The following is a 65,250-nucleotide window of genomic DNA, read 5'->3' on the forward strand; positions in this document are numbered from 1 at the left end:
GCTGTCTTAATTAGCTGCAGATTGATAGCTCTGTAATAGTATATATTACTTCACCATTGATAATGCAAATCATCACTTCTCTGATATTCTATATAATATGTACTAGGGCCCTTCAAGCAAAACCCTAAAATTCTCTAAAACTTAAAGCAACCTCCCTGTTATTTTTGAGGGGCTTTCATCGGTTTTCACTGGTGGAAATCCCCGATTTCTTCTTTTTTTTATTATTGTTAGTTCATCTCTTAGTTCATATCTTGTTAATCTTGAATAAGTTTTCAATTTATTCGAGTTTTGTTTGTCTCTCATTGTGAGAGTTTGGTTTTATTTGATTTGTTTGCAGTTCATCATGTCCGAGATTACAGATCTATGAAATTTTCATGGAATTGATTCGGGTGATAAATGTTTGTATGCTGATATATTTGTGGTCGATTGCTAAAAATAACAATTGGAAAATTAGATCATGTATATATCAATTCAAAAAATCGTTTGGTTGCATATCCAAGGAGGAAGGATTCAACAGCGATATAATTATGCGTTTGTTCAATTTCGATCATATCTGTAGATACATGCCATATGGCTTTTTGTTATTGAATTATTATTTTTTTCAAAAAAAATAAAATAATAAAGACGTGTAATTTCGTGTCTATTTTAAATTATATTTACTTGTATATCAATAATTTGGCAAATTTAAGTATTAATTATTGAAATAGATTTTAACAAGAAAGATGCTAAAAATATAATTAAAAAATAAATAATATATTCCTATTATTGATGCATTATTGCCTTGACAATATTAGTAACAATTTTGATGTAACACATCATTAAAATTTAAAGATGCTCCTCCACGAGCCAGGAGAGGTGGGTCGATATGCTCCAACATTATCATCTTTTTGCTTGAACATTCAAAGTTAGATTCTCATATGCAAACAAAATAAAATGATGACAAAAGGAATTTAATTTTGTGGTTTTAATTATTGGGCAGTTTTTAAGATACGAAAAACCGAAGATAAAATGTAAACTCTTCTGAAACATTTGTTTAGCCGATATAATTTCGATTTTTCAGATTTTTATAAGTACCATTAATTTATTTAATTTATCAACTTAATAATTTAATTTAATTTTTTTTTATTTCACTCATCCCTAACATGTACCATTATTATCATAAAATTTACTTATACATTACAATGTGACACGTATATATCTGGAGAAAATTGAACTTTTGAAGTTGATACTATTTTTTCTTTTAACAACTGTATTCATTCATTATCAAATGTAAATTTAAAGAATTTGGTAGTTTATTATATTTATAAATCGATAGAATTCACAATTCAACAAAATGTCTTGTTTATTTAGTACTCCTTCTGTGTCTTTCATTCTATTGCATCATAATTTTAAAATAACATATTTTTTGTTGTTTCTATAAGCGGATCATATTGAGTTGCACCAACTTACTTTAATTAAATCTTCTTCATTTTTTTCCCATTTTTCTTAAATTTCATTCTTAATAATAATAACCTTCTTACAAGGAGAGAACAAGATTGTAGCTAAAGTATATTTACTGTTTCTAGGGCACGCTCACTAAAAACTAAATTCTATAAATTTGACTTTTTTTATTGTAAAGTAAAAATAGTATTTATTTACCGAAGCCCATACAATTATTATCTCGATTCTGAGCACTTTTTATCCATTAAAAAAGCGGGAAGTTGTGCATGCAATGTCATTTATGCATTAGATCTTGGGCCCTAGGGTAGGGCACCATGAGGCAACCTAGACGGGTCCAAACTCAATAATTTATACTTTATTTTTGTTTAAGGGAATATAATGATGAACTAAGCCCACCTCAATTTAACGATAACAAATTAAATTCCACATTTTTTTCATCTAAAAGTACCTTGATCTTGACTCTTGAGAGACGGATAAGTTCGTTGATAGAAAGTCTGAACATAATTTTATACTTTTAACACTCAGAGGAAGGTCCGAATATCTTATATTAGTCCGAACAAGATCTTATACTTTTCAATACTCATCCTCAACGTTAAGGAAGGTTCGAATAAGATCTTATACTCTTCAAGACTCTCCGTCAATATTGACAATAACAAATATAACAAATACCAATACTAATACCAATAACAAATATTTAAATTAAATAAATTGGGGCGGGAGGACTCGAACCCGAGTCCCTTCCTAAACCGCGCTCTGATAACATGTTAAATAATCAGTCGCACTAAAATCTTAAAATGATAGAGGAAGGTCCGAATAAGAGGTTATACTCTTGAACATATATTATCATCTTTTTTTTCTCCTAATATTGAGGGTTAGATTCTCGAATGCAAAAAAAAGTGATAAAAAAAATAATTAATGTGCACATTAGCCTCTCGAATATGAAAAAACATCGAAAATACGACTCAAAACTATGTTCAAGTACTTGAGAAATATTGAAGATACAGTGTGAATACATGCGTGCATGTTTCAGTTTGTTTGGGGACCGGAACCCTTGCTTACAGTCTGAAGACGAGGCGGTGGTGCGGCGGAGACTGCAGCTACTACTGGTGGTACCGGTGAATCATTGTCTTGCTGTGTCACCTGAAAACAAAAAAGTCACATTCAAAATTAATTCTAGTTGTATCGGAATTGATCGAACTTGTATCTTATTAGTATGATATGTTACACCAGCAATTAGCCTTTAATTGATTCTCTCATAAATGATTTTTTCACGAATTTTATATTTTGTCTTTCCTAATTGAGTTGACCAACTCCGTTGTCAGGTTGTGTGCTTATATAAAACAGCACGATGCACAAAAAGTCCATCGGACCCGGCTTTATCCGGAATTTAAAAAACGCGTTTTTTTAAAAAAATGAATCGTGTCAGGTTTTTTTAAAAATCGGGCCGGGTCGGGCTTCCTAAGAAATTTAATTAAAATGAGAGAGGATGAAAAATGGGGATGAGAGAAATTAGTGGAGATTAATAAGTAAAAAATGGGGAATGAGAATTAATGAAGAGAGAGAAGTAAAGAATATGAAAGCAAAGATTTTAAAGCAATATAAAAAATAATATTAAATAAGAAATTGACACATTGTCAAAATGACATCATCATAGCATAATAACTCGACGCATTAGCTATGATGATATGTGTATTCTGTTTTAATATATTATAAAATAGTTGCACATTTTTCATTACATACTTTCTATTCCTTCCGTCCCGAAAAATGTTTCCTATTTTTGTTGAACACGTTTGTCAATACACATTTTTGATGGTTAATATCATTAATTTTGTATTAGCATTAAATATAAAAACTTCATTTTATTAAAATACTTATAAATACGAATTCAACAAAATCACTAATGACTATATTTAATATTATAAATTAGACGTAAATTAATAGTCAATCGATTACGATGAATAGTGCCGGAAGTCCCGATATTTATTAAAATAATTATGCATTTTTATGTCATGTTCACCTGAGTTTAATTGTTCCTCAGAAAAGAAAAGTTACACGGAAATTGAGATATATAATTTTCAATAGAAAACATACTCCGAAACACCTTCCAATTTATTTTGAACCACAAAAAAAAATTTGCCTAACTACTTTGATTCAAGCTAGGATAGTCCAGGTATCGACTATATGCGAACAAGACCTATATTTGCAGCTGTTTGACAATTTAAGAGGCCGAAATTATGAAATTTTTTGTTGATAAATTTGTCAAATATGCAGCCAATATATATGTTAGGATCAGTATTACAGATTTCGGAAATCGAAATTATTCGGTTGAAATATCGATTTGTGATTTATCGGACAATTTTTTAAAAATCGAATAATTTATCGGCGATTTATCGGAAATCGGTCAAATCGTATAAATTTTTTTAACCGATTTTTAAGTAATTTATCAACTATTTTTGAAAAATTAGCCGATTTTTATAACAGATGTTAGGATTAGAGCATCCATAGTGGAAGTTCAGTTGGTGTCTCGATCTCTGGGAAAGGGCTTGGCCAACCAAATTTAAAAGACTTTTACATTGGAGGAGATTCTTGTAAAGTGGGCAATCCCCTACGGTGAACCGACTCATTTTTTACTTTTTAGTTTTCTGTTATTTTTTTGTTAACTTAATTTCATTTACTTTAAATTAATTCGACTCAACCGCGACTTATTAGAGGTGGGAAGTGGGCTTTGCGGTTGAGAGTTGATCCCTGTTTCTGTAAATCCATTTTTTAATGACGTAGCATCAGTTGGGCTCTAAGGGTCCGTTTGGCAATTCTGTTAAAGTGGGCTTATTGGATTATAAACCCGTAACAGCTTATTGACGAGTGTTTGTCGACCTAACTTATAGGGCCTGTTTGGCTACTAGCTTATAAGCTACTTATGGCTTATAAGCTCGTGACAACTTATTGATGACTGTTTGTCGACCCAACTTATAAGTTGAATTCACAACTTATAAGCTGATAAGTGGAAAGTTGGCACTGACGTACTTTTTTCCAACTTATTTTCATTTTTTCACTTTTTTCTAAAGTTTTGATTTTAAAATATAAATTTTTAAATATTTTCTATTAAGATTCATGAACTAAGATAATTGTATTTAATAATTATTTATTTTAATTCATTTAAATAAAAAAACTTATGACTTATAAGTAAATTTATCCAAATACTTATAGAACTTATAAATATTTATCAACTTATTACTTATTTCGCACTTAATCATTTTAAGTCATAAGTTACTTATTTTAAGATTTCTCAAACGGGCACATAAATTGAATTTACAATTTATAAGCTAACTTATAAGCTGATAAGTTGAATGTTGGTAACGACATACATTTTCACAACTTATTTTTTATTTCTCGTTTTTTTATCAATTTTAATTTTAGAATATATTTTTTTAAATGTTAATATAACTTAAAATATAAGAATTAAGATAATTATATATAAAAATTATTTATTTTAATTCATTTAAATAAAAACAATTATGACTTATAAGTTAAATTATCCAAACACTTATATAACTTATAAGTATTTATTAACTTATCACTTATTACTCCGTTATTTATTTTAAGTCATAAGTTACTTATTTTAAAATTTCCCGGCACTAAATACGGGGCAATATTGTGTATGTTCTTATTAAACACGCCAGTAAACTTCAGGGCCAAACCTGCTGAGATGCTACAAATCAATGTGATTCCTAATGAACATAGTTCTCAACTACAAATAATGCTAGAGGGACTAAGCTGCCAGAGACTTACAATAGATGGCGTTTCTTGATCTGCAATGACTGGCAAATAATAATCTGTTGCTGCATGCGAGATTTCTTCCGAAACACTTACAGACTGGCCTTCTTCTTCTTCATCATGTTCATGAATCAATGGCTTTGCATCATCAGATGTTCCAGCAGGGGCAACTGCCCCTGAATGCACATTTTCCAGGCCAAAACACCTACGTGCACCATTGATAACTAACTCAACAAAGCTCAAACACATGCTTCCTTTATTTTCCGCCATTATTAAATGTATCTTCTTCTCTTTTTTCTTGAAACATGTTGCCCATATATAGCTATAAATTCATCTACCAGTCAACACAATGCATGTAAACTTTAGGGAAATGTTAAATTCAGGGCTGTTTTCTACGTTCAAAATTGTGAAAAGAATAGATTGCCTCACCTTAATTTTTTCTTGGGGTCGTTGATGTACATCCAGAAAGGGCATTTTGATCTTTTCACAGATTATTTTGCTCCCGAAACAGCTATGAATTTAACATATCCCAAACTTTATATAATCATTTGGAGTAGGTACACCATCGGTATTCTGAATTTTTAAGCCTATAGCATTAGTTTATATTCTCTTTGTCCCATTGAGATCTTTAGTTTGATTTGCGCAGAATTAAAAAAAAAGTGGAATGCTGTAAAAAAGTAAGAAAAATGGATAAAATAGTGGGACCGATTAATATTTAAAATATAAAGTTAGTGTAATGAAAGAAAGTAGTGGATATAAATAGGTAAAGTTGCTTTTTATATTATTAAATTTTTAATATTTTTGGCAAGTTTTGAAATATTTAAAATTGAATGGGACTTTCTGAAAAATAAAGTATATATGTGCGTAAATTAAAAAAGTCTCGGTACTGATCTCACGTATCTTTCTCAATCAGATTCACCTGTTCGATACATGATGTGCTGTCCTGCTAGCTTGTGTTGTTTCTACCTTTCTAAATTTTAAGATTATTTTTAAAAATTTAAATAACAACAAAAGATCTGTTGACCTTTTTTAATATAACACTCGAGAGATCTATTACTTGCAACCAGTGTTACAGATTTCGGAAATCGGAACTATTCGGTTGAGGTACCGATTTACGATTTATCGGACGATTTTTAAAAAATCGGATGATTAATCAGCGATTTATCGGAAATCGGTTATATCGGACAAATATTTTTGATCAATTTTTGAGCGATTTATCGGTAATTTTTGAAAAATTGGTCGATTTCTATAATAGAGCTTGCAACACAAAGAACAGGAGGGGCAATACAAAGGAGTCTGCATGAATATATGGACCAAAAATATACCACTTTGAAGTGTGATTTTTTTATGATTAACCTAGTTCATTTCATTTCATTAAGGAGAGAATAGTCGATAACACGATGACAGCTCAACATTGAAAAAGCTTTCGGGACTTGGAGAATTTTTTGTTTTGATTACCATACGTTTCAATGTTGGTAAAATGTCAATTAATTTCAACTTAGTTCATTTTAATGATATACGCATTCCCTCAATCCCTCTCCACAATTATAATTTCCCAATAGCAATCTTATGGGGGAGGAAATAGAAGATGATAGGATTTTGCCACACCTAAAACCTGGAATCTTAAGGGCTTAGACAAGGTATCATTTGGGCCGACCTGAAAATAGGAAGCAAAACATAAGCAGCTGGTGCCTGAAGACATGAGAACACTGCATATACAAAAGCTTCTACAAGATTTTAATAACTCCAATCACAAGGCCTCCAGAAGATTTTATCAACTCCCATAAGTCCATAAATTTGCAAATGCTTGTAGTCTTGGAAAATTGAACTAAAACTAGAACTCGGACGAACTTTTACCGTACCCGGACAAAATCTTAACGAACCGAATACTGTTCAATAAGCTTATCCACAAAATTTCAACTAAGCAAGGAAATGGTAAGATATAGTATATAATATATACAGAAGAGATCCATGCAGCAAAAGAATGGCTCAATTATACACAAAGACCTGATATCGCATGTAGTGAGGCAAGATAGCCATAGTAACAGAATTAAAAACATGTCACCGATGTATGCCAATAGAACAAGCTATCCAACACTATCTCATTGGTAAAGGACCATCCTAACTGAACTATGTACATAAAAAACAAATTTAAAGAAAGAAAGAAAGATTTCATTAGTGCCTGGGGTTAGGACACATTTGAGACACAAATGAGTTACCACCATTTGGCAAAATAAAATAAAAAAAAAAGTTCTCAGTTGCCTCTGTTTGTCCCAAAAACTGAATAATTTTAGAAAGGGAAGAAGAGTAGTGAGAGGTGTATATTAATCCCTCCTTTCGTTGCTATTTGAAGAGCTCTCCGGGGAGAAATCCAAACCCAAGCACTTAAGGAAAGCTTGCTTAGCTATCCCCAAAAAGTGGCAAGGATGGTGAGCACGCCTAAAATGTGAGTCACTTGTTTCATCTTTTCCTGAAGAAGTCTCAGCTTCAGTAATGTCCTCGTTTCTTTCTATTTCCCTGCTTGCATGTGATCCCGGTTCTTTAAAGATCTGATTTTCCCTTGGCTCCTAGCAGAGACAAATAAACTATTCAATGAAATTCCACATATTTTATTATTTCTATGCTTCTTTATATTTTTTTAATATCGTGAGAATGAACTTTTAATACATGTTTACAGAGTCCTTTATGTTGGCAGAACAGATGCTGAAATGAAAAATTAGACAAGGTTGCAAAGATGTGTTTATTTATTATATTATCCTGTATCGTATAATTAATATAAATGTATAAAATCTTGAGTAGTTTTGCACTTCTGAACACCCCAGCAAAGCAGACCTCATGCCAACATTATTGATCATTTTCTGATTAAATGAAAACCTCTACTTTTCGACAATACATGATATACATCACATGAATGTAGGGTCCATAATGTCAAGACAAAAACTTGAAGAAAATATGTGCAAGTGTAAGAATATAGTTATGTTTGTGAATAGTGATATGGCAGTACATCACAACATGACACCTTATAAGCATTACTTTTGTTAGTAAGATAATCACCATTTTGGCTAATCTTAGTGGTGCTTCTGACTAGGGATGTGGATAAGAATAGTCTGGTCTGTCACAGTTTTCATACAATGTAAACAGAAATAATAGTCCCAATCTGTGTATAAACTAGCTGCATATACCCATTCTTGTCTAATCATGAAAAAGGGATGTCTCTCGATATTCTAGATATACGTGTTGCGGAAACTAAAGGTATACATTTTCAGTAAGATCAAATCTTTGCACAACTAAGTAAAGTATTTTCAACCTCCTACTAAGGAAGGGCTAAGTTGTTCAACAACAATGAGTCCGCCGATCAATTTTATCAATTTTCACGTTCAACTAAAGTCGGGGGATTGTATCAGTTGTAATTGATTGGTAGTTAATTAATTAGGCCAAAATGTGATATTAATAACTGAAATTGACTAGATGAACAAATAAAAAATACTATAAACTACTCTCCAAGGAACTACGAATGACGCCACAAATTTATTCCAGAGAGGCAGTCTGATTGCTGGTATGAACATAGTAGTACAGTCTTTCAACGAATGTAGTACAAAGAGTTTTAATCACGAAATCCGAAGTAAAATGATGAGACCTTTGTTTTTTGTTATACAATATAAGAGATCGAATCACAGGATCCGGAGTAGATAATAAAACCCTTCTATTGGCAGTCAATGTTACTAAATCAAAGCATGACTATAGTGTCATGCTACAGTAGCTAAAATAAGAGCTATTCTGCCTTCACTTGTTAAAAGATACGTCTCCACTTGAACAAGCCTAATCTACTATTCGTAGCAAAACAAGAACACTTCGAATATATGTTAGGACTTAGGTGCTATTAGGCCTGTCCTCAATCCCAAAAGCAATCTTGTTGAGTGAGGACTTTGTTAAAACTCATCAATCATCACCACGCAAGTCCATTCCACAACCGATGTGCAATAACCCAACAATCGCCCCCTTCACACATTAGACCTTGGCACCCGCCGAATTAACCGAGTTCAGCTCTACCATCCCTTGCCATGTGACCAAGTTCCCTCTAGACCCACTAAGAGCCAATCGGATTCGGATTGCAACATAGGCTCTAATACGACTGTTGGGTGTTTTTCAGCCACTTTAAACCTAAAAGCTAGCTCAATAGGTAAGTACTTCCTCACACATAATCAACTAAAACACCACCCTATTCACAATCAATGTGAAACAATAACTAGTTCCCGAAATAGAAAGAGACTAATCACCCCCAACAAATTAGTTATCAAGAACCTCAACCAAAGAGTCCCCCTTGTTCATCTCATAACTTCAAACCAAAGACTACAAAAAACTCCGAACATCGAAAAATCTATCTTCAAGATTCCTAAAAACCCCAACTTTCAAATTTTAATCATATCTACAAACCTCAAGAAACTGTCCCCAAACATACCCTTAAGCTAAATCAAATGTGTTAGGCCTTAAGCTTTTTCAATTGGCCTAAAACTAAACACAACTAAAACAAATAAAAAAGCAATAATTTACTCAAGTAGCAGCTTAAAACAAGATCTAATCACCATAATAACAATAAAACCAAACCCCACAAACCTAATCCAATAAAAAAACAGGCAACATGGGCACATATAGACACAAATATACACACACAAACACAAAAAGGGTATTGCTTGAACTGCAAAACTACTAATTCAAAATCTAGAAAATGCAACAAGAGCAGCTATAGACACAAATACAAAAAGGGGTATCTGGGTATTGCTTAGCAACAAAAAAGGTTACTAATTCAAAATCAAGAATTAACCAACATGGGCACCTATAGATACAACTATAGACACAAATATACACACAAATACAAACAGGGGTATCTGGGTATTGCTTGTAACAAAGAAGTACTAATTCAAAATCAAGAAAAGGCAGCTATAGACACAAAAATACACACAAACAAGAAAAGGGGTACCTGAGAAATGCTTGAAAAGGGGTTTGAAGAAGAAGGGTCATGAGCAGAAGGGGTTGAGTGATCATCAAAAGTGTAGAAGTAAAGGAGAAGAATGAGAAGGAACATGACTATAAGTTGGATCCATATAAGCCATGGTATTCTGTAGGTGTCTATTATAAGTTCATCTCCAAAATCAAACATGTGGGTGTATTGGACAGGGGGGGAGGAAGGATGGACTGAGATTGAGAATGAGAAGAAGGATAAAAAGGAAAAACAAAAAGGTGGAGAGGATGTGTGCGTTAGTTGCTTTGGCTGTGACACTCGCCTACCAGACAAAACAAGGGATTTTATTTTAATACTACCTTGCAATTTTTGGACAATAATAATAATTACACACACGTATATTTACAAAAACATATAAGGGATTTTTTGCCTATTCTCAACCTAGAGGCATAATTAGTCAAATTTTTCGTGAGCTGTTCGATCTCGTCTCGTAAAATATTTGAATTAATTTAGTAATTATCGAGCCCAGTCTAAACTCGAGCAATTCAATTTTTTTGGCGAGCCGAGCTCGAGGTTCAGATTACTCGGCTTATAAGATTCGCGAGTCTTTTCAGGTCTTCACATTTTTTTATTATAAATAAATTTGATGTTTATATTTAATATTTTATTTATATTATATATATATCGATTTGAACCAAAAAAATTTCCAGCTTTTGTCAATATTTGTAGAAATTGATCCGAGTTTTTGACCCAAACTCGAGCCTAACAAACTTTTTACAAGCCGAATTTCGAGTTTAAAATTTAAGATTCGGTTCAACTCTAGCCCGAGCTCGACTTGAGTCCGGACATTTCTAATCGATCTCGAGTCAAGTCTGACAATGTTCAGCTCGTTTTGATTATACCCTAAGCGAACCCGTATAACTTAGATCAAATGTTTTAATTATTAGAGTATTTGAATAGCGGGTTGAATTTAATTATTCAAATGAAAGTGCTTTGATATTCTTTAACAATAAGCAAAACTATGTTTTATTAGAATACAAAATATCAAAATACTAATTTGATACTCACTAGATAATTATATAACTATTTTTAAAAATTTATATTATTGAATCACAACTATTAACATGAATTGACTTCTGTTATATGTAGATTTGTTTTTTATGAGTTAGCGTCTATCCACGCGTAATTTAATTTAAATTTATTAACACTCTTTAACAATAATTAAGTAAAAATAATGGCTTTATCGATATTTAGTGTCCATCACAGCTTTCATTTACTTTTAAGTTGAAAAAGAGTTTTTTAACACCAACAAATTTTATAAGTTGTATTTAGAATTTATTAAGTAATATTAAATTAAATTAAATGATATATATTTTATTTTAAATTTAAAAATAATTTTTATCAATAATTAAATAATATCAAATGAACTGTATTGAAAAAGAAAATTATCAAATAATATTAAGTGATATTAAATTTTTTAAAATAAAAAAATGGTTGGCTCAAATATACAATTCACTTCACAAAAGAATCCTATTAGTAATAAAGTTAACCTCCTAAATTTCTATAACAACTAAATTAGCTATTGGGTGCAAAATTACAACTATATCGTGGAATTTCATAAATATAACCCGGGTTCGATTTCTTTCAACTAAATAATTTAATACTAGCATTTATTTATTATACATATTAATTTATCAACTTCAATATTTTACAAGTACCAATTTAATATTTTATATTAATATTTTAATTTCGATCCATGTTCGCACTCGTTAAGAGATTGAATTCTGTACAAATACCAATTTAAATTTTTAGTTTCGTGCATGTTAGTAATTTATAATTGTCTGTATTCAATTAGATATAATTAGATATATGTTAATTTTTTAGTTGAAAAATTCATGAGAGTAATTTTTTTCCTAATATGGACAATTTGGGTCTAAATTTGTTGTAAAAGACATGTTTGTACTTTAACAAGACTAAGACATTTTGTCAACCCTAAGTAAGTTGTATTGTTATGTTAATTTGTATTTTGTATTTGTAACACTTAAATTCTGTAAAAATGTCAAAAGAGCAGACTGGAGCCTTTTTCTATAAGCAGTGTCAAGCCTAAGAATTCTATCTGGAAGAAGATCGAGAAGATCATGCCTCAGAAGAATTATGAAGAAGTTTGGAGTTGAATAAATCTGTTTTAGGAAAAATACTCAAAGTCAAGATCTCTACAAGTCACATATTTAATGTTATAGAGAAGTCATTCGAGAACTCCAGAATGGCTTATAGAGAGAACTCAGAAAGCTTATAGAGAAATCAGAAATATCGACAAGCCAAATTGAAGACATGAAATTGGAGATATCGACAAGTCAGTTTTTCACTAGAGAACTCAGAGTTATCGACAAGTCAACATTCATTAGAGAACTCTGAGTTATCGATAAGTCAAGTTCCACTAGAGAACTCAGAGATATCGATAAGTCAAAATTCACTAGAGAACTCAGAGATATCGATAAGTTAAAATTGACTAGAGAACCCTGAGATATCGACAAGTTAAATTTGACTAGAGAACTCTGAGATATCGACAAGTGAAGAAGCCACTATAGAACTAAGAGTTACCGATAAGTTAAAGTGAAGATGTGAAGACTATAGATCTCGACAAGCCTAAATTTTCTTATAAAGAACTGAAGACCTCTACAAGCCAAACTAAATATAGAGTACTAGAGATCTCGATAAGCCAATATACTTATCGAGATGTCAAGTACTCTATAGACCTAAATTGGAGATCTCGAGGTAAAATCTCAAAGTACAAAGTTGCATATCAGTTCAATATTCAAGATAAACAATCAACAAACAATCCAACCAGCTGGATTGACAAACCTACAAAAAGCAGTTTGAAAAATGTGCAAGATTAGTGGTGAAGATTAACTGACAAAAGAAGATCAAAGTGAACACGGGGTGCCAAGATATGCTAAGTCAGAAATGGAAGATCTACTTTTCTATAAATAGAAATGACAAGTGACAGTTTAGAAAAGGTAATAGCAAGTCTTATTGTACACTGTGTAAACCATCAATTAACTAAGTTATAAAGTTAACACTGCTCCTTCAGTCAGTGGTAACAATTTAGATAAAAATCTTGTAACTCTCTCAAAAATAAGCTAAACTCTTTATCAACAAAGAGCCTAGAAATTTTGTTGCAAAACATTCTTAATTTTAATATAAAATTAAGTGAGTTTTGAATATTTGTGTTCTTTATTTTCTGCAAGCTTAATTTCTGCATAAACACATTTTACTACAAGATTTAATTTACTTTGTTTAACCAAAAACATTCAAGAAAAGCTCAAAACAGAAAAACACATTCACCCCCTCTGTGTGTTATTCATTTCCTAACAAAATTACAAAATGCTATTTAACCTAAAACTTGTATCAAAATAGTTATAAAATGACGTGACATGACATGTGTCAAAATTTTATTCATGATCGCATGTGTGATCCCGTATTATTATGAGAACAGTTATCATTTATAAAGTATTTAGGAAAAAAACTGTGTCAATATTTAGGGTTTGTAGTATTTTGTAATTAGTATTTCAATTTCTTAATTATCAAATAATAATATTAAAATGATATGTTTGGTAATTATTAAATGTATTTCTAATATGGTGTAATGTTCAAATCTCACTGCAACATATTAAAATTGTTGTTTATAATATATAATAATAAAAAGAGTTTTTTTAAAAATTATCCATGATCAAAAATATTTTTACAAAATTACTGTCATTTTTAAAAAATTGCAAAAATACCTCTTTATTTGCAAAAATACTATTTTTTTTTTGCAAAAATATGGTTTTCTGCAACTTCAACTAGATGCAATTTTTGAAGAGTTTCTGGAACTCTATGCAACCTTGTACAACCTCAAACGCAACGACAAAAACACGATTCAACTAGTTACATGATTGTTTGATTTTGCTTGTTTCCGTATTTTTACAAAAAAATTCAGGAAAATAGTAAAATTGTAAAAAAAACTTAAAAAATTAGTATTTGTGGTAATTTCTCTAACAAAAATAACTGTGTTTCGCACCGATTATATTCGATTATATATATACTATATTATTTTGTATTCTCTCCCAATATAAAAGTTTTGCTTTGTAATTCAGGAAATCATAGATTTATTGGATATTCTTAATATTTAATCGATGAGGAGTTATCTGTAATTGCAATTATGAGTAATTTTCATCATTTTTCCAACATAGTAAATAAAGAAAATTAATAATCAAAATTCCAAGTATTATAATTCTTTGTCACCATAAATTTAGAGGCTAAAGATTAAACCGAAATAATCAACCACCCCTACTTAATCATTCTCATGCATGGCATTTTAATCAACCATTGCTGATTCTAAATAGGTCCGGTAATGGGGGAGCCTAATGGAATCAGCAATGGCCCTTCACGACCGAGTCCCTCAGTGCCACCACCCCCACCATCTCCTCCCACAACTCTCATTCAACCATCCAAGAAACACCATAAACGAAAAGCCTTTCGGGTTTTTCGTCACGTTTTTCGAACACTTCCAATAATCCAACCTCATTGCAGTTTCCCAACGCTTCCTGGTGGGAGATTACCTGATCATCATGGTAACAATAACAAAGTTTGTGGCACGCTTTTCGGGTTCCGAAAAGGTAGAGTTAGTCTATCTATTCAAGAAAACCCTAGGACATTGCCAACTTTTGTGGTTGAGCTAGGCATGCAAACTAGTGTTTTGCAGAAGGAAATGAGTGCTGGATTGGTTAGACTTGCATTGGAATGCGAAAAACGGCCCGAAAAGGATAAGACAAAGCTGATGGAAGAGCCATTGTGGTCTTTTTTTTGTAATGGGAAGAAAAATGGTTATGGAATGAAGAGAGAAGCTACTGATGCAGATTTGCATGTAATGGAGCTTCTTAAGGCTGTGTCAATGGGAGTTGGAGTCTTGCCTTCGGTTGATCCGGAGGTCGAAGGACCGGATAATGAGATGGCCTATTTGAGGGCACATTTTGATCGTGTAGTAGGATCTAAAGATTCAGAAACTTTGTACATGTTAAGCCCTGATGGGAACAATGGTCCAGAGTTGAGTATTTTCTTTGTCAGATTATGATCAATGCACGGTTTTTTTGTGTTGATATTTACAATTAACAATTATTATGGGTCGGTGAAATGATAAATTTCAATTTTTGTTTAAACGTTCTTAATTTTGATAATATGCCACAAGGACCACAAGGACCAGTGAGCTATCATAGTTTTCGCCACTGGGGGAGGACCTGGTCGGGATAACAACTTTGTTTTCTTGAGTTGACGTGCAACATATATCTGAGCCTTGTTAATAATTACTGCACTGTTAATTAATTACTTAAATTTGGAGGTAAGAAATTAAGACTGAATTAGAAAATCCAACATTCCCAACTCCTAATTGCAGTAATTTATGTTAATCAAAGGCCTCTCTCAGAGCTTATCTTCCACAGATTCTTGAACGATTATTTGATTCCAACTTCCAACATTATGTTTTCTTAACTTGTTTAGTGGCAATGTTACAGTGAAGTGTCGTTACTCAGCATTTATAGAATAATGGTTAGTTGACTTAGTTCGATGATCATGTCAGTTAAGTAACCGGTTCTCCTAAAATGTCAATATAATTTGTCTTCTTCATATATTAGGAGCATCTATGCAATGTTGCATGTAAAGTCGTCAAAATGAGTTAAAATCTGAATTTGGAGATCCATGCCAATATGATTAGCTGGTAGGTGCATTGAGACAGAGGGTGAGACCCCAGCTTTGCTCATACCAGACAGATATGATCTTCTCAATTCACGCGTGTACAAAAGGTAATTATAATAAAATATACGTCGTATTTCTAGAAAATGTACAGAGTGGGTAGGTATGAACATTGACCTTCCAGAAAAACTGCTGAGTTTGTTAGAATACTAATATTCGAGTTTGTTAGGATACTAATATAACATTGTAGAAAGGACCTTCCTCTACCACCTTGGGATTTTAAAGTGACTGGTTTCTTGACATGGTATCTGAGGCTTCAAATAGCTATTTGATCCTTTTTTGTGTTGTGATCAACGAGTAATATATGAAGTGTGGTCCAAGCAATATCTTCTAGTGCTATTCAGTAGAAAAAAGAGAGAAAAGATGTCTAAGCGAGTGGCGATTATGCCGGCTGCCACCACCTCTGTCTCTGATCCACCAGTTCAACGTCTGATCGCGGACCTTCCAGATGAAATGTCTCGCCTAATTATCGGATATATTCCAAAAGAAGAACATGATGTAGTTGCCCTTGTGTCAAAAAAATGGAACTCTGCCTTAAGTCCATTGGAATGGTCCAGCACTCGTTCAGAGCTGTGCTTGGAGAAAGAATCTCTTTACATCAGATTCAAAGTAAATTCAACCTACTTATGGCGCATCTTTAATCAAAGTCAAAACCCCCAGTTGCGTTTAAACCCTGATAACTTCAGTTGTTCTAGTTTCCCTAATGATCCTATCAATTTACAAACATCTGGCTCTACGTTCGCGGTATTAGGCACTAAAATTTATGCATTTGGAGGTACAAGCAATGATATTCCGATAAATAATGTGTGGACTTATGATTGCAGTACTGATGCTTTAGAATGTGGACCTGAAATGCTACTAGGTAGAGAGTCTGCTGTTGCTGAAGTTGTCAATAAGGTTATTTACGTGATGGGAGGGCGTTTGAGTGAAGAACTTGATGAAAATTTGAACCAAGTTGTTGATGGGATTACACATGTGATGGGTTGGATGGAGAAGTTTGATTATGATATTGGTGTCTGGCAGAAGGTATCAACTCCGATTAATATTAGTAAGATGCGGGTTTCCACAAGTTGTGTTGTAGATGGTAGAATTTACGCGAGGACAGTTAATAATTGGATAGTTTTTAATCCAACTACAGAAGAGTGGAGTGTTATTGAGTCGAAAAAGAGTAAATTAAGGTGGAGGGGAAGGCCTGCAGTTTTAGCAGGGGTGATATATTTTCAACGATTTACAGGCGATATTATTGGTTATGATGTCGGAAAAAATGTGTGGAAGGAGCTGAAAGTGAGGTTACCAAAGTTTTTGGATGGTGTTACTGTGGGTACCTTGGATGGGAACTTGTGTGTGTTGTGGGAAAAACAACATAAAACAGAAAAGGGTGTGAAGGTGGACATTAAGTGTGTTGAGATTGAGGTTTCCGAGGCTGGTGATGGTGAATTAAACGGGCTGGTTTTGAGGGAACGTGTGATCATGCAGCTTCCTTCTAAGTCATCAGCTGTGCATTGCCTGTCAGTGTACCTCTAGCTTTCAGGTCATTTATCTTTATCAACTCTAGCTTTGTTATTCACCTTTGTGCACATTTTGAATACTGTTTTGGCAATTCAGTGTACTCTGCTGGCATGATGTAACAGAATTGTGCACAGATATGGCCTAAAGGACTATGTAACGATATGAGAATTACTTATTTTAATATAGACTATAATGATGTACTTGCCTGTAAACTTATTGAAATGGTAATGTGCTTCGCAAAGATTGTTGTCGTTAAGGTTTTCATTCAGTTAGGATGTTCTTGACAGCATATAATGAAGGTTTTCCACCTTTTTTAGTACACAGTTGCTATTCGCTAAAGCTAATGTCGTAAAGGTAGGAAAACGCTCTACTGTTTCAGATACATCTAATGTTGGGTTTATTAATCTAAACTCGGTATAATTCCCCAGAATCATGGATGCTGCTGGATATGGCAAGGTGACACAATCGCTGGTGCATGGCTGGAGAATCTGCAGAATCATTAAGAGAATAAATCTTACGTTCATTTAGGCTTATCTTTGGCTCTAGTTTATTTCTTTCCTACTTTCATGGGATATCATATATCTCTTTTCCTTTATATTGTAATCGTCTTTCATAATAATAAAGTGGTGGTTTCAGAGTAAACTTTGTTCTTCTCCTAGTACAAATACATTACAGATTGTATTTTTCAATAATCTGGTATCAGAGCTTGGTCACGAGTTGATGCCCAAGTACATGCCTAGAGCATTACAGATGGAGACAGACAAGAACAACGAAGGAAGGATCCAGTTAAACTACCCCATGTTGACTCGAGCAAATTATACGGCTTGGGCTATGAAGATGAAGGTGTATATGCAGGCCCACAGTGTTTGGGAGGCTATATCACCAAAGGATCCTAAGGCAACGGAGGTTGATGAGAAGAAAGACAAGGTCGCGTTGGCGGCAATATACCAGGCTATTCCGGAGGACGTACTCCTCTCGATTGCAGACAAGGAATCAGCCAAGGGAGCGTGGGAGGCTATCAAAACACTGTGTCAAGGTGCTGATAGAGCCAAGACGGCAAAAATACAAACCCTCAAGGCAGAGTTTGAGTCTATGACTATGCAGAACACAGACTCAATAGACGACTTCACCATGAAATTGAACGGATTGGTGACCAACATACGCTCACTGGGAGAAACTGTTGCAGAAAGCTATGTCGTCAAAAAGATCTTAAGAGCAGCCCCTTCGAAATTTTTACGAATCGCCTCCACTATAGAACAATTTGGAAATATCGAGAAAATGACTGTGGAAGAAACGGTGGGATCACTGAAGGCTCATGAAGAAAGAATCAAGGGACAAACTGAGACAAAGGAGGGAAAGTTACTTCTCACCAGGGAGGAGTGGGTCGAAAGAGAAAAAGAAGAGAGCAAGCTATTGCTTACAAAAGAGGAATGGATGAAATATTCAGTCAAAGGAAACGTCGAGACATCGCATGCAAGGAACAGGGCAAAAGGGTACATACGAGGAGGACGAGATAAAACTAAAGTGCGATGTTTCAACTGTAACACTTACGGTCACTATGCCGTGGAGTGCAAAAAATCAAGACGAGAAAGGGAAGACACTGATGAGGCTCATTTTGCCCAGATACCTGACGATGAACCGGCCTTACTTTTGGTTGAAAGGGAAAAGAATGGTACGGTGATCAACGAGGAACGAGTAAAACCGAAGTTGGGTCAAGGAGAAAACGAACAAATGGAATCAAATTTGTGGTACTTGGACAATGGTGCAAGCAACCACATGACTGGCCAGTACTCGAAATTTGATAAACTTGACACAGGGATAACAGGTCAGGTAAAATTCGGTGATGGCTCGATGGTTCAAATAAGAGGCAAGGGATCAATCACATTGAGGTGCAAGAATGGAGAAAACAGGACACTGACTGAGGTATATTATATTCCCTCACTTAGAAGTAATATAATTAGTCTTGGACAACTCTCAGAGAATGGATATAGAATATCTATCAAGGGAGAGTATCTCTGGGTTCATGAAGAACAGGGTGCTTTGTTCATGAAAGTCAAACGGTCTCCGAACAGATTGTATAAAATCATTATCTACAGCGGCGAGACGAAGTGCTTGCTGTCGAGAGATGAGAATGAGAATTGGCTGTGGCACTCTCGCCTAGGCCATGTAAATTTCAAGGCGATGAAGCTCATGTCCTCGACAAATATGGTCTGTGGAATGCCAAAGATAGATCAACAACATGAAGTTTGCACTGGATGTTTGATGTCAAAGCAAGTCAGAAAATCATTCCCTCAAAAATCGAACTTTTCAGCAAAGAAACCGCTTGAACTAGTCCACGGTGACCTGTGCGGACCTATCACACCATGTACTCCAGGAGGTAATAAATACATACTTGTCTTAATTGATGATTATAGTCGTGTTATGTGGACCTATTTGTTGAAGAACAAAAGTGATGCATTTGAGGCTTTCAAAAATTTTCGTGTGTTGGTTGAGAACACTCCTAAAAGGAATAAAATCATGACTTTCAGAACAGACAACGGTGGAGAATTCACTTCAAAAGAGTTTTCGAAGTATTGCAAGGAAACTGGAATTACTAGACACTTCTCTGCACCCTATTCGCCTCAGCAGAACGGCGTGGTTGAGCGACGTAATAGAACACTACTTGAGATGTCACGAAGCCTACTGAAGGAGATGAACTTGCCAAATCATTTTTGGGGAGAGGCCGTGCGTCACTCCACTTACTTGATCAATAGACTTCCCACACGTGCACTAACTGGAATTACGCCATACGAAGCCTGGTCGGGAAAGAAACCACATGTTGATCATCTCCGTGTCTTTGGCTGTGTTGCCCACATGAAACTGCCCGGTGTAAATTTGAAAAAACTAGACAGCAGGAGCAAACCAGTTGTCTACCTTGGGAAAGAATCGGGTACGAAAGCTTTCAGACTGTATGACCCTGTGACTAAGACAATTTCTGTGAGCCGAGATGTAGAGTTTGAAGAAAGAAGAGCTTGGAATTGGGTTAAAGAAATGGAAGAAACACAGTCACCAACCGGTACCTTCACTGTATTTACAGGTGGTTTGGATGAAGCAACCGAGATCAATGAAAATGATGCATCGAGTTTGAATGAAGAGTCGACACCAGACCCTGTACCGAGGCACTCAAACGCTGACGGTGCCTCAGGTAACTTTGTAAGCCATAGTTCGACGAGTAGATTCTCTGGAAGTGAAGCACACACACAGAGTTCTCAGACTTTGGCCAGACAAGCTTCGACATCAACGCCAACTACAAACTCAACAAGCTCTGCAGAACAATCTCGAAGGTACAGGGACTTGAGTGATGTCTATAATGAAACTGTGCCGTTCGAGTTGGAAGATGAAGAACTTTTCCTCATGGGCGTAGATGAACCAGCAAACTACACACAAGCAGTGAAAGAAAGTGAATGGACAAAGGCAATGGAGATAGAAATGGATGCAGTAGAGAGAAACGGAACTTGGGTTCTGACAGAACTACCTCGAGACAGGAAACCCATTGACTTGAAGTGGATCTACAAAATCAAACGAGATGCAAACGGGAACATTGTGAAGTACAAGGCCAGGATCGTTGCCAAGGGATATGTTCAGAAGCAAGGCGTAGATTATGATGAAGTTTTCGCTCCAGTCACACGTATTGAGACCATACGATTGTTACTCGCAATTGCAGCAAAAGAACAATGGAAGGTGCACCATCTGGACGTGAAGACGGCTTTTCTGAACGGAGAAATTAAGGAAGAAGTCTACGTCAGACAGCCTGAAGGATTTGTTAAGCATGGAAAGGAACATCTAGTTTATAAGCTCATAAAAGCACTGTACGGTCTTCGTCAAGCTCCAAGGGCCTGGTACTCCAAACTGAATAAATGCTTAGAAGAATTGGGTTTTGTCAGGTGTGCATACGAGCAAGCTGTGTACACAAAGAAAACAGGAGAGGGTGTACTTATAGTCGGCGTATATGTCGACGACATCTTGGTGACAGGTTCAAGCATAAAGGAAATTGAGGAGTTCAAGAGGAAGATGGGACACAGGTTCGACATGAGTGATTTGGGGGAGCTAACGTACTATCTGGGCATTGAAGTCATGCAAAGAAATGGCTATATCCAGCTAAAACAGTCAGGGTACGTGTTATTCCTAGAAGACTAACAATGAGATTTACAGAAGGGGGGTTGAATGTAAATCTCAAAACTTTTTCAAGTTTTGAGCAGTTTATAAAGTTGTGTGTTCAAGAAGAACAAGTGTGTGAATTGCTTTAAGCTAATACAGACAGATATATATTCAAGCACAAATGTAAAGAACACAACAGACCTTAAAAACTTTTCTGGTGGATTTGTTGTTCCACCAGAGATGGTGTATTAGAAAATCTGTGTTCAACAATGTTGATCACAGCTGCATCCTAGTACAAACTAGATGAATTTTCTCTCAAGATATTTCTTAACAGCTCTGGAAAAATCTCTCTCTAATTACTAGCTTCTTCTTGGTTCATATATATTACCAAGTGTACAAGTGAAAAACAATATAAAATTACAATAGTAAAATAAGTTCTTCACTTGCTTCTTTTCCTGTTCACTCAAGTACTTTGTTGACTGTTGCAACTTTGTACAAAAGAAGAACGGCTGCTTTTTCTGTTGATCCTGAAATTCGGCTACCACATCTCAGTTTTCTCTGTCAACCCACGTGCCTCTGCTTGTAGGTACAACTACCACTTATCAACGGCTGATTAGCAGAACATCCGTTGAAGCTTTCATCCGTTGATGACTTCATCCGTTGAAGGATGTTATCCGTTGAAGCTTTCATCCGTTGATGCTCTCATCCGTTGAAGGATGTTATCCGTTGAAGCTTTAGAGACATCCGTTGAAGCTTAGCTTCTCATCCGTTGAAGGTCTTTTAAGTCATCCGTTGATACCACTTCATTTATACAAAATTACAAGGCATGAAATATTTACAATTGGCCTTCCTATCTGCATATCATCTAGTAGTCAACATGACTCATAGTTTCTCTCAACTTCTAAGAATTACAATTTTAAATACAGAGACTGAAATATGCTACAATACTAGACTTATTTCTAAGTAAAGCTACACCATCAACGGATAGCCAAAGTGGTCTTATCCGTTGAGGCTACAGACACTAAATTTCTACTTAAGTGTTTTGTTAAACATATCATCAAACTAATGCACATATATTCCTAACAATCTCCCCCTATTTATGTCTATAAGAACTGTAGGCATAAATTCAGGGTTAACTTGATGATAACAAAACACTTAACAAATATTTGAATTGAAACTAAGTAGAAATATAAAAAGTGCTGCAAAAGTGTATGTACTAGGAGGTAATTGAAGATTTACAGTATTTCCAAGGGTGCTCCTCTAGCCTGAGCAAATCATCATTTTCTTCTTTGTTCCCTGGTTTTCTTTCCTAGCCCTTTGTCATTTCCCTCAATTTGGAGTTGGAGTTTTCTGAAGAATTCAGCTTCATCTTCATCACTGATATCCAACTTAGATTGCATTTCCTTGAGAGTTTCATTGCTGGCAATCTTGAGTTGGTCTTCAAGTCTGAAAAATCTTCTGACTCCTTTGTCATCTCTAAATTCCATCAACCAATGAGGTGATTTGTGAATTTTAGTTCCCCTTTCTTGTATGAGTAAGGTTCTGGGCAAAGCATTTGGTTCCCTCCAAGTCTTCCTTATGTTGGCAATCTTGTTGAGAATTTCAGTCTTGGCTGTTCTGGTAAAGCCAGAATCCTTTTTGATGGCTGAAAAGACTCTGATCAAGGTAGAGTAGCCTTCATTTAGAATCCTGTGGAGAGGCCATGTTCTTTCCCCAGCTCCTTTATATCTGAACACTAATCTTTCTGGTAACTGTCTGTAGGCAGCTATTCCCCTTACATCCTCCAGCTCATCCAGATAGAGTTCAATGTCTGAAATTTCTTTTATGTCACAAATGTGAACATAATCATCTTTAGAAATGGGTGACTTAGGCTTAGGTTTTTGTTTTTGAGTGAATTTCTTAGAGGTTGTGGGAGGTGTAGATTTTGGTTTTCTTTTCTGTTTCTTTGGTGGTGGAAGAGTGGTTAGAAAGGTAGGCAATGTGATGTTGTCCCAATCAATAGGTTCCTCTTTTGGAATGATTGGTTCACCATGGATATTTATAGAGGGATCAGTAACAAAAGGTTCAGGTATGGAAGGTAGTGGTTTAGATATAGATTTGGTATCTTCAGGGTTATCTTCACTCCTTCTGTGTGCCTTGGCCTTTCTTCTGTTTCCCTTCTGCCATTCCTCTCTTTCCTCCATATTTTCACCAAATATGCTCCCAAGAACCTCATCTAAGTTAGCAATCTTTTCTTCACCCCTGACTTCAATTCCTTTCATTTCTTCAACTTGGCTTGACTTTAGCTGTTTTTCAAGCTTTGCTTGTGCTCTTTTGTCAGCCTTTAATTGCTTGGCTTCTTCTTTCTTAGCTATTGAGAATTTGGGATGTCCTTGCATCACACATATGCTCTTTCCCTCTCTAATGATAATAGCTCTATTTCTCCTTACAGCCTCATCCATGGACTTTTTGAGATAGGCAATACTCCTGCCTAAGATCTTGTTCTCATCATCTTTTGAAGGAGGAAAGTCCACTTCTTTTAAAGGATTCTTTGTTGAGTCCTTATTGGATCTTTCATTGGGCTTGAGGATTATAGCTTGTAGCTCTTTGGAAGAAGCTTCTCCATCCTTAAGACTCCCTACTGGCATGAGCTCCATGTTGATTGGTTCAATCTTTGTGCTAAATTTCACAGATGTTGATTTATTTTGTGTAGAACCAAACACCAATTGCAACCTTTCATCAATTCTCCTCCATTGTTCTTTCATTTGTATTTCAGCTGCTGCTAGCTGAATCAAATCAATTCCATCAGATTTTCCCTTGATTTGAATGATTGGAGAGGTAGTGATGGCAGGAACTAGCACTTTAGATATCTGAATCTTTGTAGAGGGCTCTCCTTCCCCTTCCCTTTTATTCTCCCCCTTTTTGTTATCATCAAGGAGAGGGGTCAAGCCTTGTGCTTTTGCCAGCTGCATTAGGAGATTGGTTTGAGATTGTTGGTTGAGAAGAAGGGTGGCCACAGAATCTTCAATTCCTTGAACTCTGTCTTCCAACTTGGCCAGCCTTTGTTCAGTAACTGATTCCTTTTTCAATCTCGAAACCAAGTCCTGCAAAGTACCATAGGGCATGACTGAATCCAATTTTTCTGAAGTGAAGGATTTCAAGTCAGCAATATCTTTCCTGAGATCATTTAGACTCATATCTTGCTTTACTTTCTGCAACTTCATGAGATGCAGTGAGTCCAGGTGAGCTTGGAGGATAGCCTTGATATTTGCATTTGAAGTGTTCTGAATGGCCTGTTGAATAGTGATGATTTGTTTGACCAGGTGGACATTGAATTCACCTGTTCTATGCTCCTTAGTCAGGGCCCATTCAGGTAGATTAGGAATGGAACTAGGGTCTTCATCTCCCCCTATGTTCATGCTTCCATCAGAAGAAATAGAGTCATCATCATCAGAATTTACTCCAAATTCCTCAGATGGCTCACCAGCTGTAGAAGGCATCCTGTTAATAGCAGCTTTATCCCTTTGAAGAGATTCTGTTGAGTGCACTAGATGTAGTGTCCTCTCTGCCTCCTCATTGCCCTGAGCAGCCAACAGTTGATAGGCTGTCACAGGATGAGTAAAAGTGTCAGCATCCAAGGAAATGTTATCAATTACAGCTTTGTAATGTTGCTGAAATTGTCTTTCCTTTTCAGCATCATCCACAATCATTGACTCATGAGCAATGGCTGGTTCCACCCTTGTATCAACTGTACCTGCTTTTCTCTCTTTTTCTCTATGTTCTTGCATCAGGGGCTCCCCCTGGCTCACACATCTCACTCCCTCACCTTCACCTTCTAAGGTGGTACTCCACTCACTGACTTTTGCCATGCTGGAAGAAATAGCATGCATTTTTGTGCTCTCAATCTCTCCTTTTGCCTGGGAGCAACCCAGCCTCTCACTCAAATTTTCACTCCCTGCCCTCAATCCTAAAAGTGATTGCACAGTATTCATGTCTTCTACACTTGGAATCATTTCAGTTGTTTGTGTAGAGACTATCAACGGATGTGGAATATCCGTTGAAGTTGAAACTGTTGTTATCAACGGATAACTGCTGTTAAGCTTATCCGTTGAAGAGCAACCACTTGTCAACGGATGAGTGATATCCATTGAAGAAGGAAAAGAAGATGAAATTGAAAGTGATATAACTGTTGAATCTGTATAGATTGATTTGATATGTGTTGATACAGATCCTTCAATTATATCTGAAAGAATTTGCGGGTGATCCAACAAATCATCTAAAAGATGATGATCACCTGTATTTGAGTGGGGCTCCTCCCTGAGTTGTAAAGAGGGAGAATCAGGAATTGATGGGAATAGCATATCCACATCCAGAGATGGTGAAGAAGTATTTGGTGATTGATGTGTAGTTATTGTGAGAGAATGGGGCTGTGACTCCACATTTATTGGAGTCACATCAAACTGAGTTTGAGAAGGCACAGAGACAGATGGATGTATCTGTGCAGTGCGTGCACCCTGTGTAGAAGATTGGGTTCTAGCCTTCTTTCTTCTAATAAAGGCTTTTGTAGGTGAGTGTTTGGCTTTAGTGTCCCTCCCTCTTTTGTTCTGTGTTCCTGGTTGGGAACTCTTTTCAATAGTAACATCCTTTTGGGAGGATGCTACTAGGGATGTGCTAAAAACCTTTTCAACCACCACAGCTTTTTGAGAAACTGGGGCTTGGCTAGCTTGGGAAGCACTCAACTCTCCTTCCTTATCCTGGGGGTTTCTTTGATGTTCACCCCTCCCCTCACCACTCACACCCTGTTCACTTCCCTCAGGGTTAATGGTTGTTGTTACAACTGTTGTCTTTTGAGAAACAACAGAGGTGGTTTTCTTTGTCTTGGATTTTGAAAGTTTAGATTTGGTGACCTTGGTAGAAATCTGTTGGGGCATTGACACAGATTTCATGGCCACACTAGAAGATAAAGAAATAGAGGGGTTGGAAGAAGTAGGAGTTGTAGAAGCAATTACCTCACCTACCTGGGGTGCATTCATGATTGGTAAATATACCAATTGCACACTGCTGTTAAGATCCATTCTCTTCAAGTCTGCAAGAACTCTTTTCTCTTGTGCCCAGCACTTGAGTTTATTATTCTCATTGATTATGACTAAACCTTCAGCAACATGGTTAGCCAATAACATAAAGAATCTAGCATAATAGATGTTATTAGATCTATTAGCTTTGTTACCTAATCTAGTACCTAATTCTAGCATCACATAGTTGCTAAAGTTAAAGTACCTATCAGAAACAAGCATATAGAACATGTTAACAAGAGATGAAGTTATGGCATCAAAATTACTAATTTTCCCAGAGAAAACCTTTATGAAGGCATCCCCAAGAAAACTCCATTCTTTCCTAAGGCCTTTTCGTCTAATACCCCCTAAATTAGCAGAGTTAAGAGAGTAACCTATGGAATCTAACATGCTGGATACATCACTATCAGTGTGTGGTGTCATGGCATTGTTCTCAGGTAATTTAAAACATGCTTGTAAGTCATCACAGTTAATACAGTGATTTTTACCTTTGAGAGTGAAGGAGATAGTCATATCCATGGAGTTGAACTCAGCAGTTGTCCAAATCTCTTCAACTACTTCACAGAAAATCGTTGGGGCTTCCAGCATTGCATAGCTAAGTTTACAGTTTTTGATGAAGTCCATCATTTTGTGATAATCTGAGTGGGCTTCATTCTTCTCTACCAGAGCTATGAAATTATTCTTCTCGTAGATGAACCCAGATTGAGACATAATCTTCACGACTGGTGCCATTGTTGTGAGTAGAAATTGCAGAGAATAACTTGAGGGTTTTGCAGAGAGAAAATGGTAAATGCTTGAAATTCTAAGAAAGCGTAAAGTAATAATGAACAATCAGAAGGGCTTATATGCTTTCAAAGAAAAAAAAATAAATAAAGGATTAATCAATAAATAGGTGTTAGTGAATTTCAGCCGTTTAAGAATAAACTGTAAGTATTCTAATAACTACCTTTAAAACCAATACATACAGATGTATGTATGGTATCAACGGTTAAGAAAATAGAATCAACGGCTGTGAAACACCTCAAACGTCTGATGTGACATTTCAACGGATAATGTAAATTGTCATCCGTTGAAAGGTACTTCAGCTTTATCCGTTGACGGATAAAAGTTCCAGAGATATACTTGTCTTTCAACGGATAATGAATATCCGTTGATAGAGCAATTTTGACTTTCAACGGATAGGGAACATCCGTTGATGGAATAAACTTTGTTAAAAGTCAAATTTGTTCTAGCAACTAATATATTTCAGGCTCCACATCAAATTGCAAAGAAGACATGAATTTTAAGAGTAATTAAGCATACCTAGCTCACTTACCAATCTTGTGAATGTTGATTCATCAAGTGGCTTGGTAAATATGTCAGCAATTTGTTGTTCACTTGGAACAAAATGTAGTTCCACTGTACCATTCATGACATGCTCCCTGATGAAGTGGTACTTAATATCAATGTGCTTGGTCCTTGAGTGCTGCACAGGATTCTCGGTTATGGCTATGACACTTGTGTTGTCACAAAAGATAGGTATTCTATCAACATGAAGTCCATAATCAAGGAGTTGATTCCTCATCCATAACATTTGAGAACAGCAACTTCCAGCAGCAATGTATTCAGCCTCAGCTGTAGAAGTAGAGACTGAATTTTGCTTTTTGCTAAACCATGATACAAGCTTGTTTCCCAGGAATTGACAGGAGCCTGTTGTACTTTTCCTGTCTATTTTGCAACCTGCATAGTCTGCATCTGAATAACCAATTAGATCAAAGCCAGATTCTCTAGGATACCAAATTCCTAAATTTGGTGTACCCTTGAGATATCTGAAAATTCTCTTGATAGCAATTAAGTGAGACTCCCTAGGATCAGCTTGAAATCTTGCACACAGACATGTAGCAAACATTATATCTGGTCTGCTAGCAGTTAAATATAAAAGTGAACCAACCATGCCTCTATAACTTGTAATGTCCACAGACCTTTCAGTCTTATTTAATTCAAGTTTGGTGGCAGTGGCCATGGGAGTTTTTGCAGATGAACATTCCATTAAGTCAAACTTCTTTAAAAGATCATGAATATATTTAGTTTGACTAATGAAAATTCCATTACTAACTTGTTTAATTTGTAAACCAAGAAAATAGGTTAGTTCTCCCATTAGGCTCATTTCATAATTACTTTGCATTAGCTTAGCAAACTTCTTACAAAGATTATTATCTTTAGAACCAAATATTATGTCATCTACATAAATTTGAACAAGTATACTAGAGCCATTAACATTTCTAAAGAAGAGAGTTTTATCAACAGTACCTCTAGTGAAGTGATTCTCCAAAAGAAATTTTGATAATGTTTCATACCAGGCTCTAGGTGCTTGCTTCAGTCCATAGAGTGCTTTCAACAGATAATACACATAGTCTGGAAAATTTGGATCTTCAAATCCTGGAGGTTGACTTACATAGACTTCTTCCTCTAATTTCCCATTTAGAAATGCACTCTTGACATCCATTTGATAGACTTTGAAATTGGCATGGGCTGCATAGGCTAGAAAGATTCTGATAGCTTCAAGTCTTGCAACAGGAGCATATGTCTCATCAAAATCTATTCCCTCTTGCTGAGAATAGCCTTTAGCAACCAATCTGGCTTTGTTCCTTATGATAATGCCATTTTCATCCATCTTATTTCTGAATACCCATTTTGTATCAATAGGACTCTTGTTCTTTGGTTTGGGTACCAGCTTCCAAACTTGGTTTCTCTCAAATTGGTTTAGCTCTTCCTGCATAGCTAATATCCAATCTGGATCCAATAAGGCTTCTTCCACTTTCTTAGGTTCCTCCTGAGATAGAAAACTACTATACAGACATTCATCTTGAGTAGCTCTTCTTGTTTGCACTTTAGATGATGCATCACCAATGATCAGTTCAAAGGGATGATTCTTGGTCCATTTCCTTTGAGGTGGAAGATGAGCTCTAGATGAGGTGATCTCAGTATTGTCATGATGTGAGATAGAGTTTTGATTAGTTGAAACTCCCCCTGAGTTGTTGGTCCTTTGCAGGGAACTTGGAGTTCCATCAATTAATGATGTAAATTGATTATCAGTTGATGAGCTATGATCAACGGATGCTTCATTAAGTACTTCAACGGATGATGCACAATGTCTTTCAACGGATGCTGAATTTTGTGCATTATCCAGGAGCAAATTTTGTATTCCTTTTGAAGTGTCGTCTCCATCAATCTCTTCTTCACTATCATCACAATATATTTCAATATTGTCAAATTTGAGTCTCTCATAATGTTCCTCATCTGTTAGTCCATCAATCTTTTTATCATCAAACACAACATGCACAGATTCCATAACAATGTTGGTTCTTAGATTGTAGACCCTATAAGATTTTCCAGCTGAATAACCAACAAATATTCCTTCATCAGCCTTTGCATCAAACTTCCCTTTATGGTCAGATTGATTCCTTAGTATAAAACATTTACATCCAAAGACATGAAGAAAGTTTAGAGTTGGTTTTCTTTTCTTGAACAACTGATAAGGAGTCATGCCTTTAGCTTGATTGATCAGAGAAATATTTTGAGTGAAACAGGCACAATTAACAGCTTCAGCCCAAAAATATGTTGGTAACTTTGATTCTTCAAGCATTGTTCTGGCAGCCTCAATTAAAGATCTGTTCTTTCTTTCAACTACCCCATTTTGCTGAGGTGTTCTTGGAGCTGAGAACTCATGCATGATTCCATTTTCTTCACAGAACAGCCTTAATGTCAAATTCTTGAACTCAGTTCCATTGTCACTCCTGATGTTTCTTACTTTCAAGTCAGGATGATTATTGACTTGCCTGATGTGATTGATAATGATTTCACTTGCCTCATCCTTTGATCCAAGAAAATAGACCCATGAGAACTTTGAGAAATCATCTACAATCACTAGGCAATATCTTTTTCTTGCTATTGACAATACATTGACTGGTCCAAACAAATCCATATGTAGCAGCTGTAATGGTTCATCAATTGTTGTTTCAAGCTTCTTCTGAAATGATGCTTTCCTTTGTTTGCCTTTCTGACAAGCATCACACAGACCATCCCTTGAGAATTCAACAAGAGGAATTCCTCTTACTAAGTCCTTTTTGACTAGTTCATTCATTGTCTTGAAATTCAAATGGGATAGCTTCTTGTGCCATAGCCAACTCTCAACTGAACTTGCTTTGCTGAAAAGACAAGTAATAGATTCTGCATCTGTAGAGTTGAAGTCAGCTAAGTACACATTTCCTTTTCTAACTCCAGTTAGAACCACTTTGTTGTCTTTCTTACTAGTGACAACACAGGCTTCAGAATTGAAGGAAACTGTATTCCCTCTATCACATAGTTGACTGATACTCAGTAAGTTGTGCTTGAGACCATCAACTAATGCAACTTCTTCAATGATGACATTCCTTGTTGAAATCAAGCCATATCCCATAGTAAACCCTTTGCTGTCATCTCCAAAGGTTATGCTGGGGCCAGCTCTCTCTTTAAACTCTGTGAGCAGGGAGAAATCTCCAGTCATGTGTCTTGAACAGCCACTGTCCAAGTACCATAGATTTCTTCTATATTCCTGCACACCACAAAATCAATCAATTTGATTTTGGTACCCAAGTTTCCTTGGGTCCATTCTTGTTAGCCTTTCTCCTAGACTTCATTCCTCCTGCATCTTTAGACTTAGGTGAGTTTGAGTCAACCTTGGTCTTAGATGTGGTTGGTTGAGGTGTAGGGTTAGTCACAACATTATCCAGCACATTTATAGTATTATTAGGCATGGATTGTGCATACATGTTATTCCACATTGGCATATTGTATGGCAATTGAGGCATACTGAATGCAGCAAGATAAGAATTGTTAAAATATGGCATGTTTGCAAAATGTGCATAAGGATTTTGTTGAGACATAACAGGCAGAGCATGTAGAGGTGATACAGACATGTTAGGCATGGAAGAGGGTACAGTTATGGGAGATTTCTTAATAGATTTACAGTTAGCAGATAGATGATTAACACTACTACAATGCACACAGCTTTTTCTAGGAGCATACTTGTCAGGTGTGTAATTGTTATGTTTGTTAACTCCTACCTTCCCATTTCTGTTGGATTTCCTTTTGGATTCCTTTTTATCCTCAACCATCTTGAGCCTATTGTTTAACTGTTCTAAGGTCATGTGCCCTACATTCACCTTTCTGACATCTTTGGATGTGCTTGCTCCTTCTTTGACAAAGTTCTTTGAAGTTGAACCAAACTTTTTGTTGAGTTTCTTTAGATTTTCTCTTTTAGAAACATCTGCCTGTTTTAATTGAGGAACCTTCAACGGATGTTCCTTTTCTTCCTTCAACGGATAACTTTCATCATCCGTTGATTCCACATCCGTTGACAGTCCATCAATTAATTCCAGTTTCTTTTTATTTTTATCCCAGGCAGTTTCACAGAATGATTCAATTCCTTGGACTTTGGCAATTTGAGCACTTACATCCCTAGATGTTTTCCAGGCTTTAATCACCTCTTGCTCTTTCTCTAATTGATTGGAAAGTATTTCTACTTTCTTAATAGATTCAGCTAGTTCATTTTCAACAGATACACAATGCAGCTTAGTCTTTTCTAGGTCAATTAACTTATCTTCTAACACAGCATTTCTATTACTTAAAAACAGATTGTTCTCTTTAATCCTACTATTTTCTTTAGCAAGAGATTTAAGAGATACACGCAAATGATACAGTTCAGTAGACATGTCATTAAAAGCATCATTGCACTCTTCTTTAGTAAGCTGTGTTATATCAGTAGTAATTACCTGGTTGCTTGATGAACTAACTTCATTCTCCTCAGAATCAGCCATGAGAGCCAAGTTAACATATTCCATGTCTTCATCCTCTTCTTCTCCATCAGCTGCCCAGTCTCTTTCTTGAGTAATGAAAGCCCTTTCCTTCTGTTTGAGCAGATCAAAATATTTCTTTTTGTAATCTACTTGATCAAACTTCTTCTTTTCAGAGGTTGGCTTTCTGCACTCACTTGCAAAGTGTCCACTCATACCACAATTAAAACACTTGAACTTGGATTTGTCCACCATGTTCTTATGGGGTTTAGTGGCTCTAGTGTTTTTCCTGAACTTCATCTTTGCAAATCTCCTGGACAGAAATGCAAGATGCTCATCAATACCATCAGAGTCATCTTGACTGGAGTTGTCTTCATTTTCAGCAACTTGCCCTTTACCCTTGTCTGATTCTGGATTTCTTACACCATCTTTGGAGCTTGATGTAGATCTCACAGTTTCTTTTCTGCATTCTTTCTCATTTTCAGCTACCAATGCAACTGAACCTCCTTTCTTTCTCCCCCTCTCCAATACCTCATCCTGTTCCAACTCTAGTTCATAAGTCTTCAAGATTCCATATAATCTTTCAAGAGTAAAGTCCTTATAATCTTGAGAGTTTCTTAAGGAAACAGTCATGGGTTTCCATTCCTTTGGTAAGGATCTCAAAAATTTAAGATTTGAATCCTTCACCTGGTACACTCTACCATACAGCTTCAGTCCATTCAACAGTTTTTGGAATCTATTGAATGTGTCATTTAAAGATTCATTTTCTTCAAAATGAAAGTGCTCATACTGTTGAATGAGAAGCTGCATTTTGTTCTCTCTTACTTGTTCTGTACCTTCACACAGCAGCTGAACTGTGTCCCAAACCTCTTTGGCAGTTGAACAATTTATCACATTATCAAACATATCCTTGTCAAGACCATTAAACAAAATGTTCATAGCCTTCTTATCCTTGTGGACTTCTTCTGTGTCTTCCATTGTCCATTCTGCTCTAGGTTTTGGAATGGATTGACCAACATCAATTGTGGCCGTAGCAACTGTGGCTACTTTGTGGGGAATGTGAGGACCATTCACAATGCAGTTGACATAACCTTCATCTTGGGAGAGTAGATGAAGGTGCATTTTCACCTTCCAGTGGTGATAACTGTCTTTGTCAAGAACTGGGATCTTTACTCCAATATCCTTCTTACTCATCTTTGTTAGATTCCAAGATCTTTAAACTCTTTGTGTGTCAAGAGCCTGCTCTGATACCAATTGTTATTCCTAGAAGACTAACAATGAGATTTACAGAAGGGGGGTTGAATGTAAATCTCAAAACTTTTTCAAGTTTTGAGCAGTTTATAAAGTTGTGTGTTCAAGAAGAACAAGTGTGTGAATTGCTTTAAGCTAATACAGACAGATATATATTCAAGCACAAATGTAAAGAACACAACAGACCTTAAAAACTTTTCTGGTGGATTTGTTGTTCCACCAGAGATGGTGTATTAGAAAATCTGTGTTCAACAATGTTGATCACAGCTGCATCCTAGTACAAACTAGATGAATTTTCTCTCAAGATATTTCTTAACAGCTCTGGAAAAATCTCTCTCTAATTACTAGCTTCTTCTTGGTTCATATATATTACCAAGTGTACAAGTGAAAAACAATATAAAATTACAATAGTAAAATAAGTTCTTCACTTGCTTCTTTTCCTGTTCACTCAAGTACTTTGTTGACTGTTGCAACTTTGTACAAAAGAAGAACGGCTGCTTTTTCTGTTGATCCTGAAATTCGGCTACCACATCTCAGTTTTCTCTGTCAACCCACGTGCCTCTGCTTGTAGGTACAACTACCACTTATCAACGGCTGATTAGCAGAACATCCGTTGAAGCTTTCATCCGTTGATGACTTCATCCGTTGAAGGATGTTATCCGTTGAAGCTTTCATCCGTTGATGCTCTCATCCGTTGAAGGATGTTATCCGTTGAAGCTTTAGAGACATCCGTTGAAGCTTAGCTTCTCATCCGTTGAAGGTCTTTTAAGTCATCCGTTGATACCACTTCATTTATACAAAATTACAAGGCATGAAATATTTACAATTGGCCTTCCTATCTGCATATCATCTAGTAGTCAACATGACTCATAGTTTCTCTCAACTTCTAAGAATTACAATTTTAAATACAGAGACTGAAATATGCTACAATACTAGACTTATTTCTAAGTAAAGCTACACCATCAACGGATAGCCAAAGTGGTCTTATCCGTTGAGGCTACAGACACTAAATTTCTACTTAAGTGTTTTGTTAAACATATCATCAAACTAATGCACATATATTCCTAACAGTACGCGAAGAAAATCCTCAATAAAGCTGGTATGCTGCAGTGTAATTCAGCAAAGATTCCGATGCACCCCAAAGAAGTCATTAACAAAGATGAAGAAGGAATAGCAGTAGACCCTACAGCATACAAGAGTATGATAGGAGGTTTGAGATACTTGGTGCACACCAGACCTGATCTGGCGTATTCTGTGGGCATTCTAAGCAGATTCATGGACAGACCCACACAGTTGCATCAAGGTGCTGTAAAACGCATACTCAGGTACGTAAAGGGAACGATTGACTTCGGACTGGTATACTCACAGGACAGTGACAATGAAGTGCTGATTGGATATTCCGACAGCGATTTGGCTGGCAATATAGAGGACAGGAAGAGTACCGGAGGCATGGTGTTCTACCTTAACAAGAGTTTGATAACCTGGACATCCCAGAAACAAAAATGTGTCGCACTTTCTTCATGCGAAACTGAGTTCATGGCAGCCACAGCTGCAGCTTGTCAAGCTGTTTGGTTAAGGAAATTATTAGCTCAGATTACTGAGTATGACATTGGCCCAGTCACTCTCTTCATTGATAACAAGTCTGCGATTGACTTGGCCAAAAATCCGGTGTTTCATGGGAGAAGCAAGCATATAGACATTCGGTATCACTTCATACGTGAGTGTGTAGAGAACGGAGAAATCACTGTAAAACATGTACGATCTGAGGAACAGCGTGCGGACCTACTCACAAAAGCCCTTGCAGCTGTAAAATTCGAAATCATGAGAAACTTACTTGGCGTGGTAAAGTGCATTTAGACGAGTTTAGATTAAGGGGGAGTTTGTTGGGTTTATTAATCTAAACTCGGTATAATTCCCCAGAATCATGGATGCTGCTGGATATGGCAAGGTGACACAATCGCTGGTGCATGGCTGGAGAATCTGCAGAATCATTAAGAGAATAAATCTTACGTTCATTTAGGCTTATCTTTGGCTCTAGTTTATTTCTTTCCTACTTTCATGGGATATCATATATCTCTTTTCCTTTATATTGTAATCGTCTTTCATAATAATAAAGTGGTGGTTTCAGAGTAAACTTTGTTCTTCTCCTAGTACAAATACATTACAGATTGTATTTTTCAATATCTAATACATGGATCAGATCACCTATTCAGATCATTTATCAGGGCAGGATAGGCTATATCGCGCATTCTCCTTGTTTTATTATCTGAGCTATATCGTTTAATTTCTCTGCCCGTTTAATTTCTCTGCTCCACATCTAAAATTCCACTTGTGATTTTTTGCTATTAAGATATCAGTACTTCCATTCCGTTTTGAGTAGACATTGTTTTTAGTTTGATTGGACTTTTTTACATACGATCTTAAGACTCTTTCGGATAACACTGTATCTTGTTCCTATTATGATGGCACAGTAGAAATTCTTCTTGGTTCTTGCCAAATTTCTTCTTTACTTCATTAATTGGCCAATTTGCAGGTAATCTTTGAGAACCCTAGTCCCTGATTCTTTATTTTGGATCAGTTGTCTTGGTGAGTTTGTTGCTTCTTCTGAACCTGACCAAACTAGATTTTCTGTGAAGTTGATGAACATCGAATTTTGAGAAATGAATTTTCGCATTGGATCACTGGCTCTGGCATTATCTTTAAGCCTACCGAGATCATAAATCTGATACTATGTCAACTTCACTTACACACCTGCAATTTTATTGACAACGTGGTCTGGTTTTGCCAGTTTATAGTCAAATATCCATTTGTCTAAATCTTTTGATATCTGTTTCGAAAATGCAGGAGCCTGTTGCCTTCTCAGGAAGGATGTCTGCAGACCTTCAAAAGCTTTATTTGAAGAAGATCCACTCGAGGGACAAGTCACTACTCACTAGGACTATTGAAGCAATTTGAGTTCCCCATCATTATTGTGTAGCGCGATACATATGGATTCATGTCATTTTGTTTGATACTGATCTGCATATTTGATTTGGATCAGACACTGATATGTGCCTGGTTGGACAGAGACGTTTATTGATCATGTCACACAGCTAGTACATCGATGATATGAATAATGTCAGTTCTCAGATCAATACTGCATCTACTTCTTTCAGCAGTATAAACAAAAAACTTCTCGAGCATCAGAGTTCTTCCCAGTGGACTCAGAAAACTGGGAAACACAAACAGGATCACACAACGCTAACGAGATACATAAGCTTCAACAATTTAATTTGTTTAACTACATTTCAGCACATTGAGAGGATGTTATTGTTTTTGTTCCTCAGAATTGATCTGCATTTGTCTTTAGGGGTGTTCGCCGTGCGGTATGGTGCGGTTTGGACCAAAACCGCACACCAAACCGCGGGTGCGATTTGTCCAAATTCTCAAACCGCAACCACACCGCGCAAGTCTTCAACCGCGCAAACCACACCACGAAATTGCTGTGTGGTGCGGTGCGGTTTGAGCGGTTTAAATTATTTAAGAAAATAATAAATTTTAGTACGGGCGGTTTACAATTTTCAATATATCAATAAATGAATTAATAAATAAGTTCTAAGTTGATAGTATTACTTCAAAATACAATTTTAGTAAATCTCATGAACTATAATTTATATTTTTTTGGCATACATCAGATAAAATTTCAAATTATTTTAGAAAAAATAATATAACATCCAACCATCCATTATAAGTTACAACAATACTACATAAATGCTTATTATATATATTTATTTATATTACAAAGGGACTATAATATTATAAATATTTATTTATTAAAAAGGTACAATAAAATTATATATATTATAATAATATGTGGTGCGGTGCGGTTTGAACACGAGAGAAAAGTCTCAAACCGCAAACCGCAGCATACTCGCAAAAAATGAATGTACAAGGTTAAGAAAAAAAAAGGAAATGTTGACAGTGGGATTCGAACCCACGCCCTTTCGGACCAGAACCTTAATCTGGCGCCTTAGACCAACTCGGCCATATCAACATTTTGTGCTAGTTTTCTCCAAACCTTTTATAAAAATGCTTTCTTAAGGGAACGCTTAATGTAACTTCGCTATGTAAAAAAACACACAAATATTTTTTACATTATTAGGTTAGAGAAATCATGTACTCTGGAATGAAAACCACATTTATTTTTTTTTTGGACAGAACAACCACATTTGTTTTAATATTATTCGATTATAAAAAATTAAATAATTCCTTTTCGAAGAATTATAATCTATCAGTAATCCTAATGACTGAATATAGCAAATACAAACAATTTCAAGAGGAATTTTAGTTATATGATGTTTAGCATTCATCTCAGAAGTATTCTTGGCACATCATAGTTAAACTGTTTTGTAATACACTGTAAAGTGGTACATTCTCTACTTGATCATCTCATAGACACCATTTTATCACTTACTGGTATTATCTTGTTATGCCTGCTAGACAACTTTCTTCATTGTCTGAAGGAAATTTCGGAAACTTCAGCATGTATCTGAGAGAGACCATTTAGTACCATTATGCATGGCTATTGTAGTTTATGACTGATATTGTACCAGGCAGAGACTTTCGTTGCATTTTACGAGCTACTTTGCTAAGCTGCTGAAACTTTGTGAACTCATGGAGTACTCTTTGATGAGCTTTGAGAAGAATGAATCCTCTCTCTCTAGCAGCCTTGCTGGAGTGTCATACTCTGCTATTCTTCCTGATAATGGATACATAATAAAAAAAATTTAGTAAAATTATATAAGTTAAATGTATGCATCTGATACAAAAACAGTAATATGTGATGTATGATCATAGGCTTACCGTCACTAAGGACTAATACAAAATCGCTGTCAATAACTGTGTGGATTCTGTGAGCTATTGTCAAAATGGTTCGGTCTTTAAACTCTTGACTGATAATTTTTTGTAATACCCCGTCAGTTGCTGAGTCTACAGAAGCTGTTGCTTCATCTAGAACTAGAATGGAGCTTTTTTTAAGCAATGCTCTTCCAAGACAGAATAACTGCCTTTGTCCAACACTCCAATTTTCACCATTCTCAACAACTGCAAATCCATAAGACAAGGTTACGTTCGCAACACTAGCACCGTCCCAGAAATGGCATAAATAAATATTGTTAAGTTACAAACTATCCTAAATTTTAGGTATTAAGAGGAGGCCTTTCTAAAAGATGTTGCATCCTTAACGAAAGTAATGTATCTGACCTGTATAATCCAGCTTCTCGTCCTTTGCCCGAACTATGTCTCCTAGCTGACATTTGTCTAGAGCCTGCAAAATATAGAGCTATGTTACTGACAATGATATTAAGCTATCATCGTAAAAATGCTCTATGGTTCTTCCAGCAGATCCTTACTGATAATTTTACTACTTGATCAACAGGGATTCATTTTAACAAAAGAAGCATATCTAGGAGTTACTTGGTTGTTTGATTTCCATATTAACAAAATTGACACTTTGTACTGACAGTCTTAGATGTGGATCGATATAATTACATTGACTTGTTTGTATACGCAGAACAGAAAGCATACCTCCCAAATTTCAGTATCAGAGTATTGCTGCAGTGGGTCAAGGTTTCCTCTAACTGTTCCCTCGAACATAGTTGGATCCTGCGGAATGATGCTAAGATTTGATCTCAAGTCATGGAGACCTATCTTGCATATATCTACATTATCGATAATTATGCTTCCTTCTCTGGGTTCAACAACCCGAAAGATGGCTTGTATGAGGGTTGATTTTCCACTCCCAGTCCTTCCTACCACTCCAACTTTCTTCTTTCCAGGAATCGTGCAGGTTATATTTTTCAGGACAGATGGTAGATGTTCAGCATAACGAATCTGCAAGCACAACCATGTATAAACAATTGTACTGCAAGTATGATTCTTCTTAAATTTGGATTTTCTTTTCAAAATCCATATATTGCTAAAAATACTTGAAACAGAACTTGTAAATTTTAACGACGCAAAACAAACACTGTGAGTGAAAATAATTTGGTTTATTAATACATTAATTAAAGAACAAGTTAATTCATTCTATATTTAGGTAAGAAAACTCTTCTTTTATTTTAAACACATTTCTTCTACTATCGATCTTAGATTGTTTAAAATTTGTTTGCAGTTGACTTGCCTGCAAGTTCTTGAAGCGAATAGTTCCAGTCTCTGGCCAGTTGCTAGGTGGTCTAGAATCTTCAATCACAAGAGGTGCTTCACTACTAATATTGGAGTACTGAAGAATTCTTTCAACTGAAATCATTTTATTCTCGGCATTGCAAATATTCCATATAACTGAAGCTTGCAGAACATTTAGATTGATTCCGTATGTGACAGCCAAACCTGCAATACCTGTAAAAATATCCATTTCCAAATGTTTATCTGTGTTTGACAATAGTCTTTTCGAAATAAAAAGAACAGAAAGATTATCCAGAAACCAAGAACATGGAAACATAAATAAGGTTCTGCTTAATTACTTGGATCGATGATGCCTTCTGGGAGAGAGATAAGTAAAACCAGTGAGAAGGCAAACACAAAATTGGATAACTGGTTCAGTCTGAATGAAAGCCACTCCATTGCTGCAACATTATGAAACCATGGTCTCGAGTGGTTGTCAACCAGGCAAAGATTTGCATCAGTAAAGCGCTTTTTTTGGTCAAAAGCACGAATAGTTGCTGCTCCTGACAGTGACTCTGCAAAGTGGTGGAGTATTGGAGCTCTTTCTATCCCTGATAAGCGTGCCAGTTCTCTTGCAGTTGGTATATAATATTTCTGACATCATTAATGTATTATCAGATCAAAAAATATAAATGACAGTGCTTATTGTTCAGAGTTTATTTTGTTCACATTCCTGTCGCTATTAAATTATCCTGCATCTCTTTCCGGTATAAAATTCAGATACTTTTCAATCTAAAAAATAAACTCATGTTTAATCAATTTGGATTGCAGGAAATGAAGATAAGAAAGATGCATTACTTGGTACCAGATGCAAATGGCTGTCACTGGAATAAAGATGATGAATACTTCCCAAGCCACCTGGGACATTACAGTAATGGTGCCAATAAGTTGTATAATTGAGAAAGCACACCAACCAATTCTGTTTGCTATTTCCATGTCTAGTACACTTTGGTCCGTGGATGCCTGTAAACAATTAAGTACGCATTGTAATTCTATACAGATCATAGTTTGACATGTCAATACTGAAGATGTAAACATACGTGTGCTTGCAAGGTTAATAAGTAAAAATTTGCAATTTTGTCCAGAGCTTTTTTTACCCGATTTAATATTCTTCCGAAAGGAGTTGAGTCAAAGAATGACATAGGAGCACGAAGAACACTGTGTAGCATGTTGTGAAAGAGCTTCTCTGCTGCTGCAAGGCCCGTAATAGCCACAAGTGATGCTCGTACAAGCACACAAAGTGAACTTCCAACAGAAAACAGAACATAAATAAGTAGTATGTAATTCATCCCAGTTAATTTTTCATCATCATCTGTAGGACAAGCCCACGCCATCCAGTAGTTGCTGGCTATCTGCAACACTTGGAAAGATGACTGGGCTAGAAGTATAATCGGAACTAAGGCACCACCTTTTACAATGGTCAAGTAAGACAGATAAACTTCCTTTCCTATGCTTCCTTTTTCTCTTTCTTCTTCATTCACTAATTTTCCTTCCTTTTCATTTATTTCTACACTAAGGTTGTGCTCTGAATCTTGTTTAGTGTGTGGAAATTCATCAACCGAGGTTGGTTCTGTAGTTAATTCACCATCGTTTGATGCATTTTGAGGTGCTCTACTTGCACTTTCTACTGTTAAGACTGAATCTAAAGCCTGACTATGAGCTCCAACTAGAACTTCAAATCCAATATTTTGCTTCATAAGTTCTTCAAACGTACCAGCTTGTGCAATTCGACCATCCTGCATCACCTGTTAAAAAATAGGAAGTCAATTATTTCAATTCACACTTATATACTTGCTACATCTACGCATGAGTTCTTTAAAGATATCAGTATTTAAAAAGCTCTAATTGTCACATAATTATTATTGCCAGGTGAAAAAACTTATTATTATTGTCACACAATATTTAAAAAGCTCTAATAACTTAACAAGTTTCACCATTGCCAGGTGAAAGAAAAATTTATTATTTATTCTATACAATTTTCTTGATTAGCAGATTCGATGATGGGTCTTTTAGCATACCAGGATGAGGTCTGCTGCTGGAAGAAACTCGACTTGGTGAGTGACGTAAAGTATGGTCTTCTCCTTGAGAATCCCCATTAGACACTCCTGTTCATATTATGTACATAAATACATAAGTTATAAATATTCTTTTGATATTAGGAGTTGAACAAAGATTACTTGTAACAGAGACTCCAAATACACAAATTTGACAAAAACATCATCCACTAACCTCAAAGAGTTGTCTGCCTGTATGCGCATCCACAGCACTGAAAGGGTCATCAAGCAGATAAATATCAGCATCGTCATAGACTGCACGAGCAATTTGTATTCTTTGTTTCTGGCCTCCACTCATATTAATCCCTCTTTCTCCAATCTCTGTCAAATCACCGGTGGAAAATAATTCAAAATCCTTGATCAAAGCACATGCTTGGATTGTTCTATCATATTTGGTGCTATCATAAGAATTTCCAAAGAGAATGTTCTCTCTAACATTTCCTGTCAGTATCCATGGGGACTGAGGAACATAAGCCTTTGTACCACTCACTTTTACCGTCCCAGACACCTTTGTAACTTCTCCTAGTATGCTTGACAGCAAACTAGACTTTCCTGACCCTACAGTACCACAGATAGCCACCTTCATTCCTCTCTTTACTTGTAATTGTATTCCATCAAGAGTTGCACGTGTTGATTTCATATCCCAGCTAAATTTTCCACGTTCGATCTCAATGTCAAATTCAGTTTTATCACGAGAAACATATTCAATTGAACCTGTCTGAATTTCTTCTTCTTGGAGGTATGAAGCAATTCTATCTGCAGAAACTTTCCCCTGTGCAATCACGGACAGGAGATCAGGCAGGTTAAAGATAGGATCTTGTAACATTCTAAATGTAGCCAATGCAGATAACACTCTCCCAGCTGTAAGTGGAATCCCCATAAGAACGCATCCGCCAAAAGTTAAAACAGAAATGAATGTTGGTGATCCCCAAAATATAAAGGCCGATATAGCTTGTAGCCTAAGCGACTTCCAAAGCCATTTGTACTCTGTTTGCCTGAGGTTTTCTAGCTTTTGAAGATAATGACTGTCCCATGCTTGAAGTTTCAGTGTCTTCATGTTTCGAAGAATTTCTGAAGTAGATTTCATTCGATCATCCTTCGCGTCCATTATCTTAGATTGGTATCCCTTCTGGACTTTAGTCATTGGTATGTTGATTGTCATTACTACCATTGTTGCTGCTAATGCCACCAAGGATCCCATTCCTAGATTTGTGTGCAAAATAAGTATAGCCAATGTAATTTGAATAGGCAGCATCCAGATTATGTTTATGTACCACATGAAATCAGTGATTCTTTGGATGTCAACACTCATATAGTTGATGATTTCTCCACTTGTGTGCTTTTGACAGGATTGACTTGATAAAACAAGGCCTTTTTTGTAAATGTGAGAAATCAGAGCAGCTCGAACCCGAAGGCCTAGCTGGCGAGCACCAAAGATCCACTGCCTTTGCGCTACTGTCTCAACAATTTTTGCACTAAGGAAACCAAGTGCAAGTAGGTATCCGCTCTTTAAGCTACGGGTATTCTTTTCATTAAGGAATGTTACAAGGTCATTAATAAGGTAGGGGCCAACATATGATGCTATAGCACTGATCACTGCAAAAAATGCATTAATTGCTGCTTTGTTCCTACCAAAATTATAGATAGCCCTGTATATAGATGGGGTTGTAGTTCCATCTCTGTCCCTAATATAGTTTAAGCTTTCATCAAATGAACGTGATAGAAATCCAGCAGAGTCTTTGATGTCTACATCTGGAACTTCATCTTGGTCAAGGGGTTTCTTGATCCCAACTGCAAACAACTGGTTGAGCCAAGAAAAGGTTACGAGTTGTAGAAGAGTGGCTTTGCCATATGGACAGTCCCTTTTCTCATCTGCATTCTTTGCAGAATCTCCATTTAGAAGTGGCTCACTGATACCACTTGGCAAGGTGATGACGATACCAGTCTTTCCTCGAACTGAGATAACCAGTAGGCAGGTACATGCAATAAGACCAAAGAAGTCGACGTAATTAGGTATTGTGATGTCGACGTGGTATATAAGTGCATAATGAGCCTCGAGAACTACTTGTGTAAGAGAAATTATGAAGCTGCACATCCACCAGAGTCTCAGAAACAAGGGATACTTGTTGCACTTGTTCTTCTTTACTTTGTACAGTGCAATCAATGTAATAGCACATGCTATTGCTTGCAAGATCCCGGAGGCAAGAACTGGATCTGGAGTCTCGCATTCTGTCCCTCTTATACTTTGTGGTACAAATAGATTTGCTACAAGAGATCCCAGCAACAAAATGGAACAAACTAGGCAAACCTTGTAGGAAAGGCCAACCGTTGCTTCCATTTTATATTTTTCTCCAGAATATGCATTTGTTTTATTTTCTCCCAAACGTAAAACAATTTTTGACACGAAGTAGAGTAGTAAGAATCCTAGGAACCCTAGTTGAAGAATTATGCTAGCATTCTCACACAAGCAGGGAGAACGTAACTGCAGCCATGATGTCCCAAACTGAAGATCTGTAACAAATAATACACATTATCAGGACATAGCTCTGTATAAAACATTACATTGTTTCTCTTCATGATCTTTCACACATTCCACCAGACCTAGACATCCATGACTGAAAAATGCAAGAACGTAGTCTAACAACCGAAAGTGTATCCAGAGATTTTAGTACTTGTAATGAAAACCATCTCATGTGCGTTTTAACATGAAGCTTTTCATCCTACTTTGTGCACTTCAAATGTTTCATAATTAAGAGGATGCTGTAAGGGGAAGAGATCAGGTTCTGTCTGGCTCTACAAAGTGTGAACTTAACTAGTTGGAATAAGGCTATTGTTAACCAATATTGTGAGGTATACTGCAAGGGTAAAAACTTCCCAACAAAACTTATTGTTAGTCCTAAATAAATAAACAGAATGAAAGCTTACTTTCAGACACACCAGATGTTGACAGACAATATATATTGGAAGACTTTTGTAATTGTTCTTTTAATCCTGTTCAATCATGAGAACTGGCTTCTATACAACATATGAGATGACCCCATAATTATGCACTTTCTTATACATGAACTTCACTGGTTTTCCATTAATACGTGGCAATATGTCTGCATATATTTTTTTCTCCGTGCAGTAGAACAATTTAAAGCATAAGATGGTAATTGATATAGTTTCAGACTTTGAGCTTGTAGCATAGCAGACCCCCTTCTTATCTTGGTAATAAGAGGTCGAGGGTTCAAGGTTTAGTGGACGTGTAAGTGCATGAGTATTTAAATTCGATTTCTGCAATTAACCATTGGCAAAAACCAAGAAACTTAATATAGTTATAAAAACCAGAACATGGACTAAAGTTTACTATTGATGCAACTAATTACTCGAAGATTAAACTTACATGCATGTATGCTTTAGCTTCTGACATTTTTATGAAACAGGCTATACAAATCCAGTCTTTTATTACGAAAAATTGAAGATAAACAGCTTATGAGCCTATCTAGAGTCTCAAACATCTTCTTATGATACATAAGCGCTATAGTAAACTACTATACGAAATAAAAACAGATGAATTATCGAAGACAAACAGATGCATGCATATCAGTAAACTGTAAACATGCAGCTACATGCTTGAAGATAAGTGAGGTATCTTACATGTGATGCTGCTGTGATCAAACATCTCTTCACATAGAAAAAAAACAAGTTCTTATTCTATCTCCAGCTTATATTGCAGTAGGGTCTCTCCCAGGGTATTTTTTGCTTAATTGAGAACCCTGATAACAATGATAACTAAATTATTGGTTTTGCAAGCATATTTAGCAACAACAAAAAAAAGTATTGCAAGAATGCAAATAATGCAACAAAATGATGGAGAGTCTAGTCACCAGACAAAAAAAAAGGTGCAGGAGGGATCTCCAAAAATTCCAATGAATATTATTGTAAAATGTTTGTTGCAGAGACAATATAGTGTAGAAGTGGGATCACGTGCTGCAGATAAGTTTCAAACAGCTTGCACATCTTAACTTTTCCTTCAACTCTTTTCAATCTAGGGGTTATGGTAAAAGACTAAAAGTTGCACACATCATTAGCACTGTGTGTTGCAAGTATGTGAGTGAATCCATTGTAAGAGTGTTCAATAGATTTGGGTTTTATTAACAAGTCTTTTCGGATATTTTAACTATCTACTTCCGTTAAAAAAGATTTATCACTCGTCCAAGAATGTTGTCCTTATAATCAGAATACACGGTGTTAGAAGTAATCTAACAAGAATTCACACCGTTAGAAATGATCTACAATTTTCGGTAATAAAGTACACAGTATTAGAAATGATCTACACATAATATTTGAAGTGATCTACAACTCAATACCGGTAATAAAAATACAAATACCGCTAGTAAATAGGCATTTCGAGATAATTTAACTCACAAATTCCGCTAAGAGTAACAAGAGTGCACCGAAGTGATATACTGCTCGATTTCGATAACAAAAAATACACAGTTCTAAAAGTGATCAAGAACTCTATTCTCGCACACCATCATTCACAGAATTGAAGTGCATCAATCAAAATTAAAAAAAAAGGCAGAAAAGAAAAGACAACTCTTAAAGAAGGGAAAAGAACAAAAGGGGGCTCTGATTGGGAGAAAAAAATGTATGTAGAAAACAAAAAGGAGATAAAAAGACATGTGCATACTCACTGAGTCACTGGTGAATTGTTGTTGGTACTATGAAAATGATTTTGACTAGTGTTTTTATTGATTGATAGGTATGCCTAACAAAGCCTCCCATACAATTTCTCGGAGGCCTGGTTTGGATGGTTTGTCTAGTCACTCTGTATCTCAGTGCTGGACAGTCATACATACCATCTCCTATTAAATGAAGTTTGTTTTATACAGGAGTGTCCCGATATATTATGTCACCGAATATGTCACACCTTCTTCCCATAAATATCTTTTACGCAATTTACAGGCTATTGTGTGTTACGTAGAATTTACACAATGTATATCCAAAGAGTGCATACTCGAAAAGATAATGGACGCGGATTCCCTAAAAAAAAAATCTTGACCGGTTACTTTATGTATTCTCTATATTTTTATAATTTTTTATAAAATTACTCGTAAAATATATTCGGATTCATAAATAAAATTTGAGTTTATTATCAAATTAGTTATCAAAGTGAGTTTGTTTATAAGTTGGTCATTTATCTGATAACGCTAAAGTCGGTACACTTTGTTAATTTTTCTAATTTTTTTGTTAGTTTTTCTAGGTTTATAAAGACAGTAAATGATGTTGTATTAAAATTATGTTATACGTCTAACTTGCATTACATATATATTTATAGTTGATTATAGTTGCTAAATATTAGTTTTAGAGCATTTACTTTGAGTGTAATCGTAGCTTTTCCCACTTGATATACTTAACTAATTTTAGTAACTAATTTGATAATTAACCCAATAAAATTTGATAATTTAATTTTTTTTCTTGACCCAGTATATAATATTATTATTCTATTCAAGAGTTTGGCTCAAACGGGCACTAGTATATTTTATAATTATATGTGTTATGCAAATATTTATTTACTATTTTTTTTCAATTGCATCAAAAATTCTCATAAACACATTTTAATTTTAAATAACACATTTAAAATTTTAATAAATAATGTAATAATTATTATAGAACACTAAATATAAAAGTCTGTAATTTGTGCATAACATACGTATATGTTATGTGAAAAAAAAATCATTTTTTTCTATATCCAAAATTTTATTTCATTAACATAACACATCCATTTTGAATAAGAGATATAAAAAAATAAACAAAAAAAATAAAGTATTCTCCATATAACTCAACTCTTTCATTCCATTCGAAAAATACACCACTGCTAAATTTAGACGAGTTCATACTCTATATTTTCTTCAGCAAAATTTATTTATTTCATTTAAGCCAAAACAGTTAATTTTCACAATTTTCGGCTAATTAACTTTGCTCGTTATCATGATAAGATTTGAGAAAGTAACATCCAACAACATCTGATCAGAGAAAATAACGTCCAACAAATACAAGATCAAATGATAAGCTGAAATAAGACAAGGTCTCTCACCCCTCCCACATATCATCCACACAAAATTTGTCACAAACAATAATTCAATCTCCCACAAACAATACCCACAGAAAATTTGCGACAAATGATAATTTAAATTGTTAGAGATGGTCCGTAAATATTGGTTCAGTTGGTTTGGTCACAGGTTCGAATCTCACGGGAGGAGAATTTATGATTATATCTCCTGAAACATAGTGAGTCGCGTACCCATCCGAAGGGTAGCGGCTGCGGGTTAACTACGATTAAAAAAAATAAAAAATTGTTAGAGATGCGCCAAGAAATTGTCGGAATCATTTCAGTCCTAAACAATTCGTTAGCACTAATAACATGCCATACTTTTGGCCCTCGAAAGCTTGAGTAATGTTACCCTGAAATCAAACGAAAAGCTGGTTTCGTTTAACTTGGAGTCCCCGTATACATAAGAAGCAAGGATACGGGTGCGGGTGCGTAGTGCGGGGATACATAATTTCGGTAAATAAAATAATTTGGGGATTCGGGTGCAGGGGATACGGCACATATATTCATATATTTATTATAAATATATATATTTGATGTTATAAATGATGAAATCTATTAACAAAACTAATAGTTTTATACAAATTGTATCACATACATGATATAAGCATCTACAAAACAGGAATTTAAACTAAAATTACTTATATATGTAGTATAAATATTAAAAAAATATGTATTTTAGTTGAGAATTTTTAAAAATATTGAACATTGGAGTGTCCACGAGAATCCGAGTATCCGATACGGGGGTGCATGAGGATACGGGATTCGTTGGGTGACCCGAAGAATCCCTGCTTCCTAGCCACATACAAATTTAACTCGGATTGGAGCTTACCTGCAATATCACCTGCAAAAGATGAGATGACAATGTCATACAGGCATTGACCACCCAGAATACAATTATTACAAGCAATACAACAGCCTTGAAGTATAAGAGATTTTAATGTGCACATACGCATAGGATATACCTGACATTGAGATATGAGAAAAAGAGAGGAACACCTCTGATAACTCCTGGTGGCGGGGCTGCTCCTTCGACGCCGTCCTGGATCTTTCGCCGCTGTAGAGGTGTAGCTGTGGTTGGGTTCCTACAAAACAACACCGGAAGGGGGGTTGGAGTCCCGCGGCGCCTCCGGCGTGAGAGTAAGAACTAGCTTTTTGGGAAGATGAAGATGAATATGAATGTAAGGTTGCTGTGTGTGTATATGAGTGTGAGAGAGTGATTAACCCCAAAACCTCACCTTCTTGGGCTATTTATAGCTCAAGAGTAGGGTTTTGGGGTTGGTACCTTCGAATCGTAGCCGTTGGTTCTGGGAGCGGAGGGCACCTGGCGGGAGTGGATGCTTTACACGCGTCAGCGCGGGACTGGTCGAGGAATGTTTTGAGGATCCTCTGACACGTGCCCTGATTATTCCCATGATTGATGTGTGACAGTTGTCCCCGTCACGTGCTTGGGCCAACGTCTCACGTGTTGGGGTTTATCAAGGTTCCGCTTACGGGACTAAGCTGGCCAGGAGTGGTAGTGTGCGGGACTACCCCTTCTAGGAGCTGCGTAGAGTTATGAGCCTAGGAGTAGGCATTCCCGGAGCTGCATGGAGTTAGGAGCTTAGGAGTAGGCCTCCCAGGAGCTGCCTGGAGTTAGGAGCTTAGGAGTAGTCCTCCCAGGAGCTGTATGGAGTTAGGAGCTTAGGAGTAGTCCTCCCAGGAGCTGTATGGAGTTAGGAGCTTAGGAGTAGTCCTCCCAGGAGCTGTATGGAGTTAGGAGCTTAGGAGTAGTCCTCCCAGGAGCTGTATGGAGCTGAAGGCCTAGGAGTAGTTCTCCCAGGAGCCATATGGACTATCATGTCAGGGCACGTGTCAGAGGATCCTCAAAACATTCCTCGACCAGTCCCGCGCTGACGCGTGTAAAGCATCCACTCCCGCCAGGTGCCCTCCGCTCCCAGAACCAACGGCTACGATTCGAAGGTACCAACCCCAAAACCCTACTCTTGAGCTATAAATAGCCCAAGAAGGTGAGGTTTTGGGGTTAATCACTCTCTCACACTCATATACACACACAGCAACCTTACATTCATATTCATCTTCATCTTCCCAAAAAGCTAGTTCTTACTCTCACGCCGGAGGCGCCGCGGGACTCCAACCCCCCTTCCGGTGTTGTTTTGTAGGAACCCAACCACAGCTACACCTCTACAGCGGCGAAAGATCCAGGACGGCGTCGAAGGAGCAGCCCCGCCACCAGGAGTTATCATTTGGCGCTAGAAGGAGGGGCTCTCCATCCTTGGGTCTCGGTGCCCCTGGATTCACCTTCATCAGCAAACTCTTCAAAGAGTCCATTTATTCAAACTTGTAAGAACTCAAGCAAACAACCCTTTACGTAAACATGAATGTTGCTCATATCGACCACGTTTGTATGCGCTCGTTACTTTAGGCCACGTTTGTGTGAGCTCATTTTGTTGGTTAAGCCACGTTTGTGTGAGCTATCGTTAGTTTTAATCGTTATTGTTCTAGTTTGAATATAACTTTGCGTTGTACTTCATCGTTGAATAGTCCCATAAAATCGGTTGAACTGCTCCCAGGAAGCTATTTGCTAGTATTTGTCGTTATTTTGGGTAGTTTCTGCAAATTTCATAAAGCAACCTTAGACCGATATTCTCTGTGCCATATTGTTATCATTTGTTGTTGGTGCTGTTGAGAAATGGCAAGACCAGGAAAGAATACCTCTGGGAGGCCATCTGCTAGTGCTCAGGTCCAGGATCCGGACCACTCCCAGGCTCTCGACCCAGGAGCCGAGAGAGAAACATTCCAGGAGCAACCACTACACACTCCCGTAGTGGAGAGAATTGTAAACACAAGGGATGCCAGAACCCTCATAGAGCTCAATCAGTACAAGTACACAAATGTCCCGGTAGCCGAAGAGCACATGGCTAACCTTACAAGCGATGAACTAGCAGAAGCAATCAGACTATACAGACAGGAGCAGACCCGCCTCCAAGAAGAGGCAGAACTAGAGGAGGAGCCGGAGGAATCCGGGGACTCCCAGCAATCAAAGAGGTCGGTGTTCGACCGCATTGGAGCCAAGGGGAAGAAAAGCAAAAAAGATCAAGGCAAAAAAGAAGCAGAAGCTGCTAAACAGAGAAAGTTGGAAGAAGTCCGGGAGCAAATCAGGAAAGAAGAAGAAGCAAAGCTCGAGCTAAAGATCCAAAAAAGAATACAATTAGAAGAAGAGAAGCTGTTGACCAAGCCTAGGAGCAAAAGAACCCGGAGAGAACCCACTCCGGAGCTGATTTCTGATGATGAAGAAGAAGAGAAGCAGAAGGACCTAAAAGACATGATCTATGAATTGCAGAGGAAGATGGACAGAGACTCAGGAGTGGAGATTGGAGAAACACTCACTCCTTTCAGCTACTCCTTAGAAGCTATCCCCCGGCAGCGGGACTTGAAACATTACAACTTTGACTCCTTTGATGGTCTGGGAGACCCGAAGGAGCACTTGAACTACTTTGAACAGATAGCGCAGATATACTACTACAATGACTTGACGAAATCAAGGTTCTTCGCTTCAACACTTAAGGGAGGGGCCCAGAGATGGTTCAGCAGAATCCCCTCCCGCAGCATCCATTCCTGGAAGGAATTTCGAGCCTCTTTCCTCAGGAGATTTCGGGCGAACAAAACGCACGAAATGCACATGTGTCACCTGGAGACAATCCGGCAGCACGACAATGAATCCCTATCTGCATACATGCGCCGGTTCCAGGAAGCAATCAATAAAGTTTCAAATCTGGATGAGAGGGAAGCTTTAAGCATTTTTAGAAGAAATCTGGACCCAGAGCACAACGAAAGGTATATTGTGGAGCTAATCAATAAAGAGCCGCAAAGTCTGGCAGCAGCTTATTCCATGGCCGCCAGATTCATTAAGGAGACAGACGTGCTCCAAGCAATGAGAATGACCCGGAATGGAGGGTTCAGGAGTAAAAACAATGATGACCGACCGAAAGGAGGTTACCATCAGGACAAGAAATTCAAGCAAAGCAACCATAGCCAAGAAAGACAAGCAAATCCGGTTTTCCAAAGACTTGGTCCTAAGCAGGAGTCGAACAGCGACCCAGGACCCGTGAAGCAAGCTCGGGAGCCGAAGCAGGAGCCGGACTGGACTCCTCTCAACATGACCCGGGAAGAAATCTTGAAAGAAGTCAAAGACAAACCTTTCTATTATCCTCCGAAGCCAATGCAAACTCCTCCGGAGAGCAGGCCCTACAATAGGCAATGTGATTATCACGAGACCCATGGCCACAAAACCGAGAATTGCTTATCACTAAAGTACTTCATTGAGGACCAAGTGAAAAAGGGGAATATGAACAAGTACTTAGTTCGGGACAACAGTAGAGGAGAAGCACAGAAGAAAGGAAAGAATATAGTCAATGTGGTCCTAGGCGGATCCTACTCCCCACCCAGGAGCCCGGCCTTCGGCGAAGAAGTACTTTCAATCCAATCACTCCCAGACCTGGTGATATCCTTCAGCAGCAAGGACTATGAAGGAGTCAACCCTCATCACAACGCATCTTTGGTTGTCACTCTGGACATCTTTGATAATGAAGTAAGAAGAATGCTTATAGACAATGGCTCCTCAGTAAATATTCTCTTCAAGCACACAGTGGATAGAATGCAGTTAGGGAGCGTCCGCTCAAATGAATGTCGAGAAGACCCACTCTATGGTTTCGGCCACAACTTAGTCCCGATCCAAGGAACTTTGTATCTGCCAGTCATTTTTAGATCTGCTCCTAACCAAGTGACTCATGTCATCAAATTTTATGTGATCAACGCTCCTTCCTCATATAACGGGATCATCGGCAGATCAGCTCTAACTATGATGCAAGCAATAACTTCAATCTCCCATCTCAAGATTAAGTTTCCAACCCCGACGGGAGTCGGAGAGATTAAAGGAGATTGGGGAGTTGCCGAAACATGCTACAACCAGGGGTTAATTATGGCAGAAACTCATCAAGATAACAAGAGGAAGGCTACGGTCCTTCGCAAGCAACAAAGCATGAAGAAACACCGACCCCGGGCAAGAGAAGAAGCAAACAACGCAAGTCCAGAAGAACTGGCAAGCAACCAAGTCATGGTAGTAGATAAGACAAATCGAGTCCCAGATAAGCCTGGTCCGACCATGCAAGCAACCGAAGAACCTGAACAAGCAAACAACTATCTGAAGAAGAACTCTGAAGCCCGGATTCATCAAATGATTACAAACAAAGAACAAGCAAAAATTGAAGCAGCAGTTGAAACAGAAGAAGTCCAGGTAGATGAAAGCGATCCTAGCAAAAAAGTGAAAGTTGGGTCGGGACTCGAGGAGTCCTTCAAGGAGAAACTAGTATCCCTGCTCCGGGAGTACAGAGATGTTTTTGCCTGGAGTTCAAGAGACATGCCAGGACTACATGAGTCCATAGCAATGCACAGCTTGGATGTCAACCCCAACAAAAAACCAGTAAAGCAGAAGAGAAGAAACTTTGCTCCGGAGAGGCAGAGAGCCATTGACGAAGAAGTAGAAAAGCTACTCAACGCAGGAATCATCAAAGAAATCAAATATCCGGAGTGGCTAGCTAATGTGGTCATGGTTAAGAAGCCCAACGGCAAATGGAGAATGTGCGTGGACTACACTGACCTAAATAATGCATGCCCGAAGGACCCGTATCCCCTTCCAAACATTGATCAGCTGATAGATGCAACCTCAGGACATGTAATGCTAAGTTTCATGGACGCCTTCTCCGGATACAACCAAATAAAAATGAACCCGAAGGACATCCCTAAGACAGCATTCATAACTCACAGAGCAGTCTATGCTTATGTGATGCTACCCTTCGGGCTTACCAGCGCAGGATCCACTTACCAAAGAGCCATGAACAAGATATTCAAGTCCCAGATTGGGAGAAACTTGGAATGCTATGTCGATGACATGATTTCCAAATCAACAACTATACAAGGGCATGTGGAAGATCTGAAGGAATGCTTTGAAAATCTAAGGAAGAACCAACTCAAGCTAAACCCAGAGAAATGCACCTTCGGAGTAGGAGCAGGGAAGTTCCTAGGGTTCATGATCAGCAGCAGAGGCATAGAAGCCAATCCGGAGAAAATAAAAGCGATCCAGGAGATGAAAGCTCCAAGGACACAAAAAGATGTGCAGAAGCTAGCAGGATCACTAGCAGCACTCAGGAGATTTGTCTCAAGACTAGCAGAGAGGTGCTTACCTTTCTTTGATCTACTCAAAGGAGCAACCAACAAGAAAGAGGTAAACTGGAGCCCAGAGTGCCAGAAAGCACTCGAGGAAATCAAAACTTACCTCTCTCAGCCACCAGTCCTAACTAAAGCCAAGCCAGAAGAGCCTCTCTACTTATACTTATCAGCAGGAGCACAAGCCGTAGGAGCTGCCCTGATCAGGGAAGAAAATGGAACACAGCAACCAGTCTACTACGTAAGCCAAGTCCTAAAAGATGCAGAAACAAGATACCCAAGATTGGAGAAGTTTGCTTTTGCTTTGGTTACAACATCAAGGAAACTCAGACACTACTTCCAAGGGAGGGAGATCAAAGTAGTAACAAATCAACCACTAAGGAAAATACTCCACAAGCCAGAAATCTCGGGAAGGCTTGTTAATTGGGCTGTGGAATTGAGCCAGTTCAACCTAAGCTTCATTCCCAGGACTGCAATCAAAGCTCAAGTTCTCGCAGATTTCATAATCGAATGCAACTTCCCAGAAGAAGACCAAGAACCAATGGATATGGATCAGGAGCCAAAAAAGGAAATCAGTCCGGGAGCCTGGACCTTAAAGGTAGATGGTTCTTCAACAACCGAGAGGTCAGGAGCCGGGCTCATACTCAGGAGTCCAGAAGGATTCAAGATTCAGACAGCTATATCCTTCAACTTCCCGGCAACAAACAATCAAGCAGAATATGAGGCGCTGATCGCAGGACTAAAGCTCTCCCGGACTCTAAGGGTCCAGGACTTAAAAATCTACAGCGATTCCCAAATAGTGGTCAAGCAAACAAACGGAGAATACATAGCAAAGGACCCTACTCTGGCGAAGTACCAAGCACTGGTTCAGAGCTACTTAGCCTCAATCCCAAGCCACCAAGTCCTCCAAATATGCCGAGAAGAAAATGAAGAAGCGGATATTCTATCCAAATTAGTCCGGAATTCATCAGACCTAGACTGCTCAGTCTACTTCGAAGAGCTCCACAAACCATCCATTGAATCCGGAGAGGTCTTGGAAATAGAAAGCACTCAAAATTGGATGACTCCCTTTATAAATTACTTGGAAAAAGGGGACCTCCCAGAAGATAAAGGAAAAGCTCAAAGATTGAAAGCAAAAGCAGCCAAGTTCTTCCTCGAAGAAGGAGTACTCTACCGCAGGACCTTCTCCTCTCCTATCCTGAAGTGCATTAGCCCAGAAGAAGCAAAGTACTGCTTGGCAGAAGTGCATGAAGGAATATGCGGAGACCACATGTCTGCAAAAGCCCTAGCTCATAAGATCATAAGACAAGGCTACTACTGGCCAACAATTCATCAGGATGCAATACAATTCGTCAAGAAGTGCAAGGAGTGCCAACTATTCAGCAACGTATCCCGGATAAGCCCAGTCCTACCATCCTCAGTCCTGTCACCTATCCCTTTTGCTGTTTGGGGTATTGACATCATGGGACCATTCCCCCGAGCAAAAGGAGACCTCAGGTACCTACTAGTCTCTATTGACTACATGACAAAATGGGTTGAAGCAAAAGCAATGAGGACAATCAACCAGCAAGACTGCATAAAGTTTATGGACAACATTTTGATGAGATTCGGAATACCACGAGTCCTAGTATCCGACAACGGACCTCAATTCATTGGATCAGAGTTCGAGTCCTACCTACAAGAGCGCGGAATCAAGCACAAAAAATCATCAGTGGCATATCCCCAAGGAAATGGCCAAGTAGAAGTAACGAATAGAATCCTGCTCCGAGGTATCGAGAAAAGACTCAAGGAAAGCAAAAGTAAGTGGCCAGAAGAACTACCAAGCGTACTTTGGTCCTACAGGACAACCCCAAGGACAAGCACAGGAGAAACTCCATTCAAACTAGCTTATGGAACAGAAGCAATGCTGCCTATTGAAGTGGGCTCTCCTTCACACAGAGCAATAAACTTTGAAGAAGAAGCAAACGAAGAAGGACTCAAAACAAACATGGAACTAATTGATGAGGTCCGGGACCAAGCTGTACAAAGGATGGAAAAATACAAGGAGAAAACAAGAGAGCACTTCAGTAAGAAGTCAAGAGTCAAAAACTTCCAAATTGGGGACTTAGTCCTTCGAGACACAGAAGCATCAGATCCCACAAACACCGGAAAGTTAATGCCTAAATGGGAAGGACCATACAAGATCAAAGAAGTTCTCAGGCCAGGAACCTACAAGCTCTTGAACATGGATGACTCAGAAGTCCCAAACACTTGGCATGGACTAAGGCTAAGGAAATTCTACCAGTAGTAAAGCAAACAAAGCAACCAAAAAACTTGTAGCCAATATTGGCAAGCAACCAAAATGTTTCTCCTTCTATATTGTATGAATGATCAGTTAAAAGCTTTCTCTTTAACTTGCATATTTTCAAAAGCAACCACTAGTCCGGACAAGCTGTTAGTCAGGACTAGAGCAACCACTTTTACTTAGAATTAATTTTCTAACTAAAAGCAGCCACTAGTCCGGACAAGCTATTAGTCAGGACTAGAGCAACCACTTTTACTTAGAATTAATTTTCTAACTAAAAGCAGCCACTAGTCCGGACAAGCTATTAGTCAGGACTAGAGCAACCACTTTTACTTAGAAGTAATTTTCTAACTAAAAGCAACCACTAGTCCGGACATTCTGTTAGTCAGGACTAGAGCAACCACTTTTACTTAGAAGTAATTTTCTAACTAAAAGCAACCACTAGTCCGGACATTCTGTCAGTCAGGACTAGAGCAACCACTTTTACTTAGAATTAATTTTCTAACTAAAAGCAGCCACTAGTCCGGACAAGCTATTAGTCAGGACTAGAGCAACCACTTTTACTTAGAATTAATTCTCTAACTAAAACCAGCCACTAGTCCGGACAAGCTATTAGTCAGGACTAGTGCAACCACTTTTACTTAGAATTAATTTTCTAACTCAAAATCCTACACTAGTCCGGACAAGAAGATCAGTCAGGACTAGAGCAAAATTCTACTTGGAAAAATATTCTAAGGCAAAAACAAACCACAGAAACAAAGCAAAATAGCGTCAAGGAAATCATTCATTACAAATTCAACGGCCTCAAAACAAGCCCGGACCAAAGTACAAAAAATATTACAAGAACCAAATATTATCAAGTCTCAAATAAGTAGCAGTAGCAGTTTTACAAATAGAAAGTCAAGCGTCCGGAGCACTGGGAGGAATGAAACTGGGACAAGGGCCGTCAAATGGCTCCGGTTCCCCCAATCCAAGCTCAATGTCTTCCTTAGCCTTGATAAACTCGGAGACGAAGCTATCCCAATCGGCCTCCGGATTAGTCTTGATATGTCGCTCAGCAACCAGCCAGCAGCGAGCTATCTCCGGAGCACCAGCATTGGCAAGGGCCCTATCGTACTCCTCAGATCTTTTAAACACATCGATAACCTCAGCCTCCGGGCGAACAGCAGACATTTGCCTCCGGAGCTCTGCCAATTCGGATTTTAAATCAGAAACCTCCCTCTCCGCGTTATCAGCCCGGATAGTCACTTCATTCAGATTCTTGTTCAACCCGGACAAAGAGTTATCCTTCTCAATGATTTGGTCCCGGAGCCGACTAATCTCAGCATCCTTGTCAGCAACAGAGCTCCGGAAACCCTTAATCTCATTATAAGCAAGAGAGGCGGATCCGGCCATATATCCGCCAAGCTACAAAATACATATAAACTTAGAAAAATATTCTAAGTCAAAATAACACAGTAAACAAGAAGCAAGAAATGAAAGAAAATACCTGACCCCAGAGCCGGGAACACTCCTTCATAGTGGCATCAAATCCGGACTCATTCATCTTACTCCACTGAGCTTGACTCGGAATCCCAGCCATGAAGCGAGCCACCTTCTCCTCCAGCGCCGGACCGTCTTTATCCGGACTATCAACATCAACTGCTTTCCCTTTGCCAGCCCCGGACCCAGATCCAGCTTCATAATTTTCAGCCCTAGGAGGTTTCGACCCAACAGTCCGGAGCCTCTTCCTCCTCCGCCCAGAATCAGCACCCGGAACCTCCCCGATAGGACCCAGATCCTCAAGATTGTCAAACTCATTACCCATATCCAACTCAACATTATGCTCCGGAGTGGATTGGTTCACATGAACTTCAACCTCCGGATTGGGAACGGCATTGCTCTGTGACCCCTCCTCGGCCGAGGCGTTCGATCCGGATCCACCAACAGCATTCTTTTTTGGCAACTTGAAAGCCTTGCCCAAACCCTTCAGAGCATCACTATAAGCGGAGGACGACATGTCCGGATTATAATGTGGTAAACCTGCAAGAAGCAAACAAAAAACACAAGTCAAAAACAAGAAGCAGCAACAAATGGGAACAGATAAGAAACATCTAAAAGGTCCGGACAAGAAATAAAACTACTTACAGCCCAGCCTATGCAAAGTTCTATGATTCATAAAGGTGTCTCGGGTCATCTGGAAACCCAGACATTCACAAAATGCAAAAATTAACCGGAGAGCTTCACCCCGGAGCACATCCCTGCGGAAGCGAGTCCGGACTCCTTCCGAAGCTATATGGGGTAGATAGTGCAAGTCCAAACCCCGGAGCATGATCAACTCACCATTCCAAAACTTCAGCGAAGACTGCTGAATAACGGGCCTATAAGAACCACCATATCCACACTCCGGAGCCCGGAACCGAAGCTCATATAACGGGAACTGGCTAGACCGGACTAAATGAAAAATGTGATGCCACAGCTTGAAAGTGGGCTGAACTTTAAACTGATTGCAGGTGGCAATGAACCAAGTCATCCACTTTATTCCATTAGGCGTTATCTGCATTGGAGAGATCTTGTACACATATTTGCACAAATGTTTTAGAAACAAATGCCAGTGTGGATTCCATCCAGACCGGAGATGCTCCAACCATACGGGAACGAAGCCATCAGCCGGCCTATGATGAGCCCTCTCGTCCGGAGTCGGCCACCTCCACTCAATCCGGCGATCCAACTGAAAAGCAGCCCGGACCGCCGAATCCTGGGCTTCATTATCTAGCCCAGAATACTCATCCTTCAACTCATAGTGCTCCTTAGCCACTATGCTGTTCGCAAACTTCCTGTCAAAAGCTTCCCTATCATAAGACCCTGGGCCAGCATTCTCCTGCCTAGCATATCCGGACCTAATGCTCCTAAAATAAAAACTGTTTTCTATCTCCTCGCTCTTAGTAACAAAATAACCAAGATTCTCCACCCACAGCCCCTCTGGACTACAAGGTACCTTTCTTGAAGATATTTTAGCAACCGTAAGCTTCGTTATTGCCTCAGAATCCGAAGTCGAAGCCCTCTTCCCCATCCCAACCCGTTCAGAATCAGCAGAAGACACAGAATCTGAACTAGATGGCCCCGGATAACAAGTTATGAACGCCTTGGCGAGAGCTTTAGTCCGGACCATAAACCTAAAACAAGTTACAAAGGTTAGTCTAAAACTCCTACAGTTTATTATCTTTGAAGCTACATGGTCCGGACTACCCTACGATTCAATTTTATTACAAGTCAAAACCTTACAATCTGGAGACCCCCGAATCCAAACAAACAACCCTAGCCTGTTACTCCGAACTTAGATATCAAAACAACACAAAAACAACAACCAATTACGACCTCCAAAACCTACCCTATAAGTCCGGACTAGTTATCCGAGTCCGGACCCCAACATAAAACCCTAATTCCAGAAACACTATCAAAACAAAATCAAAAACCAAAACATAGACAAAAACACACATATATACACATACATACAAAAACATCCAACAAAAACAAACACAATAGCACAAATAAAGAATACAACACACCAGCAAATTGAAAGAATGGAACAAAAAACAGAAAAGCAAGGGAAAAAAGCTTACAAAGTAGAGATAACGGAGAAGTTGAGGACGGCCAAGCAAACAGCAATAGAACCTGGAGCTTCTCCGAGAACCACCGCCGGAAAAAGAAACGGAGGAAAAAGAAAGGAAAGCAAGAGAAACAGAAAAGATAAAGAAGATAAAAAAACAAGAAAGAGGGGAAGGACCGCCTTTTATAGCCGTGGTAAAAAACCTAATCGCCACGCCACGTGGCACAATCCCAACCACTCATCCCTCACAGTATTTAATGCTTATCATAATTACGGCACTTCTCTCCATCTATAACAGCTGTAATAATTCAAATAATTGGGGGGAAATTCCCCAAAACCGTTTCAACTTCCAAGTCCGGACTACATAAATCAACGAACTCCGGACTGGGGGGCAAGAAAAACTCAAATCCTGCTAAAGACAACAACCTGAGTCCTGATTCGCTGAACTCAACGAACTCCGGACTGGGGGGCAAGAAAAGCTCAACTCCTGCTAAAGACAACAACCTCAGTCCTGATTCGCTGAACTCAACGAACTCCGGACTGGGGGCAAGAAAAGCTCAACTCCTGCTAAAGACAACAACCTCAGTCCTGATTCGCTGAACTCAACGAACTCCGGACTGGGGGCAAGAAAAGCTCAACTCCTGCTAAAGACAACAACCTCAGTCCTGATTCGCTGAACTCAACGAACTCCGGACTGGGGGGCAAGAAAAGCTCAAATCCTGCTAAAGACAACAACCTGAGTCCTGATTCGCTAAACTCAACGAACTCCGGACTGGGGGGCAAGAAAAGCTCAACTCCTGCTAAAGACAACAATCTGAGTCCTGATTCGCTGAACTCAACGAACTCCGGACTGGGGGGCAAGAAAAGCTCAACTCCTGCTAAAGACAACAACCTCAGTCCTGATTCGCTGAACTCAACGAACTCCGGACTGGGGGCAAGAAAAGCTCAACTCCTGCTAAAGACAACAACCTTAGTCCTGATTCGCTGAACTCAACGAACTCCGGACTGGGAGGCAAGAAAAGCTCAACTCCTGCTAAAGCCAACAACCTTAGTCCTGATTCGCTGAACTCAACGAACTCCGGACTGGGGGGCAAGAAAAGCTCAACTCCTGCTAAAGACAACCACCTTAGTCCGGATTCGCTGAACTCAACGAACTCCGGACTGGGGGCAAGAAAAGCTCAAGCTCTTTTAACAAAACAATCAAAAACTCATGTTCTACAAACATACTCAAATTCACTCCCCCATCCAGAAAATCTGCATAAGGGAGTGGGGGGCACATGATAGTCCATATGGCTCCTGGGAGAACTACTCCTAGGCCTTCAGCTCCATACAGCTCCTGGGAGGACTACTCCTAAGCTCCTAACTCCATACAGCTCCTGGGAGGACTACTCCTAAGCTCCTAACTCCATACAGCTCCTGGGAGGACTACTCCTAAGCTCCTAACTCCATACAGCTCCTGGGAGGACTACTCCTAAGCTCCTAACTCCAGGCAGCTCCTGGGAGGCCTACTCCTAAGCTCCTAACTCCATGCAGCTCCGGGAATGCCTACTCCTAGGCTCATAACTCTACGCAGCTCCTAGAAGGGGTAGTCCCGCACACTACCACTCCTGGCCAGCTTAGTCCCGTAAGCGGAACCTTGATAAACCCCAACACGTGAGACGTTGGCCCAAGCACGTGACGGGGACAACTGTCACACATCAATCATGGGAATAATCAGGGCACGTGTCAGAGGATCCTCAAAACATTCCTCGACCAGTCCCGCGCTGACGCGTGTAAAGCATCCACTCCCGCCAGGTGCCCTCCGCTCCCAGAACCAACGGCTACGATTCGAAGGTACCAACCCCAAAACCCTACTCTTGAGCTATAAATAGCCCAAGAAGGTGAGGTTTTGGGGTTAATCACTCTCTCACACTCATATACACACACAGCAACCTTACATTCATATTCATCTTCATCTTCCCAAAAAGCTAGTTCTTACTCTCACGCCGGAGGCGCCGCGGGACTCCAACCCCCCTTCCGGTGTTGTTTTGTAGGAACCCAACCACAGCTACACCTCTACAGCGGCGAAAGATCCAGGACGGCGTCGAAGGAGCAGCCCCGCCACCAGGAGTTATCAACCTCTATTGCAATTGCAGTTGGCGTGACATTGCAGGCATCTTTATAACCCAGTTTTGCCTCAATACCTGCAGATTGATTGGAGTCATCTACCCATTATTAAGAGATGGAAACTTATTCAAAGTACTACATCTTAAAAAGCTTCTATTCTTAATTTTAAGAGTTATATACTGGGAAGAGAGTCATAAGCATTGAATCTCTGGTATACTTGTCTAGACCAGGACGGCAAGCTTCTAACATACTATAAAATATGGTCAAGATTTTATAAGTGAATCAGCTAGAACAAGTAAGAAATTAACACAAAAGTGGCAGTTGTTCGGGCTACTGATTATCGACATACTTTCTAAGGAAACCACGAGAATACGCCTCTTTTTAAAACAAAATTATATTTTTATACTTAATATGCAACAAAGTAACTCTTGAAACGACAGTTAACTATAACACCACGAGAATACGTCTCTTTTTAAAACAAAATTATATTTATGCGACTAAAGTGAAAACTTGCAAGTAATGTGCACACACCTTTGCATAAGAATGGCCAGATTCGTCATGCAGCAGGGGCCGAGATTCAGTTCCGACAGATGTAATCCTTTGAGCTAAGGCTCCAAAGGCACATCTAACCGCACACTAATTCCGTTTTGCATGTGTCTCCTGAAGACACAAAATACACAACTGAACTGATGTCTATATAAATGAGACATGATAACTCAAGTTTGAAAACATTCAAAATACGAACGAGAAAATTGTGTACCAGTTAATGGGCCTTATAACTGCACCCCCACCCGTGGAAAGAACTAGCCACTGCATCAAAGACAGCTTTTGCTCTTATTTTTATCAATTGCCCTAAATTTTTTTGAAGCAAAATCACATGTACACATGAACGGCGGACGAACAGAACACAAAACATCAGAACCCTGTTAGCAACAAAACTTTTGCAAATATCTGGTAATCATTGCATCGATCCGCATATAAAGCTATGTAAAATTTAAGTGTGCAACCAGCTAATATTAGAAAGAGCTTCCAAAAGTGTGGTTTAGTAGTGCAATTTCAACGCAAGAAGTCTGGTGAAAAACAAACAATTGCATCTATCAATATTTTAACTATATCTTTTTAAATTGCTTTTAAAGCAAAAAAAAAATAAAAAAAAATATCATTACAAGCTATGTTACTCGGACTCTGCTATAAGGAAGATTAGGTACGAACCAATTATTAATTGCATTTCTTCCGGACTAACCTCCATGCAACTTAAAGATGTCAGCAACAGTAGTTCCTCCAACAGACAGCTCTATTAATCTGTTACTGAAGAACCAATAGAGTAGCAGACTGTAAATTAACATAAGAACTCAGAAGTGCAACATGTGTACAATAGATATATTAAACACTAGGAATAGATGCATATGCCAATGTGCTATGTTTTATATACCTACATAAAGACTGTACACTTTGTAGGAAAAGAAGAGAGCAAACCGAAAAGAACTTGAGAGAATGAAGGAGTCGTGGCGTGAATTAACACTGCCCTAAAGTTGAATTTGCCCCGCTACGTACACACGGCCTCTTGACAATCAACCTCCAAGGTTACACGACTTCTATTTCTTTGGTGTAGTACAACGAAATAGATTGAAAATACTCTTGATCATTACCCAAAAATATACTTATATCTATATGAGAGGAAAATTGTTTTTTGTGTGTGCAAACTTGAGGGGGAGACCTCCTTTTATAAGAGCTCAAACTTGTAACTCCAAGAATGGCCAAAAGACACCATTAATACAAGGAGGTAAAAAGGCTCCAAAGTGAAAAGTCACAAACTGAAAAGTCTTGAAGATTTTTCTAGATTTTTCTTTTAAAGCAAACTATAGAAATAATATTTATATTAATATTAATTCTAACATTCCCCCACATGCTGCAAAAGAAAATAATTTAAGTAATTTAATGGGCAATGGATAGTCGGTTTCTTAAGCACCAATGTCTTGTGGACTTGAATTGATACCGGTGCATACAAACATGCCTCAAAACCATGTGAGGTAGAAAAATCCTTGAACCTCTCACGGAAGTTAGTGAAAACATATTTGCGCACTTTAACCTTTCTCAAATCAAGAAGTGATTTCGCAAATTATATTTTTATATAAGTGCCCCCACATTGTACCTGGATTTTCGTGAACGCTCTAGAGGTCCTTCGCCAAAGGACTCTCATAAGGGGTTGGGCAATAGCCCCACATTCACATAGGTAAGTTCATCAAGTTTGTATTGTCGCAAACCACCTCTTACGAGACTATGAACTTATTAAGAGCATTAGCTCATCCTAACACATGTGACAATAATAAAAATACTACATCACTTTATTAATAGGAATGGTAGTAGTATATAAACATGAGTTCTTTTATGATTTCGTTTGACCCATTGAACTTAAACAAGTTTAAGATGGGTGTCCATCACAATTCACTTCACAATAGGCTTTAAACCCATTCCTTGTGCTGACTCCAACACTAATTTTCTACAAAGGCCTTTGGTGAGAGGATCTGCAATATTCCTCTCTGATTTTACATACTCGAGTGATATTGTTATTCCTAGAGGACTAACAATGAGATTTACAGAAGGGGGGTTGAATGTAAATCTCAAAACTTTTTCAGGTTTTGAGAAGTTTATTAAAGCAGTGTGTTCTAGATGAACAAGTGTATGAATTGCTTTGAGCTAATGCAGACAGATATATATTCAAACACAAAATGTAAAGAACACAACAAACTTTAAAAACTTTTCTGGTGGATTTGTTGTTCCACCAGAGATGGTATTTTAGAAAATCTGTGTTCAACAATGTTGATCACAGCTGCATCCTAGTACAAACTAGATGAATTTTCTCTCAAGATATTTCTTAACAGCTCTGGAAAATCTCTCTCTAATTACTAGCTTCTTCTTGGTTTATATATTACCAAGTGTACAAGTGAAAAACAATATAAAATTACAATAGT

General features: G+C 37.8%; 5 protein-coding genes, 1 long non-coding RNA gene and 1 other non-coding gene across 11 annotated transcripts; 3 read left to right on the forward strand and 4 right to left on the reverse strand.

Annotated features, from left to right (window-relative positions):
• Positions 1 to 7,532: 7,532 nt before the first annotated feature.
• LOC141701858 (uncharacterized) lies at positions 7,533 to 10,496 on the reverse strand. Its single transcript, XR_012566927.1, has 2 exons — positions 10,193 to 10,496; positions 7,533 to 7,781 (listed from the first exon to the last, which is right to left on the reverse strand). It is a non-coding gene; the product is annotated as an uncharacterized LOC141701858 (long non-coding RNA).
• Positions 10,497 to 14,567: 4,071 nt separating this feature from the next.
• LOC141701863 (protein MIZU-KUSSEI 1-like) lies at positions 14,568 to 15,312 on the forward strand. Its single transcript, XM_074505477.1, has one exon. The coding sequence runs from the start codon at positions 14,568 to 14,570 to the stop codon at positions 15,285 to 15,287; it is 720 nt and encodes a 239-aa protein (XP_074361578.1). The 3' UTR covers positions 15,288 to 15,312.
• Positions 15,313 to 15,965: 653 nt separating this feature from the next.
• LOC141701862 (F-box/kelch-repeat protein SKIP6-like) lies at positions 15,966 to 37,198 on the forward strand. Of its 4 annotated transcripts, XR_012566928.1 has the most exons (3): positions 15,966 to 17,492; positions 36,256 to 36,308; positions 36,567 to 37,198. XR_012566928.1 is itself a non-coding variant. In XM_074505475.1 (2 exons), exon 1 carries the CDS (start codon positions 16,325 to 16,327, stop codon positions 17,483 to 17,485), a length of 1,161 nt encoding a protein of 386 aa, XP_074361576.1. In that variant the 5' UTR covers positions 15,966 to 16,324; the 3' UTR covers positions 17,486 to 17,492; positions 36,567 to 37,198. The 4 variants fall into 4 exon arrangements, 3 of the variants coding, with proteins under 3 accessions (XP_074361576.1, XP_074361575.1, XP_074361577.1); XM_074505475.1 differs by lacking the exon at positions 36,256 to 36,308; XM_074505474.1 differs by lacking the exon at positions 36,567 to 37,198 and having other exon boundaries at positions 36,256 to 36,536.
• Positions 34,824 to 35,579, forward strand: LOC141701864 (secreted RxLR effector protein 161-like). Its single transcript, XM_074505478.1, has one exon. The coding sequence runs from the start codon at positions 34,824 to 34,826 to the stop codon at positions 35,577 to 35,579; it is 756 nt and encodes a 251-aa protein (XP_074361579.1).
• Positions 37,199 to 37,674: 476 nt separating the features above from the next.
• TRNAL-AAG (transfer RNA leucine (anticodon AAG)) lies at positions 37,675 to 37,755 on the reverse strand. The gene has a single exon. It is a non-coding gene; the product is annotated as a tRNA-Leu (tRNA).
• A 276-nt stretch (positions 37,756 to 38,031) lies between these two features.
• On the reverse strand, positions 38,032 to 46,796 carry LOC141701860 (putative ABC transporter C family member 15). 2 transcript variants are annotated; one of them, XM_074505472.1, is made up of 12 exons: positions 46,657 to 46,796; positions 45,617 to 45,735; positions 42,153 to 44,488; positions 41,942 to 42,028; positions 41,021 to 41,668; positions 40,722 to 40,886; positions 40,223 to 40,517; positions 39,883 to 40,097; positions 39,288 to 39,593; positions 38,964 to 39,027; positions 38,565 to 38,804; positions 38,032 to 38,460 (listed from the first exon to the last, which is right to left on the reverse strand). In XM_074505472.1, exons 2-12 carry the CDS (start codon positions 45,639 to 45,641, stop codon positions 38,342 to 38,344), a joined length of 4,500 nt encoding a protein of 1,499 aa, XP_074361573.1. In that variant the 5' UTR covers positions 45,642 to 45,735; positions 46,657 to 46,796; the 3' UTR covers positions 38,032 to 38,341. The 2 variants fall into 2 exon arrangements, with proteins under 2 accessions (XP_074361573.1, XP_074361572.1); XM_074505471.1 differs by lacking the exon at positions 46,657 to 46,796 and adding an exon at positions 45,847 to 46,000.
• Positions 46,797 to 57,404: 10,608 nt separating this feature from the next.
• LOC141701861 (uncharacterized) lies at positions 57,405 to 60,316 on the reverse strand. The gene is made up of 3 exons (XM_074505473.1): positions 60,186 to 60,316; positions 58,073 to 58,605; positions 57,405 to 57,990 (listed from the first exon to the last, which is right to left on the reverse strand). The coding sequence occupies exons 2-3, from the start codon at positions 58,580 to 58,582 to the stop codon at positions 57,484 to 57,486; spliced, it is 1,017 nt and encodes a 338-aa protein (XP_074361574.1). The 5' UTR covers positions 58,583 to 58,605; positions 60,186 to 60,316; the 3' UTR covers positions 57,405 to 57,483.
• Positions 60,317 to 65,250: the final 4,934 nt, after the last annotated feature.

This window comes from Apium graveolens, unplaced genomic scaffold, assembly GCF_009905375.1.
Source record: "Apium graveolens cultivar Ventura unplaced genomic scaffold, ASM990537v1 ctg446, whole genome shotgun sequence".
In the NCBI taxonomy this organism is placed as follows: domain Eukaryota; kingdom Viridiplantae; phylum Streptophyta; class Magnoliopsida; order Apiales; family Apiaceae; genus Apium; species Apium graveolens.

Excerpts from the sequence above, each read along its gene's own strand:
- LOC141701863 (XM_074505477.1), top strand. The coding sequence starts at position 14,568 with ATGGGGGAGCCTAATGGAATCAGCAATGGCCCTTCACGACCGAGTCCC.
- LOC141701860 (XM_074505472.1), bottom strand. The coding sequence starts at position 45,641 with ATGTTTGATCACAGCAGCATCACAT. Across the intron at positions 42,029-42,152 it reads CAGGCAGACAACTCTTTGAG|GAGTGTCTAATGGGGATTCT; the intron begins GTTAGTGGATGA and ends TAATATGAACAG. Across the intron at positions 39,028-39,287 it reads CTGATACTGAAATTTGGGAG|GCTCTAGACAAATGTCAGCT; the intron begins GTATGCTTTCTG and ends TATATTTTGCAG.
- LOC141701861 (XM_074505473.1), bottom strand. The coding sequence starts at position 58,582 with ATGTCGTCCTCCGCTTATAGTGATGCTCTGAAGGGTTTGGGCAAGGCT. Across the intron at positions 57,991-58,072 it reads GTTCCCGGCTCTGGGGTCAG|CTTGGCGGATATATGGCCGG; the intron begins GTATTTTCTTTC and ends TGTATTTTGTAG.
- LOC141701862 (XM_074505475.1), top strand. The coding sequence starts at position 16,325 with ATGTCTAAGCGAGTGGCGATTATGCCGGCTGCCACCACCTCTGTCTCT.
- LOC141701864 (XM_074505478.1), top strand. The coding sequence starts at position 34,824 with ATGCTGCAGTGTAATTCAGCAAAGATTCCGATGCACCCCAAAGAAGTC.